The 72,089-nt window shown below is 36.6% G+C and overlaps 1 protein-coding gene across 1 annotated transcript; it reads left to right on the top strand.

Annotated features, from left to right (window-relative positions):
* Nucleotides 1-16,280: 16,280 nt before the first annotated feature.
* Nucleotides 16,281-61,485, top strand: LOC150085056 (rho GTPase-activating protein 11A-like). The gene is made up of 7 exons (XM_090376449.1): nucleotides 16,281-16,394; nucleotides 23,700-23,791; nucleotides 26,421-26,493; nucleotides 28,308-28,435; nucleotides 33,684-33,902; nucleotides 58,098-58,303; nucleotides 61,319-61,485. Exons 1-7 carry the CDS (start codon nucleotides 16,281-16,283, stop codon nucleotides 61,483-61,485), a joined length of 999 nt encoding a protein of 332 aa, XP_090232575.1.
* The last annotated feature ends 10,604 nt before the right edge of the window (nucleotides 61,486-72,089 follow it).

Genomic DNA, 72,089 nt, shown 5'->3' with positions numbered 1-72,089 from the left:
TTATACAAATAAAGGGGGTGGGTTAAAAGCTTTGGTTACATCCTATTGAGGTCAAATTAAAGCTATTAATAACTACAGAGCTTGGTGGAAGAACAGAAAGATGAAATATTGCATTTTGAAATTGAATAGTTCCCTGTAATCTATGTTTTAATCGGGTTGCGTCAGCTATGATGACATGGAAGCTATGTCAACATAATCCCTTCTAAATAGGCCTCCACAAAGGTCATGGGAGCAGTACCCCCTAGGAGATAGGCGCCTGTGTCTGTTGGATGTGTTCTTTTACTTTCATTGAAAATAAGTGAGCATGCGTAAATTTATATATAAGGTTGTTTAAAAATCAAAGCAAAGAAAATACAAAAATGGATAAAATAGTATTCTTCAAGTGGTTCGTCCGTCCGCATGTAATAACTCAGCTCCTAATGGATAGATTTTCATTAAAATTTTTTTTGGCATTTTAGAAAAAATTGTGGTTTTCCGAATTTCATTAAAATTGAACCATTGGAAATCTGACAATAATTATTTGTTTGTCCGTTCGTCCTCATGTAATAACTGTACTTCCAGTGGATAGATTTTCATTAAATTTTCCTTGTTCCATTATATTTATTAGGAGACTGACTGGCAAGTCATAACATGTTTACCATGACTCATTAGACTTAGTAATGGTTTATCTGAAGACAGTGTGAATTGACGCGCGTGAATAGAATAAAATCTATCAGAACTTTGACCTTTTCTAGGAGAATGAACATCAGGTACCAAAGGTATTAAAAGTGCTTTTACAATATCTTCAAGATGAGTCAACGGATGGCAACCATCTATGTATCCATTGACCAAAAAAATTAGGAGAACAAATAATTAAACGTGTGGTGTACAAGATGTCCAGCTTGTGGATGTATGGCTTCATACATCCAGACTGTCTCATGTCCACCACTCAAGCGGCTGGTAGTACCATGGTATGGGGTACGTTATATCGGTACTGACTAGGTCTCTCATATTAGAAGGACGTGAGACAGTCTGGATGTATGAAGCCATACATCCAGACCGTCTCATGTTGGAAAAGGCACTCGTCTTGACAGTTCTTTAGCGACCACAGCAGCTGGAAATTATTCTGACAGAATGGTCATGGTGTTAGACCTCCTCAGAAAATTTTTGACAGTATATTTTAGGATCATCAGCCTTAGTCCCTGATGCTCCTAAAAACACTATTACGTGTTGCATGTTTCCTTCAATTCTTAACCTAATTTGTGGTAATTTATGTCATCACAGGTGTTAGAATATTCGTCCAATAAGCGCTTACAGACAAGAATTTATATCTATTTTTAAATGTCACCAATTAATTCCCCCTCCCCCAACAAAAATTTCCGGATCCTGCGATGAACTTCCGAACGCTAACAGCGTTCAGATCATCTGCGTTTCGCAAAAGATACAGCTGTTATAAGATGACGAAAGCCGGAACTCTTACTTAATAAACAACAAGTGACTCACAACGAATGGAGTATGGCAAGTGGGTGAACTTTCCCAAGGACGCCTTCAGACCACGTGACTACTTTTACTGATAATGCTTCAACCCTTTGTCTAAAGAAGTCTTCATCACCCTTCGCCCTACTGACCCGGAAAACCAAATTCCAACCCTCAATTACTCTCTATTATTCTCTCTCTCCTTATTCTTTTCCTCAAACATTTGGAATTACTCTGTAGGAAAGGGAAGGAAAAGTGGAGGGGGGAAGGATTTCGTACAATGACTTGAGAGGTGTCGCAAGGGTGGCGTTTTAAAACATCACCACTGCGCCTAAATGAGTCTCAGATTACTTATGGAGAGACTGCAACAGATACGTAAGGGAGCAAACGTTCAGGATGCTGCTGAGGAAGTTTCTTTGCATCCACCTTTGTGGCTAGACAAGGAAAAATTCTACAAAGCGAAGGAGGTGCTTCATAAGTACTTATTCAGGTAGGTTAACAATTCCTTCTACTTCCTGTAGTATTTAGAATATCGATTCCAATGCATGTCACAATAATTCAGATGCGAATATATGTTTAATACAGTTGATTCCAGTTTAATCCAGTAGATAATTCTTAGACCCTGTATCTCCTTAAACCGTTTAATTTATTAGCCTCCAATATTTTTGGTCATTCATATACTTTTTCAATGATATATTGAAATATCCGGGAGAAAAAACCATTCTACCTTCAACTGACTAACTAACTCAGCCCCGTTGTATAAATACCCATAAAAATCCCTCACGTCATTGACCGGATTCGAACTCGGGTCTTTTCCACTCGATATGGGGTGGGCGATGTGATTATACCATTGTGCACGAGGGCCAAAATAATTTGTCTCTAAGGGGAGAGAATCGGTGCTAGTATACAAGGTGTGATCAGGAAGTTCGGGTACTGAACTAATCTTTGGAGAACGATAAAACATGGCGTCTAATTGGATGGACCTTATTCGAAGTAGTCTCGTTGATACTCTATATCTCGATTCAAAAATTTCTACTGATCGTTCCTAAGTCTTTCCTGTCTTGTTTGTAAATCTGTTAACCTTTCAAGAGAGGAGGGAGGGGTGGAAATAAGATGGAATAAGAGAATAACCATGGTAGAAACGCATTGCATTATCAAACCTTGTGTTAATTGATTGATTCATCCCACAAGAAATATCAATTTCACTAGCAACTTCATGGATGGTTAACCCCCAGTCGCTATTGATCTAATCACGAACGATTGACTCATTGATTTTTGAAGTTGAAGTGTAGCCAGGAAGAGAATCTTCTTGAATGAACCAGCGAGTCTTTTTCGCTGGTTCATCCAAATAGATCCTCTCCCTGGTTGGTAGTTGGTATAATTGTCCTCCCCCCCCCAAACCGGGTGGAAAAAACCTATGTTTGAATCAGGTCAATAACGCGAACAATTTTTTGAGACGTTTTTTCACAAAGTGGCTGAGTTAGTCGGCCTTAGGCGAGGGTAACATAGTTTTTCCCCCCGAAAACTTGGGGCTTATATCCAGCTAATAGCAAATCGGCCACAGAACAAACGCAGTTTACAGACATATTATACACTGCTAGACAAAATTAATAGAACAGGTAGAAAACGGGGTGTAACTCGTGCAGCTTGCGATGAAGCTGGACAACATTTGGTATGGTGGTGTACCATAGAAGGTGGTGTAAGACAGGTAAGTCTGCTGGTATGGATGAGATAAATGGAGACATGCTGAAGGCTACAGGCGAGGCAGGGATAGCGTGGACATACAGACTGTTCCGTAAGATCTGGGATGAGAGACAGGTGTCGAAGGACTGGAAAGAAGGGTTGATCATCCCGTTGTTCAAGAAGGGGAACAGGAAAAAGTGTTCCAATTATAGAGGCATCACACTGACATCGGAAGATAAGAGGAACGATTGAAAATAGCATGGCCGAGGAACAGGATGGCTTTAAGCCTGGCAGATCGATGGTGGATCTAATTTTCTGCATCAGGCAACTGATGGAAAAGTGTTATGAACACAATAAAGAATTATGGATGGCATTTTTGGATATAAAGAAAGCGTTTGATTCCCTAAAGAGAGAGAAGGTGTGGGAGGTTTTGGGAAAATTGGGGATAGAGGAACTGCTCGTGGAGAGAATCTCCACGAGCAGTTCCTCTATTTTCTATTTTCTTCTATCTCTTTCTTCTATTTTCTTCTAAAGAAAATAGAGAAAGTCTGGGAAAGTGTGAGTTTTTTATTTATCTTATTTCATTTTATTTATCTTTTTATTTTATTTTATATTTACAATCATTCTTATTTATTTTTTTGCTTACTTTTATTTATGTATTTTTTTATTTTTTTTATTTAATTTGACTTCACCTTCATTTTATTTATTTATTTATTACTATTTTTTTTTTACTTTGTATCTATTTATATATATATTTTTATTATTTTTTTTTATTTTACTTTTTTTATCTCCACTCGGCTAAGGACATATCTAGTTGTGGCCCACCTCCTCGTGGTGTAGACGGGCACTTGACACCTTTTCCAGGAGATCGCCTGCCCGGTGGCAAAGAGGCCAGAAACAACTAAACAACACATAATATAGGCAAACATAACACACGTTTCTGGCCGCTCTACAGAGTTTAGTATCATCACAGAGTAACATGGTGGAGATGAACTTATGTTCCTGGAGCTGCTGTACAGAAGATAATGTACATGTCTATATCCTTCTTCCACCAGCTCAGATTTTAGCTCATCAAGTGACCGAGGAGTTGGTTTCGATCGGATTTAAATGTGATCGTACTGGCCACCGCTGCCATTGGACATTTTTGGACTTTGTCGTTGGACATCTCAAGATATTCCTCCACCACTTCAGATTTATGTGCAATTGCGTTGCCGTGCATGAAAAGAAATTATGGGCCAACTACAATCCTAAAAAGTAGCACATAGGGTTTGAGCATCTGTTCTCAGTACCTCTGAACAGTTACAATACCCCTATTAAAAACACAAAGATGGATGTGGCCATTGATGATTATTCAACCTCAAAATAAAACACTACCTCCATCATAGAACGTCCTAAACTCGCCTGAGACCAACTAACTCAGAACGTTATGAAAAAAAAAAAAAACACAGTTGGTTGGTTCGCCGTCCTCCTCACACCGGGTGGAAAAGACCTGAGTTTGAGTCCCATCGATGACGCAAGGAATTTTTACAACGTGGCTGAGTTAGTCGATCTCAGCAGAGGGTACCATGGTTTTTCCTCCGGAATACCCGGGTTTTTCATCCAGCAAACATAAAATCGACCTCAGAAAACACGCAAATTTCAGACAATTCCTATTTCCATCTATAAGAATCTGGCTGTGGCAATAGGGCCTTAGTCACTGATGTTTCTAATCCCACTAAAGAAGTGGGTTTAGGAGTTTTATGGTTGACAAAGTTTTATTGATTTAAAAATTCTGTTGATTTTAGTGCTGTATATAAAAATTGATGAATTGATACACATTATCTTAAATCTTAATTTTGTGATTTATTTCGTTACAGCATCCTGTTTGGGCATTTAGGAGGTCTCATTCTGTCCTTCTACTTCCCCCAGAACCTTCCACCTCTCCTGTTCACTGGTAATTCGTCCACTCAAATGCAAACTATACCGGAGGTACATGTCTACGGTACAACATATTCTCAGCTGGTACGAAGGCGATATCTGGAACCACAAAGATGCTGCTTACCAATCAATTACTTCAGTACGAAAAATGCATCACCGTGTGGCTTCCACCATGAATAAAGATGGAGCTTGCTACATCAGTCAGTTTGACATGGCCATCACCCAGTTCGCTTTCTTTGGTTTCCTTATTCTGTTCCCCGAACGTCTGGGCATGCATGGAATGACCAGGGAAGAGAAGGAGATTCTTGTACACTTCTGGAGAGGAGTGGGTCACATGCTGGGCATCCAAGACACTTTCAACATCTGCCACGGAACATACGAAGAGGTGCTGGAAGTGTGCGAAGCAATGCTCGAAGAAGAATACAAACCAGCCTTGTGTACAGCGAATAGGGATTCGTTTGTCATGGGCAGAGAAGTATTGGAGAGTCTCGCACCACTTCTGCGTACACAGACCTGGAAATCATTCTCCCACTTCTGGTTTGTGCTTGTAGACTACCCCAGTGATCTGGACATGGATCTCAAAGATATTTTCTATTACTGGTGCACCAGATTACACACTGACGTTCTATTTAGGATCTCCCCATACCGGAAAATGTGCAACAGTCTCATAGCTTACATTTATTGTTACATAACTCAACGGAAGATGGAAGACCAAGGAAACAAAAGGGAAAAAAAGAAAAGCAAAGATTACGATGACACTAAAATGTCACGTTCAATAGAGTCATAAAGCATTGTGATATCTTCTGGAAAATTTATTGTGCCTCACATTGAATGTCAAGACATAAAAACTCATTGGTGGATTACTAGACAGAAAGGAAATTTTAATAATGGTCCATGCGCAATATAATGATTTCACTTTTCAGTACTGAAGAATTCACTTTATTAATTTACATAATTTATTACATCCATTCAACAAAAACTTAGTTAATAATTTCACTCTGTAGCACAGACTTCTGTCGGCATCATCTTTGGTAAATCCATGATTTGATGACAATAGCCAATCTGGTCAATTCTTTGTCCACTTCTATTTTATGCAGCCAAAATTTGTGTTTCGGATGCCTCGATCAAGGTGAAGTCAATATTCGAGCTGAAGTCTGGCTCCTGAAGTATAGGAATCGAAAACAACAACAGGTCCAGCTTTGCACTCTGAGAGGCTCCACTAATAACAGTAGTCAAGAAGAACAGTGCCCATTGTGAATAACTCTCCTGTCTTCTGCCACTCAATCATGTCATTATCCACAATTTTCATGACTACTGACTTGATTATTTACCATGGAACAGAAGTCAAGCTCTCTGGTCTGTAATTACTCAGCCATTTGATTCCCCCTTTGTGAACAGGACAGACAATTGCACATCTCCCATTCTATAAGAACCAGCCGTGAATCCAAGGGTGCTCCCATAATTAGCACAGATTTGCTACCTGTTTTGCTGCTTCTTTTAATATAATTGGAAAGATTTATTAGATGAGTTAATATATACACTGAGTTGGCTTTGCATAAGCAGCACTCTCCCCTTATGTAGGAATGGATTGGACTGTGACACTGATTATAGCTACCATAATTATCCCACGTTCGACTTCTTTCCGACTTCTAACGTGGAATAATTATGGAAGCTAGAAGTGCAGGTACCAGTATCTCGACAACAGCCATGGTTAAGTGCTCCCGTTCTGTGGTGGTCTGATGAATCCCATTTATAACTCTATCATGCTATCATATTCACATTTACAGAAAGCAATATGAGGTCATGGCGCTTGGATCAACTAGTGGTGTTGAGCAAGCTGGAGGTGTGGTCGCCATGACACAAGGCCTAGAAGATTGCTAACTCACTTCAGGAACGTGACAAGGAATTGAACATGTTTCGGACCTACTGGAAAAAACATTCCATGCCACGACTCTCCACCTGACAATGGCTTTACTGGATACATTGTGCAATGCACCAGCAGTATCACAGGACAATCTGCAACACCTTGTGACAAGATGTACACAGGCTGTATTACAAGCAAAAGGTGGCTCAACAAGGTATTAGGTGGATGTTGCTAATTCAAAGCCAACTCAATGTTCATACATACGCGCCTACTGTCTTCACGATGTTCGTCTGTCTGTCCATATTGTAAAGAGACAGGTTACTCGTGGCTGCCCCCAGGGCTCTGTTCTGGGACCAATTTGTTGGTCCGTTGTTCTGGATGGGTGGCTCACTCAAAATCTACCATATACACATAAAGTTGCTTACGCCGATGATTTGGTCGTTCTCATCCTTGGTAATTCCAGGTTGGAATTGGAGGAACGTGCCAATGAGGCACTCCTTGATCTTGACTGCTGGTGCCAACTGCATAAGCTCGAGGTCTCAGTCTCAAAGACAAAGCAGATGCTGTTGAAGGGGCGGCTAGCTGTTAACAGACCACCAACCGTAAAACTTAATGATAATTCTATTGGCCTTGTAACTTCTTTCAAATATTTAGGAGTCATGCTGGATAATAAGCTAAATTTCGTCCAGCATGCGAAATACTTGCTAAAGAAAATTAAAATCCTCACTGGCAAAATACTTCATATAGCAAGATGTACTTCTGGTTTAAAATCCAGTGTGCTTCGAACATATTACAGATGCATCTTTATCCCGATTATTGTCTATGCTGCTGGTGCTTGGGGCCGTAAATGTACTACAACTATGGTTGCAAAGTATCTTATACAAGCGCAACGTTTTTTCCTTTTAGCAACATCACGTGCTTGCAGAACCATTTCTACCCCAGCCCTGTTAGTTTTAACTGGGAAATTACCAATTCAATATGAGGTTATTCAAAATTTTCTTATGTTCCATAAAAGTCGAGGTATTCTTGTCCAATTGAACCAGTATTCTAACAATTTGGATCTTACCTATAAGGAGGAATGTAAAAGGTTGACAGCACTCTTTAAAGATTCCTGGCAACAGGATTGGAATCTTAATACAAAAGGAAGAGTAACTTATAGTTTTAAACCTACAGTAGAAATTTTTACTAGGGATAACTTTCCCTGGTTTACGCCAGGTCTATATCTCACCTTTCTTCTTTCTGGGCACGGTAGCATTAATTTTAAGCTTTTTCATTTCGGTCTTGCTAACTCTCCAAACTGTTTGTGTGGTGAATTGGAAACAGTTCCACACATAATATTAGACTGTCCTTTATATGTTGATTTACGGCTTCCTTTTCAATTAATAACAAACGTGTTTGATGTTTCTGAGTTTCCTCTTTTGGTTTCCTCTTTGGAATTGTTTGGGGCTTTTTCAACTTTTGCGGATAAGGTTTTCAAACGTCGGAAAATCTTAATGTCAGATAGTTCTTAGATAACATCGACACCATTAGGAATCTAACTCTTGTGTTTTAGGTATAATAATGCACAGTTTTTGTTTTGCCCTGGTTAGGGTGGAGTCTTTCTTCTTGTACTTCTGTTGTAAATGAGATGTCTTAGCTCGTAGTTAAATGTAAATATGTAACAAAGTTTTAACTCTTCTAGAACTTTTGTATTATATTGTAACTTACAGTTATTACCTGGTTTTGTTTTTGGGTTTTTGAGTCTGTTCTGTGTTTGTTTTCTAGTTTTGTATATATGTATATCTCTTCTCAGAAATTGAGATTTTGTAAATTTCAGCCCCATTCGGGCTGGTGGTTGATTCATTAAGTTAAATGGTAAATGTAATTATTTACTTAAGTGTTGTTCCAATAGTTGCTGAATTTTGTTGTAATAAGTTAATTGGTGTTATTGAATCAAATTTAACTTAACTGTAGTTGAATATACTTACTTATTTTTGCTTTCAATTGGAAGATTTTATATAACAAAATATAAATAATATTTTGTAATAGTAAGAGTTTTAAAGCAATATTTGTTGAAATGTTTTTAATTATTTGCCACTAGTGTTGAGGAAATTCTTTTTTCCTCTTCTGTTTCCTTTTCTAACCTATTTCTTCCGTTTCTTTCTTCTAACTATTTTCCTACTAAGTCCTTCCCATTTATTCTTGATGTTTTGCATCAGTATGAAGTATAGTTGTTCCTGGCTGCCTCCACGTGGCTAGGGACGGGAGTCTGGGGGTAGAAGGAAATTGCTTCTGCCCCCAGACTGCGAAATGCCAGGAGCCGGCACACAACATACAACAGAACACACACTTACACACAGTAACGGGTTCAAACATTTTATTAGTTGTTCTTTCCTTGAAAAGTTTTTTTTTTTTTTTTTTTTTTCTGCCGGCTCAGCGATATGCTTTTAGAGTACACTGCGGTGTATAGGGGAAACCCTGGATCCCGCCTAACAAACACAAATACTTGAATACTTGTCTGTCCATATGTAATAAGTCGACTCCTAATGGAGAGATTTTCATGAAATTTTATATTAGTCTTTTAGAAAGATTTTTAGCCTTCCAAAATTTCGGTTAAAATTGAGAGCGCAGACATCCAGCAATTAAGCAATTATTGTACCTCTTTTTATGCGACCTCCTCTCTTTAAAACTTGTCTTTCTCCAGTCCAACTTTCCTAACAGTGAGTTAATTTTCGTAGATAATTTTAAATTTCACAACTCGAGCTGGCTCCTGTTTTCTAGTCACATGGATCCAACTGGTTGAGATGTTGAGGCCTTTGCAATTACTAATGACCTCACACAGACTTCTAGAATACCAGACAATCCTAACCAAAAAGACAACACTCGATCTTTTTTTCTTACAAATAACCCTTACAAGTACACAGCTGAGATGATTCGTCCTCTAAACACCACAGATCACAACTTAGTGACGATCTCTCTCTCTCTTCTTGAATGGAAACTTTTTGTCTTGACTATTCTCAACCATGGCACTACAAGAATGCAATTTAGGACGATCTGCGAGGTTTCTAATCTTCTTTTCCTTGATTGGAATACCGTTTTATATCATCTGATATTAACGTTTACTCAGATCGTGTCAGTGAAATTATTTTTGTAAGGATGTAATCCTTTATTCCACACTCCAACTTAAAATCTCGTATTTTGTCTAAACCAAGGTTCTCCAATAAAAGTGCTATGGCCATTCAAGATAAGAGTTTTGCATATCCAATTAGCTTGCATCCAAATCTCAAGGTTCATTTTCTCCCAAGCCACTGTTCGAAACAATTGTAAAGCAGTTATTAATCAGTAAAGAATATATTCTGAAAAAGCTATGGGTAGAAACTTGCCTCTTGTCCGAATGGTAATCGAGCGTTCTGGTCTCTTTCCAAAGCTTTTGACAGCAACTTTTGCCCATCTCTGCTCCCAACTCTATCAAAACCAGATGGTTCTATTGCCACCTCAGCTAAAGATGAAGCTGACCTGCTTGCATCCTACTTCTCTTCTAACTCGTGTATTGATGATCTTGGTAAACCACCACCATCAAAAGGATGTCAGAAGAATTTTGAACAGTCTTGATGCCAAGAAATCACCAGATCTTGATGGTATTTTTCCACTTGTTCTCAAAACCTGTGCTCCTGAACTTACTCCTGTTCTGCGTCGCCTTTTTTTACACTTTCTTATTCCACTGGCGTTTTTCCTTCTTCTTGGAAAATTGGTCATATCCAGCCAGTTCCTATAAAGGGTGACAAATCCTTTCAATCCAATTATCATCCCATTGCACTTAGACTCTTTCTAAAGTAATGGAGAAATCTTTTAACCACAACTCCTAAAAATATCTATAAACCTTCATTCTGATCAATGATCTCCAATATGGATTCCATCAGTGGCGATCCGCTGGTGATATTCTGGCTTATGTTACCCATCTATGGAAACATTTGATGAAACTCAAGCAGTTGCTCTTGACATTTCGATGGCTTTTGACCGTGTTTGGCATAACGGTCTTCTAAATGACCTGTCATCTTACGGATTGCCGACTTCTTCACTAATGTTGGTGTTCCCCAAGGTTCAGTTCCTTCTCCCACTCTTTTCCTCTTGTATATTCATGAGCTTTTTCCATTGACTGGAAATCTTATCATAGTTTTGCTGTTATAGCACATTGCATTCAACCTTCCACTTTAAGAAACCTTTAGGATGCACAGACCAGCTTGACCTTCTCGAATATCCAATGCCAATCCTTAAATATTGAGCTCCACGTGAGAATTCCTTACCACTTTTCTTTACATCTGTAGCCAGAGACCTTAGGAACCTTACATTTATCTGTATATCTGTAGAAAAAATGGTACAAACTTAATATCCTTTGATTTACATTTGGAATACTGTATATGCAAAATGGCTGAAATAGAGAAAAACTTTTCAGTGCTGCTCAAGTGCTTATTTATTTAATAAAAGACATAAGAAGGCAATAGCCACTGATGTTGATGTTCTAATAGTGCTTTATGAGCATCAGCGACTTAGGCCATATTGCCTCGAGTATATTGTCTGTAAATTGCGTGTGGTCTGTGGTCGATATTCTGTTTGCTGGACGAAAAACCGGAGTTTCCAGGAGAAAAAAACTATGCTATCCTCTCCTGAGATCAACTAACTCAGCCACAGAGGATTGTGGCAGAAGACAGTGGCAAAAACAGTGACAGAAGAAAGTGGCAGAGACAGTGACAGAAGATAGCTTCAGAAGACAATGGCAGAAGATAGCTTCAGAAGACAATGGCAGAAGATAGCTTCAGAAGACAATGGCAGAAGATAGCTTCAGAAGACAATGGCAGAAGATAGTGGCAAAGAGAGCAACAGAAGACATTAGCAATAAATAACAATAAGGACTAGTGATTATGAAATAGGGTTAAGGTATCACACACTTTTTTTTTAATTAGTGGGAAAAATCAATCAATGAAGAGTTGATTTAGAAGTCTAATACTGAAGACAATGCCATGGCGACCGCGAGCGTCAAGGTACGCGCTAGCCGATAAACCACCAGGTCGAAAAGGCTGGGATTCAAATTCTGTCAATAAGCCCAAGAATTTTAATATCTTTTCCCACAATGTGGCTGAATTAGTCGGTCTCAGGTCAGAGCTGAGTACTTTTTTTTTTTTTTTCTGTGTATTTTTCGGTCTGTCTGTTGCACCAAAAAGCTGTTTTCTGGTATATGAAGCCACACAGCCCTCATCTGAGACCAGCTAACTCAGCCATGCGATGAAAAAAGCCCATAAAATTACTCGCGCAATTGATGGTACTCGATATCAGCCTGCTCCATCCGGTATTTGAGGACGGTGATTATAACCACTGTACTACCAGCCGGGCTGGAATTTGATATACAGTAAGATAGCTTTGTACTAGGAACACTTGCCCAATACCTGGTTGTAAGAACAGCCTGGATTTCTCAGAGCATAGATACCACTGCTAGGTGGTGGAGGATGGGCGCAGTATGGCGATCCATGCCAACTACACTGCATCCTATGGTGATCTAGTATTCAATGCTACCAGGGCCGGCCCAAAATTTGTGTATCCTGTTGAAGAATTACTTTAGGACTCTGGGGTCTTGTGCAGAACTTACTAGGCGTGTTTTTGTAATCGTAATTTTTTTAAATTTTTTATTTATTCAAATTTTACAGTATTATTATTTAGACCATTTGAGCGCAGGCCCTATCCGACAGAACCGGTTGTAGCGCCTGTAATACCGGTTCTGAATGCTATTACAAGCGCTGAGCAGCCCGTTTGATGACTTCCCATATATGTTCAATGGAGCGGAGATTGTGTGCGTTTGTTGACAAGGGAGTGACTCAGAACTCGTTGGCATACTCATCAAACCAGCCAACACTGTTGCAGTTCTGTGACATGGAGCATTGTTTTGTTAAAAGATGCTCTGCTGGTCTAGAAAGACCAGCAGAGGATGCACACGTTCAGAAATTATGAACATGCTGTTGATCGATAGGTACCAGTTACCCACAGATTCCATCCAAATTCCATCAAAATAAAATTCTTCACACCATTATACTGTATATTCCCCACTGGTTTGTATTCGTGGTGGTATGAAGGCCATTCTTGTTCGAAATCCTCATGTTGACCAAACTCCCACCAGTCTCTCTGAATGGCGCAGTCGAAAACGCGATTCATCACACAAGACAACCCCTTTCCAGTTATCCACTCTCCAATGACTCCATTTCCATGCCCATTGTAGGCATATTTCCTTATGGTAGATTGTCTACAAAGATAAAAGAAGTGTTTATATTCAGCAGAACCACATAAATCAGAGGAATTTACAATTAATCTTTACAAGATTACAATTACTGTGCACTAGAAATCACATCGACTCGAATCATGGTCGACTTAAACATGTGTGTGCTACTTGCACTCCAGCACTTACCACGTTCCACATTGAAATGGGACTTGCTGCCCCAGTGTTCTGTATGGTAGTCAGTTGCTCTACTGTGCCACGCCTGCTCTAAATGACATTGGATCCTCCTTTCATACCTGTATTCAACAAAGTACAGCTGGTCTGCCTGGAACCACTGTATGTCCAACCTAGGTTTTTCCACGGTTGGTCCTACACATGGGGCACTGCAATACGGAAGTTAAACGTAGGCACTCGTGTCAGAGATACTGCCCTGCTAACCTATGGCTTCCACTATCATCCCCCATTAGAGCTAGGTCAGTACACATCTACTCATTCTTCTGTGGAACAGCAGGCTATCGAATGCAATGGTACTGCGAAGGCACTGCCCTCATATAGCGACATACGGGGGGAGGGCACTGCGCATGACGTCATACCTGAGGGTATTCCTAATGTAAAGTTATCTCATAAATTTGAATACAGTTACTAAAAACAGTAAAGGCCGAGTGGAGGAACATATCACCTGATATTTATAAAAAGCTAGTGGAGAGTATGCCCCGAAGATTGAAGGCCGTCATAAAAGCAAAAGGTTTCAGCACAAAATATTAAATGACATTATAAAAACTTTTTTTTTTTAAATGCAGGTGTCCGGATGTTAATGGTAGGGCAGTGTACTTTCTTTCCTGAAAGTCTCCGGATTCTTTTCCCGGAGTCTTTCAGGAAAGTCCTCCCCACACCAGGTGGAAAAGACTTAAGTTTGAATCCCGTCGATGATATGAGGAATTTTTATGGGTTTTTTTCACAATGTGGCCGAGTTATTCGGGCTCAGGCGGGGATAGTGTGTGATATACAGTCACAAAAAACTTGGGTTTTTTGTTTAGCAAAAAGAAAGAATATACATGCAATTTGCAGACAGTATATAAAGAGCAATATGCTGTTAATCATTGATACTCCTAAAACCCAATTACAGCAACAACAATAAACAACTCAAGACCGGTTAACAAGGCCACAATTTTGAAAAAAAAAAAAAAAAAAAAAAGCAACAACAGTATTTTGAGAAGATGAATACCGAAAGCACCACGTATTGTGAATGCATCATCAAGTAAAAACAATGACTGGGTAGTCGAAGCGCGTAATTTATAGCAAAATAGCAGAAAATTACTGCAATTTTTACCTGGAGATTTGGCAATGAGATGTTCATCGGCTACTGATAAAGTAGTCGAAGCACATCTCTCAGCCAGCATCATTTTACGACTGCTCACGTCCATGCAGTAGATTCTAGCTAAAGAGTATTCCACAAGTAATGCTGGCTCCACCATCTAATGTAGTTCCCTGCAAAATTTTTGTCTGCTCTCTCTAAAGTAAAAAATCCTGAAAGATTAAAGCTTTGAATATGTGGAAAGTATTAAACAAAATGGAAATTTTGGCAATTTCAAAAACTTACGAGCGGATTTTGAGAAATTCGTGGCCCGATTATGAAAGGATAATGGTACAGTGTCAAAAATTTCTGTACTTAAAGAGATTATAGAAGCTCTGTTCCAGACTCTCTCCGAAATATTCTAGAGCATTAACGTCAGGTGACTGGAATGGCTATGGCTAATGGATCTTAGAAATGGGACTGGCGATGGGAGATAGCCGGAGCAGGGACTTCAGCTTCCCTGGTCGCGGTCTTGTCAGAACCTCTGCAAGGTAACTTTGGCCATTCTGGTGAAGATGTTTTCCACAGGGTCCATGCTGGCTCTTAACACCCCTGCCAGTGAGCCAACTAAAATAGGGTCTAAATTCCGTATGGAACACCAAGCCTGTAATTTATGTTAGGCTGAAATATAATAATATATCGAATTGTCAACGAATCAAAAGACTATAAATTTATAATTTATATTGCAAAGAAGCATGTTTACATCTATTAACGAGTAACACATATAATATAAGAGGAGATTAAAATTCTTATAGAAATGAATATAAGTATTAAAATCTGTCGTATTACAGTCACCCAAGAAATCCCTCATCTACCCATGTGTGAAATCTCTGTAAATTGCTTGTGTTCTCTGATCGGTTTCCCTATTTTGCTGGATGAAAAACTAATTTTTCGGTGAAAGGCAACTTTGCAATCCTCGCCTGAGGCTTATTAATTCAGCCATGTTGTGAAAAGCCCATAAAAATATTCCTCTCAATCACCCACACAAAGGCAGAGTGTAGGTGATTGCGTAGCTGAAGTAAATCAGATTGTTGGCGACAGGGACGAAGGTCACAACTATGGCAAATTAACGTACTCCACACCATAAGAGAAATGTAGGAACTCTGGACAAAGTGGGTGCAGACACTCTGCAGGGAACAGTTCCTTCGGGTGTCAGCATACACATGTGCATTCAAAACAGTGCTGTGCGAAAGGTCCCTTTAAATATTCCTTAAATTTTTTCAATACACTTTATCCAAAGGGATCCAAAACTAATCATGCACCTGGGTCCCCAGATACTATTGAAAGGTCCTGCATATGAAGGGTGAAGTAGAGAAACACTAGAGGAACTTTTCCGATTCCTTTTTTTTTTTTTTCATGTCATGGGATCTGTGCTTCTAACACGGATTAATGTCTTTTTTTACTAATAAGTGATTATAAGACACGTAAAATTGTCTATGAGAACTTTCTCCTCAGAGAGGGCGCTTCAAACATATAGCCAATCAGCTTTTCATATTTATGCTTAATGTCGTTTAAAAGTTCAGCGGCAAACGCTTCTTCGTTTCCTGTATTGATGTGATTTGCGTTTATTTTGGAAAATGTATAAATTTGTATTATTTATTTTCATACGTTTTTATAAAGTCGACAGAGTTTTTCTTTATAAATCATGAGTTTAAAATTTAATTCGTTAATTTGATTAATCCTACTTGTTTCTTTTTTTTTTTTCATCTCTACCTTTTTTGTATTACTGGTGTTTTTATAGTGTGTAATTAAAAACAGCTTTGAAAATGGAATTAGAAGACAAAGAAAACCTTCCAGGTGTATTTTTGAAAGAATTGAAAGAGTTGGGAGTTAAAGTGCCCAAAGTAAGGAAAGTGAAGATCGGAAGGCATGTCAAACATGTGAGTAAATTCTCTCTGGACTACTAATTCAAAATTATGTGTAATTTAGGTATCATGGGGAAGGTGTAACCTCCCCCATTTTATAATACAATATTTGCTGTTAACAGATCATTTTACTTTTCTTAAATATGATAAACTTAGAGATATCAGCATGATAAACTGAGGGAAATTAATTACTTAATTTGTTTTGTGGGTGTGTGGCATCAGCCCTAAGATTAATTCATTCTGGGTAACGGGAGATGCAAATCTGTGGTTACATACATAGCATTTTATTACCCTTTTTCAACATCAACACCACTCATATTTATCTGATAAATATGATCCTTGAGGCTGTGTTAATATTTGATTGTGTATCTTATGTAAAGATGTATGAATTTGGGCTCTACAACCTCTTTTTGTCCCCATATTTCAGGAAATAGTTATTACTACACATCTTTTATGATAAATAAACAAAGGTGATTATCTCTGTAGCATGTTGTGTATGTAATGCTTGCATAACTTTCCAACATGATAATACTCATATGTTTAAGTTCACAGATTTAAGTAAACAACTCAATCAGAAATGGTAAAATTGGAGTATTTTGATTGGTAAAACTGAAGTAGCAGTAGTATAGACTTCTGGCAGGCATCCCATAATTGACAATTTCCCTGAAACAGAAAAATGTCATTAGCATTGATCAAATTGATTGATTGTTTAGTCTAAAATTTCATTAAACCATTTAAAAAGTCTACAGAATTGCTTCAAGGGCCTTTATGAGAGCTTGAAGGACAGGGTGGATGCCCTCGAAGGAAATAAATTGAGGGGCCCATCAAGTTCTCAGCTGCCCACATCAACGCCAGAGCTTGCACTTGGTCATCAGGCAACACAGAAGCAGCCCCCTAGGCAGAATGCGCTGGTCCCACAGGAACTAGTAGTAGTTGGTGACTCTATTGTCAGGGAAATGGGGAACATACTTTGTAAAAAGGATAGGTGGAATAGGACCAGGGTATGTCTGCCAGGGGCAAAGGTTGATGACGTTGTAGAGCGGATATCATCTTTTAAGGGCACAAAAGGTGATATAGTTGTACACGTTGGCACTAATGATATTAAGAGTAGGAGACCGGCGGAATTACTTAGCAAGTACAGGTCACTGTTGAAAAAAAGCCGTGAATTAGGGTTGAACTTGAAAGTGTCTGCAATTCTGCCCAGACACGATAGGAGGGAGTATATGATGAGAGCCTTGTCGATCAATTCGGCCCTGGAGGGATTGTGCAAGGCTCAAGGGGTAGAATTTTTTTCAGCCTGGACTGTACTTGTTAACAGGAGAGATTGCTTCTACAGGGATGGGATACACTTAAATAGAAAGGGTGCAAGAATTTTTGCTGATGCTGTCGAGGCAGTGTTAGGTGGGTCGGAAAACTGCTAGTTGGGGGGATACAAGGACTAATAGATTAACAGTAGCCAGTGGCAGAGGTGGAAGTGTTTTCTTGCACTGCTTCTATTGAAATGAGCAGAAGTCTGAAAAACAAGATGCAGGATATTTCAGAGACTGCTGGTAGTCATTGCGGTACAAGTAAACACATGGGTTGTGTTAGAGTAGCTAAGAATAGAAACAGGTGCATGTATACCTGCGTGTACACCAATGCTAGGAGTTTGGTAAATAAATTTGATGAATTTGAGGTATTGCTCAAAACATCAAAGGCAGATATTGTTGGGATATCAGAGACGTGGTGTCACACAGATATAAGTAATGCGGAACTGGAATTTGGGGAATACAATGTGTATAGAAAGGATAGACAGGACAGGAGGGGAGGAGGGGTTATGCTATTAATTAAGAAACACATAAAGTCCAAGGAAGTGAAGCCAGTCGACATCGATGGACAGGGCAGTGTCGAGTCAGTTTGGTGTGACATAAGCATAGGGAAATCAAAATTGAGAGTAGGAGTGTGCTATAGGCCTAATGACTCTGATGAGTATAATAAGATATTGTACAGGGAAATAGAGTGGGCCAGTAAATCAGAGAGTCTTATAATGGGGGACTTTAATTTCCCAGATATTGACTGGAATTTGTGGGTTGGTCACTCGCACACTAGCAAGGCTTTTGTGGATTTATTGGATGATTGTTTTCTACATCAGCATGTTCGTGAGGCAACAAGAGGGAGCAATACTCTTGATCTGATTATCAGTAGTGATTCTTCATGCATTAAGAACCTGCAGATAAATGAACCACTAGGTGGCAGTGATCACAGTGTGTTGAAGTGGGATTTACTCAAGGAGGTAACTACCATCAGAGGTAAAGGGAAGGGTTTTTGTTTTCGTAAAGGCGACTATGATGGTCTGAGACAGTATTTAAATTCTATACAGTGGGACCAACTGATGATGTTACCAACAGCAAACTCAAAATGGGAAGCATTCAAGGAACTAATCTTGGAGGCTACCAGGCTTTACATACCAACTAAGAAATATTGTTCAAGGTTTAGGCCTAAATGGTTGTCAGATGAACTAATGAGACATGTGGCAGAGAAGAAAAATGCATGGGATACATACAAATTAATGGGTGACATGGAAGCCTATGATAGATATAAGTTGGTCTGTAACCAAGTCACAAAGGAGATTAGGCAGGCAAAGGCAGACTATGAAAAATCCTTGGCAAAGGATGCAAAGAAAAGCAGAAAAGAGTTCTTTACATACTTGAACTCGAAAAGGAAAGGGATGAATCAGATTGGTCCACTGGATATTGATGGTTGAACAGTTGAGGATCCTGCTCAGGTGGCTAACAATCTAAACGAGTATTTTGCATCTACATTCACGCATGAGGAGTTATTCAGGAAGGAGAATGATGTAGGTAAAGTAAACATTGGCAGTGAGCTGGATGATTTTGTAATAACTGAGAGGAAAGTGGAGGAGAGATTGTTGAGGATAAACATAAAAAAGGCACCTGGGGTGGATGGGATCTATCCAGTTATATTAAAGGAGGCAGCAAAGGAAGTATGCAAACCCCTAGCCATAATTATGAGAACTCCTTTGGACTCAGGGGAGGTACCCATAGACTGGAGATGTGCAAATGTAACCCCAATTCACAAAGGAGGATCAAAGGCTGACACAAGTAATTATAGACCTGTTAGTTTAACTTCTGTTCCAGGTAAATTAATGGAGGCACTGGTTAAAGAAGCACTGCAGGATCATCTAGACAAGAATTCAGTTATAGCTCAGACGCAGCATGGTTTTGTTAAGGGCAGGTCTTGCCTGACCAATTTTATTGGATACTATGATGTAGTCACAAAAGAACTGGATGCAGGGAATAACTTTGATATTATATATTTGGATCTTAGAAAGGCTTTTGATACTGTTGCACATGGAAGACTGCTACACAAATTGGAGCAGTGTGGCATTGGAGGCAAATTGCTGCTATGGATAAGGGGATGGTTGAGTGGCAGAAGACAGAGAGTGGTAATCAATGGACACTGCTCAACATGGACTAATGTTATTAGTGGAGTTCCTCAAGGTTCAGTGTTGGGTCCGTTGTTGTTTTCGGTGTTTATGAATGATATTGATGATGGGATATCAAGTTTAATGTCCAAGTTTGCAGATGATACAAAGGTTGGCAGGGTCGTTAAGGACAATACTGACGCTATGCTGCTGCAACAGGATCTGGAAAGGTTGAACAGATGGGCTGAGAGGTGGCAAATGAGGTTTAACATCGACAAATGTAAAGTGCTGCATATGGGAAACAGTAACCCCAGAGCAACGTATCAACTCTGCGGTACTACACTGACAGTGGTGGAGAATGAAAAGGACCTGGGGGTAATTGTGCAGGCAGATATGAAGTTCTCTGAGCAGTGCAGACGAGCTTCAAGAGTAGCTCATGGTGTCTTGTCAATGATATACAGGAATTTTTCTAGCAGGGATAAGGAGGTGATTATTCCCTTGTATAAGGCAATGGTAAGGCCACATCTTGAGTACTGTATACAGGTCTGGAGGCCTCATTTCAAGAAGGATGTAGAGCTGCTGGAACGGGTACAGAGAAGGGCAACAAGATTAGTAAATGGAACAAAGGGTTGCTCTTACGAAGAAAGGCTTAAGTTTTGCAAATTACAGAGTTTGGAGACTAGGCACCGGCGAGGTGATCTGATAGAGGTGTATAAGGCTTTGAATGGTTTGAGCATGCTCAATGCCAATGGGATTCTTCATCTTTCTCAGAATAATCACCTCAGAGGGCATAAATTCAAATTGAGGAAGGACGGATGTCAGATAGATGTGCGGAAATTTGCCTTTGGCCAGCGGGTGGTTGGTTGGTGGAACCGACTTCCATCACTTGTTGTTGAAGTTGATAGCCTAAACAAATTTAAAGCTCGACTGGACAGGTATTTCGAACGAACGGAGGGGTGAAATGGGAGTGGGTTTTTTTTTTTTTTTTGGCTGATGCTGAATAAGCTTGCTTTCTTGCATCATATGCCTCTGCTAATGCTAATGCTAATATCTGAGACTTGTGTGTTTAATTTAAAAAATTAAACAAAAAAAAATAAATAAATACAAATGCTTTGTCTAGTTTATATTTTTGGTGGCACATCAATAATTCAAAAGTTGGAAATATGCCAATGAACTGAATAAATTACTGTTGGTAAGACTTAGGAACATCTGTGCTCATAAAAATTTGGACTGAGTTTTCAAGAAATATGTGGTTCACTAAGGTATTTTTAATATTTCTTTGTCATAGTAAGGTTAAATGTGATTATAAAAAGTTGAAAATTATTGAAAACATCCTATTAAATCAGAAATCTATGAAATTAACTATATTTACTTCCACTTTTGGTTATACTCCAGAACGTGGGTGCACCTCCATACACCTCCAACAGAGGAAGAAGGAAGTGATTGGCTGGTGAAGCCACCTCCCACTCGCTGCTTTTCCCCCTCTCCTCCTTGCTTGCAAGTTACTAGTGGATGCCACATAGCATCACAATATGTCGAAGTTGAAATGAAGAAAAAGAAGCGGCAATATGGAACAAAAAATAGGTGAATAGAAACTTTAAACAAGTAACAAAAATAACACCAGACACAGATAGTTCTCACCCGAACGTTACTGGACTATTTCTCGTGCTTTAACAATGAGAATTGCTCGTGCACATCAACAGAAATGCTGCTTTTTTTCTACTTTTTTTCTCTCTGGGGCTGCCACCCCTAGACCCCCACAAAAGCAGTGGCTGCTGCCCCCACTACTATATCAAGAGAACCTGATATCAACAACTCGTACAATAACTGAGAAAAACAATTTGAATACAAAAAACTCACCTCATCAGTTCTGGCTGGTACGCTTCATGAACTCCATTCAGAATTGGCACCTTTCTTTCTGCAGACCCACTCAAAACCATTCGTAATCTCCTTTCGCACAGCCCATTTCATCAAAAACCCACACTGAAGACTCAGAACATAGATTCCATGTTCAATCCTATTCCATTAGGATTGAACACAGAATAACAAATAAAAGAAACACAAAAATGACGACTAAACAATAACCAAGAGCACAATAATGATTTAAACAAAGCAAATGATAATTTTTCGTTTCCCACTAAAATCAGAAGTGAATTTGCATCCAATCAAACAATCAGAAAGGCAAAATGAGGTAAATTATGCATTCCTGGTAATCAGCCAATCACAGAGCTTGACCAGACAATCACTCTGTTCTTCGGCCATGCCCGCAACATTCGGGTGCCCATGGTCTGGAGATCAGTGCCCCCTTTTTTTTTCACTTCGTATGCGAGTGGCTTTAGCTTATAATGAAACTTATTTTGAAAATTTTCTTTGTTCTACTAATACATGCTGCATCCACATATGCTACATAATTCTTGGGTGCAAGTGAAAAGTATTATTGCTGGCTTGGCCGTGATTACAGCCAAGCCAATGATAATACATGCGGAATTTCACGTGGGTATTTAACCCTTGGATGCTTGTGTTGTGTGTTTGACAGAGGCAATTTTTTTTTTTTTTTTTTTTTGGGGTAATAAAATTATATCCCCATCAATATTCTTTAAATGGCAGTATAATATTTTCTATTTCCATTTTGATTTACTTGAGTTACAAGAGGCTGTTTGTTTTGGCACCTGACAGATGCCATACAAGTGGGGGTGTTCCCCCCCCCCCCCTAGTTAGCTGGAGTATACAAACACCACTCATAATTTGTACTGCACTCATCCAGTGGAGATACGAACTATGTATAATATATCTGCACCAACTGCATAAATTATGAGTAGGATGTCTGATCAACAGCATATTATAATCTGACTTTTGTTTACTTTTGTGCAGTTTTAATATGAAAACCAGAAATTCAGCAACAGGTGTATAATAAAAGATGAGCAAAAATGCATAAAGCTCCAAGAAATCTCAAATAACAAAAAAGTAGGATAAATTATACAAATTCTAATTAATAAAACGCCATTTTCCTTTTAATAAAAGAAGCAGTAAAATGGCATTTTTCGAACACCACACAAGCAGATGTGCTCTACAATTTCTGCAAACAGTCAAAAGTTAGCACCTTGTGAATTGAATTCAGAAATTGAGATTAAGCCAATGTAGATTGAGGAAGGCAGAGACATATTCTCTCTCTATGGCTGAATTAGCCAACCACTGGCAAAGGTTGCTTGACAAAAATATCCAATTTTCTTTTGTAAAACTGGGAAAAAAATTGTTCTTAAAGTCAGGTGATTTTTCATCTAAGTGGATTAAAAATTCCATGATGCATACATGTCAACATGTAGTTACAAGTTAAAGTGGTGCATGCTGCATGTTTAAAACCACATAATAAATAAATAAAAAGTATATGGCCTATCTGAGTGCTGTGGTAACAATGAAGTTTTAGCATTCCTTTGCCAGATGTCCTGGAGTACTCGGGGAATTTTTTTTTTTTTTTTTTTTTTTGGCTGGTGCAGTATAAGCCTCAGGTTTCTTTGCACCATATAGCTAATAATAATAATAAGTACAATTCTCCTTCAGTCATCACCACATAATTTGCACCATCATCAGAGAAAGGGTGGTTATTATGTACTGGCTGATCTCATCTTAAGATATAGCTCAGTGGTCAGCATCATAGTATAGTAGCACACACATTTGTAACTGTAGTTCAAGTAAAATCAATATTCTTTGTTGCAAATCAGTTAAATACAAAGCTTGATGAGCAGCAGTGTGACTCTTAAGTACAGTTTAATGATTATATTCATGTCAAAATGATTAGTTTAAGTTCCTGACTTGTGTGGTCATGCTGGAATATAAACAGAGCATTTTTCTATGTCAAAAAAGTAGCACTTTAACTTTTGTTTGTTGTTTGTTCCTAGGATCATAATAACCATCATACTACAAAGCAGTTCTTTGGTGTAAATCTATTAGATCAAGACTGGGTTACAGCAAATGGAGAATGCATACCTAGGTAGGTCTTTTGTGAATTCTAGATTTTAATGCTGATTAAATTAATGTGTTGCTTGCCAAATACTTCTCCCCAACATAACAGTTCTCTATGCAAATGGCTAATTATGTAAAATGCTGCCCAAGAAGGACACTAAGAAGCAACTGAATTAAGGCCATATGTGAAAACCATTGCTCTGACCAACAATGATGCCAGGCGTGTCATTAACATTTTGTGTGATACTCAGTCAGGTTCCTTTTGAAAACTCAATTTATAGTTATGAAAATTGTTTTATTACTTTTTAATTGTGCATGTTTAGTTAATAAGCTGTTAATGGTGGATTAACAGCAACTTATCAAATTATTAACTGCCAAAAATGTGTAACTGTGTAGGGCATGAAGGACTTTGCTCTCATGGGTTCATATAATGTCCAATATCTTTTTCTCTGATGTATAGTTTGTGTGACTTATAAGCTTACCAAAGGCAAACAAACACATCAATTTTGATATTTTTTTCCAGCCATTAATTTTTTTTGTGGCAATAAAAAACTCCCAGGGGCTCACATCTGGTGAGTATGGGCTTGGCACACCCAGGGTCCTGAACTGGATATCATCTTGGTGATTCCCTTCTACTACTGACTATTGCGCTCTCTCTCTCTCTCTCTCTCTCTCTCTCTCTCTCTCTCTCTCTCTCTCTCTCTCTCTCTCTCTCTCCCCCCCCCCAGGGGTAACTCAATTTTTTTTCGACTGGTGCAGCAAAAGCCTCGGGCTTCCTTGCACCATGAATTGGGATAAATCTGTCTTGTGAAAAATGCTGTTGTAAAGAGGAATGAACACAAGATTAGTTTGCATATTTTTTGATGAGATGTACTTACTACCCAATCTTATTCCAAATTTAGAAGACCAGAAGTTTGAATTTAGCTTCATAAGAATTAAGGAATCTGACCAAAATCAATTTTATCATGTTTTTTTTTTTTTTTTTTTTTTAATGAATTGTGTACTGTTGATATTGCACTCAATGAAATAGATTTGGATTCAGCACCTGCCACAAATAGGGGTGCAGGAATGAAACTGTCTATTGTGTAATGTCTCTTTTTATTACAGATATGAGAATTATATGAAGCAGTGATCATAGTCTATTGGTATTAAAACCTATGGCACTAAAATTGCAGTAGTTTTCAAATTATAGTAATAGATTACTTTCCATTGCTTATTTTTAAGAGCCATGTAATCTGTTAAATGTTGTTTTTTTTTTTTTTTTAATTCATATGGGCTTAAGCAAGTACTATAAATTTCATATAAGGAAAAACTGTAAAAAAATAATAATATTTTGAATTATTTTCTTTGCTGCCTAATATAGCTATGTACTTGCTGCTGGTGTGGCAGAGAAGCATTGTTTAATAAATTTAATTCTTTTCTCACTCTGTCGGCCAGTTACCACTCAGTATAATAAACTGAATAAGAAAATTGCAGGATGAAGTGAATCAAAGACTGGATAACTATTAAAAAGGCATTACTTATTCTGAAATTGATTCCAGATAAGTATGAAAAATTAAAACATCTAAAATGGAACAAAAGACATAAGTGAGGAAAAATAAATCCTGTAATTAAGCCTGCACTGGCAGGAATAGGACTACTCTTTTTTGAAGCTCTTCATCATTTTCAGAAAGTGTACATGCAGATAGAATAATTGCTGGAATGATCACGAGAACAGAGGAGCGTACTTTTGATTGTTTAGATTGTGCTTTGTGTTGCAGACTCCTGAAAATTCCATGTGGTGTCTGGCATTCTGCACGTGGCCGTCTTCTAATTTAAGCTTAGTTATGGTGTAAGCATCCATGATACATAATTTATATCAATTAATTAACTTAACTAATAATATTTTAGTACAGAAAGCTTCAAACTATTTAAAATTCAAACCATAACATTGGTTAGTGCATTTACATGATTATTACATAGTTGAATTTTTTAGACAAAACAAAGTTTGTACATTGGCATCATTATTGTTCTATCTTATTGTGAAGTCCTTCAGAACAAGTTGCCCTTCTTATACTTCAAATAAGTAATGCTTTCCTGTTAGGGAAGACTACTGTTACTTATTTTCAGTTGAGTACCACCACTCGTCTGTAGCCGAGTGGTCAGAAGCGGGAGTGCAATAGCACACACACTCTTTGATTAGACCGGAGTTCTAGCTGCTGACTGCTAAATACAGCCGATCTGTCAACTCACACAGGGTGGGCCAGTGTGGCAGATTATGGGCCATTTTCCTCAACATGAACCATTGAGGAGACTTCCATCCTGCAGTGGATTAATAATGGTTGCAGTTTACTTTTACTTTACCACCATTTGTACAGCACTGTTTCGAAGCTATTTGACTTCTCATCAGTGAGCAGGTAAGTACCCAGAGGTATAAGTGGTGACAACCCAGTTGTGACTTATTTGCACACTGTGAGAGATGTCAAAGTTTTTTCTGCCCTAAAATATTATTAGTCTACTTCGTAGACTAATAATATTTTAGGGCAGAAAGCCTCAAATTGTGTAAAAATTCAATTCAAGTTCTTGCATTGTTTGAAATGAAATTGTTGCATACATTGTATAAAGTAAAATTACTTTTAAATTATTATTATGAATATAATTGGACTTTTTCTTTTCAGTTTTATTTCTCTAACTTCTGAGTACCTCTTAAACTGCCTTCACTGTGAAGGTCTGTTTCGTAAAACTGGATCTGTAAGCCGCCAGAGAGAACTTCGGGTGTGTAGTTTTTTAAAATTAATTTAGTATGAATTCAAAATTTTTATATATAGAAAGAAAAGTTATTAAAATTTTAGTGAAACCTGTCATTTATTTTGTATAAATGAACATTTGTTTTCAATTTTATTTTCCTTGATAGCTCTGTAATTTTGCGTGTCTTTAATAATTTTTGCTTTTAAATTGAAAACACTGATATTTAGTTGCTGTGTCTTGATATGTCTTTATTAAGTTTTGTTTTTTAATTTACAGTTTTTTGGTAAATTGAGGACCGTCTTTCTGTATTTGGCAGCCAGCAGATTTTAGGCTGCTATGAGCAGGCACTGTGTTTCTAGATTGCTGAGGTCTGAACATTTTCTTATGACAAATAAAAGTTTGCTGGCTTTCATACATTCAGAAGGCAAGATGGTCCTCAATTTATTGAATTTATTTTTAAAGCCATATACTTCTGGTATGTTAAATACTTGCAAGTTACACAATATGACACTTTGCTGAACTACTTCAATATCAAAGATGGGTTAATTGAGATCACTGCCATCCAAGAAATGAAGAGTAAATCCTGAAACAGGCTATCATAGTGGCATCTTATATTTTAAATGGACAGTTGGATATCCTTTCAGTGATGTGCTTTTTGTTTAAAAGTATCACTGAAATTTGTTTTATCATGAGTATTAAGGCCACAGTGATTACATACAACAATTGAAAGCCTGCTGGCTGTCATGCATATAATAAAGAGGCTTGACTTTATGGAATTTATTTCTGAGACCATAATAGTAAATAATTGGAAGGGGGCTAATAAAAGTTGTTGTTTTATGCTTGAATAAAATAAATCTGTTTTCAGATAATTAGCCACCAGTCTACTAGAGAGATAGGTAGTCAGACTGCATTTTAATTCATTTTATTTTTGCATTCTTTCAGTCCTCTCTTCCCTTTTTAATGTTTCATTTTATTTACTTGTATTTTTCCATTTGTGATGAGTGGAGGCATTATATCAACAGATTGATTATCTGTTGTTTACTAGTGGAAAAGATCAGTGAATAATCAGGTTTTACAGATTTTGGCTTCCTACCACATGCTCATAGGTATTGTCAAGTTATCAGCCAGCAAGAAGAGATAATTACAGAAAAGTTTTTCATATCAGTGAAAGGAATCATTAGTGCACTTTTGCTGTTGTTAAAAATTACTAAGAAACTATTCCCAATTCAGGGTTTTTTTTTTTCTATACTACTCAAGCCCCCCCCCCCCCAAGTAAAATTTTGTAATAATTACTTTTTCTTCTTTCCATTATGGTGAAATACTCTAATTCAGGTTTGTGGCACTTTTGTGAAAAACTAGTTGCATAATATTTTGTGACTCCCTCACCCATAATGCATTAACATTTTGCTTCAGTTCCTGCCTCTCTACCTGAGTTTCATAATTTATGAATGATCTCTAATTCCAGTGACCCAACATTGCCATCCTGCTGATCATACTCATTATTAGTTGCATAATTGTAATCCACATTGAATAGCATACTTTAACCTTTATAAATTGAAAACCATAAATTTTTAATATGGATCAATTTTCAGCTGGAATAAACTGAAAAGCACAAAAATTGTATCTCAGTGAGAATTGTGATATACACTTTATGACCAAAAGTATTTGAACATTTCTGCATGAATTATATTGTGTATTAGAACCCTCCTCCCTTCCCAGTGCATATGTATTGGCTTAGCCATATCGGTATAAATCTTATGGATGTAGGTAGTCATAATCATAGGCATTTTCTTTGAAAGTCCATTTTGTCTTCACAGAATCATTTGGAACAGGGAGGAACTCTCGAAAATACGCAGCCAAATGATGTAGCATCACTACTGAAACAGTGGCTTCGAGAATTACCAGAACCTCTGATTCCTCATCACTTACAGAATATATTCATTAGGTAAGTTTCCACTTTTATTGGCCTATTATGTAATTAAGTCATGTTTTGTCTGCTAAAAAAAAAAGAAATTGCTAAAATTATTTCAAATCTTTGAATGGCTCATTTAGTTACTACTTCACTTCATGAAGTTTTAACTAAATTTACTGAACAGCAACTACTGCTCCTTCCTGAAAGCTTACAAAGGTAATGCTGAATAACATTACAAGACTAAATACAGGGTTGTTAAAACGAAAGTATCCCTATATAGAGGGCTCTGGAGCAAATTCTAAGGCACTGAAGAGAAATTTGGATAACGGGTACAATAAAGAATGCGCTCGCCATTTTTATTGGAAAAAAAAATTAGTTACAAAATTTGTCATTGTATGGTGCTGTGTCACTTATGGCGCGTAACTATCTTAGTTATGATTATGCAAATAACTTACGTTATTTGCATAATCGTAAGTTATTGCCACAGTGCCATTACTCAGCTCTACTGTACTGTATAAAAGCAAAGCAGTCTCTTCAAAATCGTACAGTAGATGTTGGCCTGCACTACAGCAGCAATGCGAACAACATTGCAGGAAAAGCTATTAGTGAAGCTGTACTATCAGAACTGCAACAATGCAGCTGTGGCTATCAGAGAATTCCGGCATCAGCAGCACATAAGGCACAGAAGGATGTCAAACTCTGGCAGATCTGAAGGACAGCATTATAATGCTGTCCTTCAGATAATTTATTTCAATTATTGTACAAATTGGAGCAGAATGGTATTAAGGATAAGTTGCTACAATGGATAAAAGGATGGTTAGCTGGGAGAAGACAGAGGGTGGTAATCAATGGGTGCTGCTCTTCGTGGACTAATGTTATTAGTGGAGTCCCACAGGGTTCGGTGTTGGGTCCACTGTTGTTTTGTATATTTATCAATGATATTGATGAAGGTATATCAGGCTTAATGTCGAAGTTTGCAGATGATACAAAGGTTGGCAGAGTTGTTAATGACAGTAATGGCAGTGTGCTACTGTAACAGGATCTAGATAATTTGGGCAGATGGGCTAAGAAGTGGCAACTGAAGTTTAACCTTGACAAATGCAAAGTACTGCATATGGGTAGAAGTAACCCCAGAGAAACGTACCAACTGTGTGGTACTACACTTAAGGTGGTAGAAAATGAAAAAGACCTGGGAGTAATTGTGCAGTCAGATATGAAGTTTTCTGAGCAATGCAGACAGGCTGCCAGGGCAGGTCATAGGGTTTTGTCAATGATATATAGGAATTTTGCTAGCAGGGAAAAGGAGGTGATTATCCCTCTGTATAAGGCAATGGTCAGGCCACGCCTTGAGTATAGGTCTGGAGGCCTCATTTTAGGAAGGATGTAGATTTACTTGAGCGTGTGCAGAGAAGATCAACAAGATTGGTGAGGGGAATGAAGGGATTCTCTTACCAAGAGAGGCTTAAGTTCTGCAAATTGCAGTGGCTGGAGACTAGGCACCTGCGCGGTGATCTGATTGAGGTATATAAGGCCTTGAATGGGTTGAGCATGCTGAATTCTGATGGGATCCTTCCACTTGTTCAGATTACGAACCTAAGGGGGCGTAAATTCAAATTAAGAAAAGACAGATGTAGATTAGATATGCAGAAATTTGCCTTTAGCCAGCGGGTGGTTAATTGCTGGACGAAACTTCCATCTGTCGTTGTGGAAGTTGATAGGTTGAATAAATTTAAGGAGGAACTGGACAAGCATTTGGAGGGAATGTTGTGGTTTTTTTTGGCTGATGCTGCATAAGCTCATACACTTGCTTTCTTGCATCACATGCCACTACTGCTACTACTACTATTATTAGATGTCATGTGCTGGCTATTCCAATTGACATGTTACATTCTGCTGTAGAAAATGCTGTTCTTCGAATGGAAACTGTTGTTGACCAAAATGGAGGACACATTGAACTATTGTAGTGCTGTTCAAGTGATTTGTATTGCCACAGCACCATATAGTGACAGATTTTGTAACTATTTTTTTTTTTTCCAATAAAAGTGGTGAGCACATTCTTTATTATACCTGTTATCCAAATTTCTCTTCAGTACGAGCCTTAGAACTTGCTCCAGAGCCCTCTACATAGGGATACTTTAATTTTAAAAACCTTGTATAATGTTTGACAAATAATTATATAGATATATGATGACGAGTGAATAATACAGTGATGAATAAATAAAATAGTAATGTCATGATTGACAGGCTTATGAATTGAGAGAAGAGAATAGTGAGGGCCATGCCTTCATTCTGGGCAAGCTCAAGTAAATAGAAACATTAGCAGGCTTACAGTCTTCTTCCTCCCTAGCCCAAGGTACTATCCAAGGAAGTATCTCACCTGGTTCTTCTCCTTGAATGCCAAATCCTCATCCCTCCCTCTCATCCAGCTTCTCTTCATCCTCCCACAACCATACTACCTTCTGCAGTCATTCACGAGATCATGGTGAATTTTTGGTAATATCTGACAACATTATTATAATAATGTTGTCAGATATTACAGTTGTATGTAACTAATATAAATTATGTTGCTCTATAATGCAAATAGACCTAATAATCAATATACAGCATGTTCAACAAGAAATATAACTGATTTACATGTTTCATTTCTTCCTGTTTTGGGTCATTAAGTACAAGAATAATAGAAAGAATGTTAATTTTAAAAAAATTACATTACAAATCAGAATTATAAGCCCACCAAAGAAGAATTTTCAGGGAAATATGGTAATGAGGGAATCCCAGAAGCCTCCATCAGTCACCTGTATGACAAATTTAAGACAAATGGAAATAGTGTTGCATGTGCACAAAAGTGAAAGAAATGCTTACAGGACTCTAGTGCATTTTCATGCTTCAATGATCAGAAGTTTTGAAAATGGAGAGAGGGAGTCTTTCAGCTCTGATCATAAATCAGAGGCCATGATCATACCAGCCTGATGTACACTGAGTGATCACTAAATTATGAGCACCCCTGTGAAAACTGAATGTGACCTGTTGACCACGTGAGGTACGACAGTGCGCAGTTAGTCGACCTACGTAGCATAGATAAGGTGTCAGTGGTTCAGTAGGTAGTAAAATTCCGAGCGTGACGGGTAAAAGGAAGGATTTATTGGACTTTGATAAAGGACAGATTGTGGATGCTCAACGAGTTTGCCTCAATTTCCCAAACGGCTGAACTGGTGGGGTGTTTGAGAGCTGCTGTAGTTAAAGTGTATCAGGACTGGCATCAAAGTGGTCAAACAATGACCTGATGGCAAAACTGCAAAGGTCAGCAAAAGGTTGACGTTAGAGGTGAGCGCTGGGTCCGATGACTTATACAGGCGAACAGGCACAGCACTGTTGAAGAGCTGACTACCCAATACAAAATGGGCCAACCCAGAACAATATCTGGCATGACCGTGCATTGCATGCACGGTTATGCCAGATATAATCAACAATGAACGTTGTTTGCCATTGGGCAAACATTATCACCAGATTAACTCTGTACTCTCCATTGATTGTACACACCACCTTGGCTTACTTAGTCTGTGTTTTGTAGCAGTTGACTTCAAAAGAATTGTAACTACAAAGAAGTTCAGACCTTAGTTCATTTGATTTATTTTTATGGGAGATTTTTAAAAGATAGTGGATGTTCAAATCCCTCATCACTGGTAGAGCTACAGGTCAGATTGTCATATATAAAATATAATCCTGGAATGGGAACTCAAAAATCCAACATCTCTATAGTAAAACTATTTATGGGCGCCTCCGTAGCCAGGTGGGCAGGAGCAGCAATGCGTAGTACACGCTTCTTGATTAGACCGGGGTTCGAGCCCGTGACCACCAGATACGGAGGATGCGGAAAGGTCAGGGAATGACCACCGCATATCCCTGGAGCAATATAGCCTTAGTTGCTAATGCTCCTAAAAACCAAATAACAACAACAACAACAAACTATTTATGGGAAGGTTCTTAAATTTTGTAGGAATGCTATCAAGATGACTGGGAAGAGAAATATGCAAATAAAAAAAAGTGGTGCACTGTGAAAACAAGCATGCATTTGCCTTACCTATGCAATTGAAAAGTCTGCATAATCAGCTACTGTAAGCTTTGATTGCTATACTGTATCAGAAAGTGACATACCCTTACATAGCATAAAATGCCTGAATTAATATCATTTAATAAACATGCCTTTCCTTGTCAAAATCAGTAAAAGCAGTGAACTGGCAAAGTTGAAAGAGTCATAGAATTTAAGGGTTAAATTAAGAATTAATTTAAGGTTAAAGAATTAAAGAGAGAAGGGCAGTGTTGCATATTTCTCTTCCCAGTCATCTTGATAGCATTCCTACAAAATTTAAGAACCTTCCCATAAATAGTTTGTTGTTGTTGGTATCATAAATATGTTGTCAACAGACTTGATATCTTATTTGCTATCAGTGGGAACTGTGCTCTGCTTTGAGCATTTCATGAATCTTGATAGGTGCTGCATTGAGCAGAGTGTTGCATTGTGTAGAATCACATTCCTCTTATCATTTTACTAAATCATCTATGCTGCTGAATCCCTTTGTGAATTTGAGAATTATGATATGCTTATTCTTTAGTCTCATACCCTTAGTAAACAAATTTTCAAATTGCCTTGTATCTCTTCTGAAAGAAGAAAAACAGTTGGGTGATATATAGTACAGGAAGTTGGGTGATATATACCACCATAGGCAAATGCAAACTTTGTGTCACTTCTCGGCTGTTAGTGTTTTTGAATTTATTTTATTTATATATATATATTTTTTTTATTTTTTTTTTTTTTCATATTCCTTCCCCCATCATGATAGTGCACTTGCCAAGTTCAAAATCGTTTTACCTAGCCTTTCACAGGCTAGGTAAAACTTTATCAAAAGACTGGACCTGGCTCATGTACCATACTTTGAGCACCTCTGCTACAGATTATTTATGTAGCCATAAATTATAAATTATTAAAAATAACAGTATTGTGGAATCTTTCTTACAAGTATGTTTGACTAGAAAAAAAATTGGAAATATCTTTCATGACCATATTCTAAACTTCTGCAATTTGGATGGCACTTTATTAATAAACTTAAAAAACACTGATCATTGTGTATTTAGTTTATTTTTATCTTGCTTATAGTATTATTGAGTTAAATTTAATGAGAAAAAAATTGCTAAATCTTATATTTATTTTTCAGATACTAACATATCGGTTTCAATATTTTGTTTACACTTTTATTCAAATAATTTTTTTTTTGCACTATAGGTGCCACCAAGTAGAAACTGAAGATAGGCGTTTAACTTCTCTTCTTGTGGCATGTTTGCTCTTACCTCCTGAGCATCTCTATACTCTTCGCCATTTGATGTGCTTTCTTTCAGCAGTTGCAGCAGAAAATGAAATCAACAAAATGACTGCATATAATTTGTCAGTAGTGATGGCTCCAAACTTAATGCCCTCCTCTGGAGATCAGAAAGAAAAATCAAGGTAAAAAAAATTAAAAACAAAAAAGATATGTAATCTAAATTGTAAATTTTTATGAATATCCATTCATTTTTAGACAGATACAGTCAGTCCTCGTATAACAAGTGTTTATACTACACGAATTCGATCATATACGATTTATAAATAGGGGAACGATATCTTATATAACATGAACCGAATTTGCTTATGCACGATTCGCCTTTGTGTTTACAAGAAATGGCAGTCGAACACAGAATCACCCCAACCGAACACAACACAGTAGGAATGAAGAGAAGGTTCTGAAAATGTATTTGTTTTTTATATCAGTGAAGGGGAAACACATTTCACCATAATAACATAAAAACCAACACAATTCCAGCTATCGGTATAATCGCAAATGCAATTAGATAGAGTTTACTACCATTTTTATAACAGATTCCACTAGCAGAAACGCAACTGGAAATTGTTTTTATTGTTTTATGGTAGTAACCCCTAGAAATGTGCTTTAGTAAAATGTGAGGTGTTAATCTCTGCCTTTACGGTGTTGTTTATTCAGTTGCTACATGCGTGCAGCTTTGTTTATGTGTATCAAGCGTGCCTCCTCATTTTGTAATTGTGCTTTATTCCCTAAAAATGAGTAAAATACTTAAAATGTGTGAAAAGGAAGCGTCCTGGTGAAGACACTGCAGATTCAGAGAGAAAAAGAAAAGCAATATCAATAAACAGAGGTGGACCGGGTCAAAAATTCTTACCCGGGAAAGTTTATAGTGGCCTCATACTATGGTTTATGGCCAAAATCACACCGGCCTCCAGCCTACCGGGGTTTCCCCAGTAAGGCTTATGGCCAGTCCGCCTCTGTCGATAGAGAAAAAATATGAAATTGTGAAACGCTTTGAGCAGAATGAAAGACCATGTGATATTGCACGTGCTACAGACCTAAATGAGGCAATGCCGAGAATTACAAAGAATGCAGAGAAAATAAAAACAACTTTCATAGCAGGTACAACTCAAAGTGTAATTAAAATCCATTAGATTAAGACACAAAGAATTGGAAGAGACAGAATGGCTGTCATCTGTTTGGATAGAAAATCAAACAAAAAACAAGTTTGCTTACGATAGAAGCAAAAGCATTAGCAATATTTTATTATGTAATAATCGTAATAAAATACTTACGTATTTTATTACGATTATTTATTGTGTTTGGTAATGTTTTGGTTACAAAGGTGTGTTCAATCTTGGGTGCTTGGCACCTAACCCTGTTTTCCCATGGGGCCTGTTGTTTATATTGCACGATTTTGCATTGCGTGAGGGTTTATAGGAACACAACTATCGTGCTATACGAGGACTGACTGTATAAAAATATTTGAGTTGTTTAGCACTTTAAAACTCAGTCCTGTGTTATATCTCGCAAAAAGGATTCTTCTGCTTCTATGCTTATCTTTGGTGACACTCCAATTTCTAGGCAAAATGATATACCTCTTTTGGGATTACCCTGACTTTCTTGGCACAAGCATATTACAAATATTGCTTCCTCTGCATCTAAGAAACTTGGTTTTCTTTTTTGCTCTCGGTGTTACTTTTCTTCCAAACAGCTGTTCACTCTGTACAAATCGAAAATCCACCCTACAATGGAATATTGTTCCCACATCTGGGTCGGTGTGGGAACAATATTCCATGGTAGGGTGGATTTTCTCTCTCTCAGGCTTTTAGATTCCATTCAGAAGAGGGCAGGCCGACCGGGCTAGCCGGGTGGGTAAAGTGCCTGCCTGGCAACCCAAAGGTCGCGGGTTCGAATCCCGCCTCGGGCTTGGATCAAAGTACTGCAAAAAAAACCTTGGGAGGTGCATTATGGCCACAGAAGCCGATGCGCCAACAACTACAAAAAAAAAAAAAAAAGGAAGAGGGCAGTTAGGTTAATTAATGACTCCTCTCTAACAAAGTCTCTCCACTCTCTGTCTCATAGATGCACTGTTTCTGCTACATGCCTTTTATACAGATACTTCCATGGGCACTGTTCTTCTGAATTGGCTTCTATAATTCCCGCTCTCTCTTTCAAAACAGTCCGAATACGTGCTGCCACCAGCCAACATCCATTTACTGTCCAACTTCAAACTCACAGAACCAACTTTCATCTTCCTCGTTTATTCATTCAACTAACGTTTTCTGGAACAACCTTCCTTCATATGTATTTTCTGAAAATTACGGCCTACAGAATTTCAAGTCTAATGTCAACAAATATATCTTCTTTCGTCTTTTCAACCTCCAACCCAAGCACGGTACTAAGTACTATAGGTTCTAATACCTCTTGTGTTTGGGGTTTTCATAAAAAAGAAAAAAGAACTTTTGTTACTCTGTGCATTAAGGCCTTTCATTGTGCTATATGAAATAATTGTGTAAAAAAGGCATATTTCTCTTTATTGCATGTAACCTTTTTACTACTATTAAAACAAAATTAACAAGAGACATATTCCTGTTTTAATTAACTAATGTTGTTATGAATATGATGTTTTATTTTTGTATTTCTTGTAATACATTTGAAAAGAAAAAAATATTTCAGAAAATACAAGACAAACCATTCATTTGTGAAATAAATACTATCTTTAAATTTGGATTACTTCAATTTATTAGAAAATAACATGGATTTAAAACTGTGGTTATTGCCAGTTCAGTTAATGTACCAGTTGATGAACCAAAAGAATTTGTGCTTCTCCCTTTTGATGATGAAATGTGACATTTTCAAACTTGTTTGTTTGCATGTTTTTCTCTTTATTGGTAAAAATAAAATGATATCCTTTGAAATCTAGTACCCAAGGTAGGCTTTGCATGAAGACATCCTGGAATTCACCACTGTATAGAAGAAAAATTTTATAATTTTTTGCTATGAAAAGATCACAAAATTCATATTTTAAAGATTTTTAATCACTGCTGTAATTGTTATCCTGCTGAGAGAGTATATCATTATCTGTCTAATGGGTGCTGGATTAATGAAAAAATAAAGTAATTTTTGACCATTATAGGGCATCTGGTTTTGGTTTCAAAAAAGTTTGATTTACAAAAAAAAAAATTTAAGAATTTTTACTTCTGCTAGAATTTTAAGAATATTATGTCTGGTCTGTTGTGCTCTTTGGCACCATGCCTGTGGTTAACATGGCAATTGGAGGTTGCTAGTATTGGGTGCTGCTATGTTGATCAAGTAGGTAGTCATTTCCTTCTTGTCAGTGAGGGTTATGTCTGGTCTGTTGTGCAAGATTGTTTTGTCCATTATTATTGCAAAGTCTCAGTGTGACCTGAGGCTTGTACTTGTAATACAGTAAACTTTCTTTGATCAGTTGGTATTTTGTACTAGCTTCTCATGTATGTTATTATTTTTTTAAAAAACCCTTTCTCCTTTATGGGATTTTTCCTGCCCCCTGATGGGTACTGGTACGAAGTTCGTGGGGTGGTTGGTTGTGTCTGATTACTATTATTATTGTTACTGTTGGTCAAACTCTCTTACTATCCTGCAGGTATTCAGGATTGTGGTTTTCTGCAGTTCCATGTAAGTGTTCTTTGGGAGGCCTATTGTTGCCAGGTTCTTATGGAAGCTCTTTGCCACCGTGCTGGTGGCTGACACAATGATTGGGATGTGCATTACTTGTTCCATATGCCACATCTTTGGCATCCTCTCTTAGCTGTGAGTACCCTAATCTTTTTCCCATATGTTTTCTGGAGGTTGTTGGTGTTGTGCACCGCTGTGTCAATCAGGTAGTTAGCCATTTCCTTCTTGTCAGTGAGGGTTATGTCTGCTCTGTTGTGTGGAATCGTCTTGTCAGTCATTCTGGTATGGTCTCGGTGTAGTCTGTCAGTACAGGTGTCTGCTGCAGCATGAGGCTTGTACTTGTAATATGATACTTTCTTTGATCAGCTGGTATTTTTGCTCTAGCTTCTGATATATTATCTAGCCATGTCTCTGAGTGTAATCCATCTGGGTGATCACCCTGCATCTTGTGATGATGTGCTGAATTGTTTCTGGGGCCAGGTGGAATCATCACATGTCATCTGTTATTCCGGGGTCTTTAACAATGTAGTTCCTAGTATTGATTACCTGATGTTGGATGATAAGCATGAATCCTTCAGTCTTGGGGAAGAGCCTTTCACTTGTGAGCCAAGCATTGAAAGCCATCTTATCTATGTAGTGTTGATAGGTCATTGTAGTATCTGCCATGGAGTGTCTTCTTTGCCCATCTTTCTGTCTGTGTCAATGTGGTCTCTTTGTTGAGGTAGAGTGTTGTGTGCTGTTTGTCTTTCTTATGACTTGGTAGATTGGCACTGTGTTTTCCTGGAAGTAATCATGCAGGTTCTTAATCGCCTTCTTCTCTTGTTCAATGAAGTAGATATAAGAAACAGATATAAGCTAATTCTCTTAATCGATTCTGGCCTCTGTTTTCTTGTGATAAACATAATCAGAATTCTACCTATGGTTCTGAGGTTCAAATTCCGATGCAACAATTTACAATTTGAGAGAGTCCACTTAGCATTTTTGGTGAGGATTTTTGTAGACTGTGCCAAGGGTTTCAAGTATTAACTGAACATGGCATGTTCTCAGGGTTGTAAATCAATCCTCCAAACATATAGTAGAACGTATAATATTTTTTTACACTTGTATTACAAACTTGAATTATACATATATATATCCCTTTATTTTGACATTAAATGTTGATGTAGATGTGAAAGAGACTTTTTATGGTGATTTTCATAATCAGCACGTTTATTTCCTCCACAATCGTATATTTTCGTTGCAGAGGTATGAAAAAAAGATTTTTTTGTTGGTCAGTTGTAATCGTTGGTATACTCTAAGTAGATTTTGAAAATAAAATTTTTCAAAAAGATAGAAAATCTGTATCTTATCAGACAGGGTATTGCCCTTTTGTTACAATTGCAAATGCTGTTACTGGTGGGTTAAAATTCTCTGATAACGTAAAGTAAAATTACACTGAGTTGCGCTTGTAGTTTTCCTGGTGGTTACAATTGCTGTTCTTCCATATTATGGTGTGGAAAATGCCCGAGTTCAAATCTGTACAGTTGTGAGAAATTTTATTGGGTTTCTGATATTATGGCAGAGTTTGTCAGTCTTTGTAGAATGAAAAGACTGTAAAACTGACCATAGAATGCATAATTTACACTCGATATACTAACACCATGTGGCCTTCACTGCCACAGCACCAATTCCAAAACAACCGAATACAATGAATTAAGAAATTCTTCCTTGTAAAGAAATGCAGAATTTACTGTATTTAGCAAATATTTTATATGAACAGAGGCTATACTATATATTTAAAAATTTTGGGAAACATTAAAATAAACCCTATGACCTTATTGCAATTTACTCTTCTTGTAGAATTAATTAAATAAATAAGAATTTCTGTGCAGGCTGCAATATAAGTCAGTAAATAAAATTTGAGCCCGAATTCTTAAGCATGTAGATTTAAACTGCAAAATATTACAAAAAATCAAGTGTACACCAGGAGCACAGAGTAGGAAATAAAAAAATAACAAGGAAATCAAATGTTTATTGTCCATATCATCAAAATATCATGAGACATTAAAGACTGAAGAAGCATAGCATTCTAATAGTAAATACTGCACAAAAGATACAATGTGGGCCCAGGAAAGAAAAGTAATAATGAATCCTAATGGAAACAAATTAAAAGTAAACAAGACAGTGATATGAGAAAAACTGTTCACCCTCTAAGCAGAAAGTGAAACAATGGACTAATTAATCAAACTTATTTTTTAATTAGTTAAATTTATATTTGATTTTGAAAATTTATCCCAAGAATAATTGATTTATATACAGAAATCCTTTTATTTTCCTTTCCTTCTTAACTTTATAATATTTACACAGCTCCATGGTTGTATACCACTGCTTTAAATGATGAATGATTTCCAATATTTTGTGACTTTATATGAATGTTTTGTGTGCTTGCTGAATAATTGTAGAACTAATAATAAACTTGGCTCCCATCCTTGCAGACCGTGTCTACCCCAGAATAGAAGAAGTGGATCGAGAGAGCTGCAAGGTTGGGAGCCAAGGTAAAGTAGGAATTATTATTTATTTTTGTTATTCAGTACTACCTAAATTTCATCTGGAATTTTTATTAATAATACATTACTCTTTGCCATAAGCCAGTGGTGGCCAACCTTTTACATACTATGCGCCAATTTTTTCACATACAAGTTCAGATGCGCCATACAACTCAAACACCTTTTCTGCTTTCTTATGTTCATGGTTGGGGTTGTAAAATAGGGATAGGGGTAGGATCTGCTTCGCTTAGAGGAGGAAAAAGAATAACTCAAACACAACTAAATTAAATAATAATTTACGCCAGTTCAAAAGACACATGTTTATTGGAGCACCAATCTACAATAGTGAGAGATGATCTCTTCGACAAGAGGGTGACCGCTGTCGGTGCTACAGCTGCCGGAGAGTCTCGTTTGGTGAAGATCCAACTGTGGATCTCATCAGATCCACAGTTGTTGGATCTGATGAGAGAGAGAGAGAGAGAGAGAGAGAGAGAGAGAGAGAGAGAGAGAGAGAGAGAGAGAGAGAGAGAGCTCTGAGCGAGATGGAGCACCGAGAGCAAGATCAGGTTGGAACTTGGAGTCGTCTGTTCTCTCTGCTCGCTAGAACGAGTCCAGGCATATCCTTAATAACCTTTTTAATAAAAGTATGTTTATGAACATAATTAACATTTTTAAATGATTTAATTATTGTATGTAAAGCAATTTCTATTACAGCACATAATATTACTCATTACTTACCATTAATGAGACTTTTGAGCCTGTTTGGATTTCGCCAGTCTTTCAATGTTTGGTGTTAAATTTGTTATTGAGAGCAGCAGAGAATTCTTCAAATTTGAGTCAGTCATTCGCGACCTCGTTTTGCTTTTGATCAATTTCATGGATGAAAATGCTTGTTCACATCTATATGTTGTTCTGAAATGACATATATAATTTTTTGCAAATTTTCTTAGTTCTGGGAAATGTTCACAGGGTAATGAACGCCAGAAATTAATCATGTCAGAAGCATTTTGATCTGAAAAAAGCTCATCAAATTTCATTTTTAATAATGAATTTGTTTTTAAATCAATAAGTTCCATTTGTATATTACTAGGCATCTCAATTATGTTTTGTTCACTGAGTAAAAATGGGTTTATAAATGCGAGCATGTAGTTTTCTTCTTTAGCCAAATCATGAAAACGACTTTCAAATGACACTTGCAATAACTTGATTTTTTTTCAAGATATTTAGTCCAATTGCTATCATCCACAGCACATTCATTCTGCTCTTTCAAGTGTGGAAATTGACTTAAATCCTGATTTTCTAACTGAGAGTTGAACAGTTTTAATTTCATTTTAAATGAATTGATGCTATTTACTAAGCTAGGAAATAATTTATTCATGCCTTGTAGTTTCGAATTTAGATCATTGAGATGACTAGTAACATCAACTAAAAATGCCAAATCAAATAGCTAGTTGTTATCTAATAATAAGGTTCTTTCATCAGGTAGTTCATTTTCCTGTTCTAAAAAATTATAAACAGCATTTTTCAATTTCCAAAATCTACTCAGAACCTGTCCTCCAGAAAGCCAGCGCACCTCACAATGAAGGACAAGTTCACCATATTCCAAATCTTATGGTGCCTCTGTAGCCAGGTGGGAAGGAGCAGCAGTGCGTAGCACACGCTTCTTGATTAGACCGGGGTTCGAGCCCGTCGCCACCAAATACTTAAGATGCGGAAAGGTCAGGGAATGACCATCACATATCCCGGAGCAATATGGCCTTAGTTGCTAATGCTCCTAAAAAAAAAACCAAATAACAAATCCAAATCTAACAACTCACAATATTCTCTGAATTCTCGTCTGTTTAATGCTCTTGTTATAATTTTATTCACAAATTTCACAACTGGTAACATAACGTGCTGCATATTTAAAGTTTTTCCACACAGTGCCTCTTGGTGTATAATGCAGTGATATTTTAGTACAGGACGATTTAAAAAATTTTCAAGCAAAGTTATAGTGCCATTGGCTTTACCTATCATTGATGGTGCTCCGTCAGTACACACACTGATGAGTTTACTATAATCTAATTTTAGATTTTCTAGGCATGATTTTACTTTTTCAAATATGTCTGATCCTCTTGTGTTACCATGCAATGACTCCAGACTGGCAAGTTCTTCAAAGATATTAAAATTATCATCAATTACTCTTATGAAAATGTTTAACTGGGCTACACCACATATGTCCGTTGATTCATCCAAAGCTAGAGAAAAGAAAGTACAAGAATGGACAAGATCTTCCAGTTGCTGAGAGAGTTCCTGGATACGTCTCGTAACTGTCTGCCTTGATATAGCAATTTCGTCTGCTTTCCTTTCAATACCTTTATTACCAAGATGGTGTGCAAATATTTGGAGACAAGGCTTAACAATTTCTTCTCCGTCAGAAAAAGGTTTATTTTTTTTTGCCAATACTAAAGCAATTTCATAGGACGCTTCTATCATCGCCAAGTCTTCACAACTTACTTTAGCAAATATATTTTGTCTTCTTCTGATTTCTTCCTTTTTCTTAGTCACATATTCTTTTCGTAGCTCAGACCCAAGAACGAGCTTCATTTTTCCTTCTATGTTAGTCTGATGCTGTGATTTATAGTGTCTATTAAGATCATGTCTTTTATTATGTGAAAGAATACTTTCACAAACAATGCAAAACGGTTTTCCTGATGAACTTGCTATAAATAACAACTCATTTTCCCACTCACGTTTAATATCACTTTCTGCTTTTCTTTTTGCTCATTTTCTTTTGCACTGTGGCAGATAGAAGGAATAAAAAAAAAAAAAAACAGAAAAGTACAAAACTCTAGAAGTCTGAATGTTGAAAAAGAACAAACAGATCACAAGTATGTACGTCGTATCACACAGAATATCAGTTGTAAACTGTCAAAAAATTTTGACGAACAGCTGAGCAGGTGCGACCGGGGGGGGGAGCTCCCTCCTACTATTTCTTGAGTTGGCAAAATGTGATTGATGGAAATTTCTCGTAGATGAAAATACCTCAAATTTATCATTTCATTGTTTCCTTTTAATTTGGAAGACTTCCGACAAAGGATCTATTTGTATATTCTCAGTCCCCTGAAAAAGTCACGTATTGCATTTATTTTCCCACTTGTGCATAGAGTCGAGCGCCGGAGGCAATGGACGACTAAGTGCTCAATATATTTTCATAGCCATAGATCACTTACGGTCAAAATTCAGAAATAAATGCATTTTTTTTGAGACTATTTAATTTATTTCTTTTGCTAAATTGAGGGAATTGACACGTTTATGTGTGTGTAAGTGGAAAGAAGGTGGTGAGTGTCTTAAGCCATATGCAGAATGACCTGAAATGAAAGGAAATAGAACCAAAGAATCGGCAATATGGGTTTTGGGTACTTGAGAAATTTTATGATGAAATGCGCCACTTGTAATCTTCCAAAGCTCCACATTTGGTGCATGCACCATAGGTTGGCCACCCCTGCTATAAGCAGTCCAACCCAGTGATTTTTGACCTTTTTTTAATAATGGCACCCCTAAGTAATTTATTTTATTTTGTGGCACCCCTACTCAATTTTCTGCCTGTTAGATCCGATTCTTTCTGTGTGTGTGTGTGTGTGTGTGTGTGTGTGTGTGTGTGTGTGTGTGTGTGTGTGTGTGTGTGTGTGTGTGTGTGTGTATATATATATATATATACTAAATAGATACGTTATAGTGTAAAGTTAATATCTTTAAAGTTTGAAAATCCATATAGCCATAGTCCTGCCATATCTCCAGTATACATGAAAACCAAAATATAAATCATATTAAGTAAATTAATAAAATAATAAAATAATAAGCCCAACACAGGAAAATTATTTTGCAAGGAACTTTGTCGAGGGCTAAACCCTTACAAAATAACCAACCCATGCTAGACTGAGCCATCGGTTTCTGTTATCATCTGCCTGTATACTAAAGCCAAAATAATATAATAGTGGAAATGTGGAATAATTTAGTATAACATTAACGTAAGATTTGAGACAAATGTAAGTCTAGAATGCCAAAACAACAAGTGTCGTACCGTAATACATAACAACAATTTATAAATGATACAGGCTGGATGATATTTAGCCCGACCGATCGCTACCACATTATAAGCACAACTGAGTAATTATTAAAATTTTTGCTGAACACAATTTAGCATAAAATTTTGCAGAAAATAGCTAATAAAGCTAACCGAAGGAGAACGGAAAAATGTATAGTAGAGCAATAGTACCTCACTCCCCCTCGAATTACTCTAATAGTTCGCGAGGTATGAAAAATAAGGCAAGAGGAAAGCTAAAAGCAAAAAGAAAGAAAAGGTCAATTTATCGATAGTACATCGGATATTAACCGGGAGCGTAACTTCCCGACCCTAAAAGTAGGGATCCTGGTTAGGTAGTAAAGGCCTGTAAAAATATATCAATCGAATAAAAAGAAAAAGAAGAAAAAGAAAAAGGAAAAAAACGGAATGGCTAATTCCTAATAAAGTTTACTTTAAGTAGGACATAAATAATGTCAGATAAAGTCAAATTGTCAGTAATGCTAAGAGAACGAAAGACGGAACCTGTCAGATAAGGTCGGATTGTCAGTAATGCTTAGAGAACAAAAGAGGGGACATGGTAAAAACCCCGTAAGGAATCTACCAAGCATACTTTACCGTAGCCCAAGGCGGGAAAAACAAAACGCCTGCAGCAACCTCACTAGACTTATATAACTACAAAGCGTCATGCGCCACCTAAGATTTGTCAAGAATTAGCCGGTGTTTTTTGGATGAACAAAAGCATAATAGCGCCCTCTATAATAGAGAAAACAAAACCAATAATACTCAGATGTAGAAGAGAAATCCTAGTATAATATAGAATTCATTCCTACTGTAAAGAACCCATATAGGTACCACTTTTCTAAGGCGTAAGCTATATATAGCGAGTTCAAAACAGCAGTCCCTAGTATGTACATGTATATACAAAGGCTAATTAGTACACCACTCGCTATATCTATACCCTATATTAAAAAACAATAATGATTACATTAAGACCCCGGCAATATCCAAAATGTATATAACAGTTTAATAAACTGCCTGCCTAATATTTTCGATAATTTCCAACTGGTTTAAATTATCGTGGTACTTTTTTAGTGCTATGGATAAAGCAGTACTCATATGTTTCAAAATGAAATTATATGGGAAACCGTTATCCAATAATTTATGCTTAAGATCGATAAGCGCATATATAACATCACTTTTATTATTACAAATATATACTCTTCTGATAGTTTGTGTCACTATAATGTTTTTAAGTATACGTACAGAGATATTAGTACCCCAACGGGTTAAGTCTATAGTTTTGAAATTGAATTCTTTGCGTTTGTCAAATAGCTTGGTAGATAGTGTATTATTATTAATCTGAATATCTATGTCCAGATATGCTACTTTAAAAGGGTCACCGTAGTTAGTGACTTCTAGAACCAACTCCTGCGGGTAGTGTTTAACCGCTTCTGTAAGAAAGCTAGTATTGTTGAACACAATTAGGTCATCAATATATCTGAACATATGGATATCTTTAACAAAGTTGTTTTCAAAATGATGCAGATATAAGTTGGCGATGAGACACGAGCTACTCGCCCCCATGGCAATGCCAGCATGCTGTATGAAAATATTACTACCATTATAAATATAGCTGTTGGAAATACAAAGATTAATCAAGTTATCCCAATAATTACGTTGGCAGGGTAAAATTTGGCTATATTCTGTAAAATAATTATTTAACACCAATTTTAGACTATCATGTGGGATGCTAGTAAATAAATTTTTGAAATCATATGTATTTATATGTTTGATGCTATTCATATTGTTCTTTATAAAGGTTAAAATAGGTCTATTGTTATTAATAATTCTGGAGGAATCTATAGCCTTGAAAATCATGCTGAGCAATTCAACTAGCTTACTATGTGGGACTTTTGAGTAGCTATTTCTACAAGATGTAATAAATCTGAAACTAATAGGCGATTTGTGAAACTTGGGAATACCATACAAATACGGAAAATTAGTATTATAGTTACTAATTTTTAACCTTTTTTGTATAGCCAGTAGCTTTTTGGTAATAGTACCAAGGTTACAGTTAGATTTAGTATATGTAGCACTGCTATGTAGTTCATTGTATAATAGTGTGGCATAGAATTTTTTGCAGATGAAACTGTAATTATTAGCGGCCTTATCTATAGTTGTTATGATAAATATATCCTGTAACTCCTTTAAATGTCGTTTGATTAACTGCATATTATATCTTTTGCTATCTCTAATGGTATGATGCTTCCTATGTAAAAGCATACTAAATATATGTTGTTTAAAATCGCTATTAGTAAGAACTAGCCAATTATAGAAGGCCTCTAGTGGTAAATTAAACTTATAGGCCAATTTAAGGCAAAAATGCATAAGGTCAGAATGTATTAGTTTGGTTATAAGATTAGCATTAAGGCTAGTGTTAGGTCTGTATTTAAAACCGTAGGAAAGAACAGATCTCAATTCCTGGTGAGGAACCAGGTTAAGATTACCAGTAATTACATGCCCATGATGTAAGTCAACGAAATCATGGTATTGTGGTAAGTGGCAGTAGCAAATAGCATCCTGGTAGACATTATCTAAGTTGCAGGCTAGCTGCTTATAATTACAAGCAGTAAGCCCAAAAGGTTTATTGTAACTAAACCTAGTTACTATATTCCTATTACTGAGTGGAAAACTGCTAACATGTTTATTTAATATCTCCTTTAACGGTAAGTAGTCAAATATAATGTTACTGAATTTAATATTGATATAGATGTTATGGATAACAGGTTTATTACATAGACGATATTTAAAAATATCCCTAAGTAAGTGGTCAAGATGCTGGTTACGATGTGAATATGTCTGGTTAATTTTTTCTAAGGCTTTTAACTTGCTATGCTTGAGGCCGAATAAGATATCATGTATGAGTTTAATATTTATAACATTTTTATCCCAAGTATCCAGCATGTCGGTAAATTTTCCTAAAGTATGCTTAGTGCGCATTTGAATGCCAGTACCAGTATTGTTAAAAACTTTGTTTCTCATCTTACTACGTGGCAATTTAGGCTGGGATCTATTAGCCATATGAAAAAGTTTATAAACACAAGTATCTAAACTACCAATATTATAATTACGTCCATTAAACAAACTATTGAGACCATAAGGGTACAGGGTTTTATATTTAAGAATATTGCAGTTTTCACGTTGTAATCTAATGCTGTGTCTATGTTCAATATCTAATATAGTAATAGAAATATTATCGAAACTATGTGTTTGGAAGTGCTGCAGTTCAATGTCATTTTTATTAACAAAATTATTAATATGGGATCTGTGCCCATTAATTCTAATATGTAATTCACCTCCTGTTTGTCCAATATACTTAGCCATACACGTATTACATGTAATTAGGTAAATAGCTCCCCTAGAATGGCAGAAAACCGGATCATAGGTATTATGGGAGACATGTTTAATGTTCATGGCCGGGCAAGTTTGACATCTCATATTGTTGCATTTGTTGAATTTTAAGTATAGCTCCGATGCAAAAGTCCTCGTGTCCAAATGTAAGTTATTGTCTATAGTATCATTAACCGGGCGGTTACTTGGTAAGCCTGATACATTAGATGCAACATGGCTATTTTGGTTACTTATCGGATCACTCATAGCCATAGTAGAATCCGTATGAGTGATCCGATAAGTAACCAAAATAGCCATGTTGCATCTAATGTATTAGGCTTACCAAGTAACCGCCCGGTTAATGATACTATAGACAATAACTTACATTTGGACACGAGGACTTTTGCATCGGAGCTATACTTAAAATTCAACAAATGCAACAATATGAGATGTCAAACTTGCCCGGCCATGAACATTAAACATGTCTCCCATAATACCTATGATCCGGTTTTCTGCCATTCTAGGGGAGCTATTTACCTAATTACATGTAATACGTGTATGGCTAAGTATATTGGACAAACAGGAGGTGAATTACATATTAGAATTAATGGGCACAGATCCCATATTAATAATTTTGTTAATAAAAATGACATTGAACTGCAGCACTTCCAAACACATAGTTTCGATAATATTTCTATTACTATATTAGATATTGAACATAGACACAGCATTAGATTACAACGTGAAAACTGCAATATTCTTAAATATAAAACCCTGTACCCTTATGGTCTCAATAGTTTGTTTAATGGACGTAATTATAATATTGGTAGTTTAGATACTTGTGTTTATAAACTTTTTCATATGGCTAATAGATCCCAGCCTAAATTGCCACGTAGTAAGATGAGAAACAAAGTTTTTAACAATACTGGTACTGGCATTCAAATGCGCACTAAGCATACTTTAGGAAAATTTACCGACATGCTGGATACTTGGGATAAAAATGTTATAAATATTAAACTCATACATGATATCTTATTCGGCCTCAAGCATAGCAAGTTAAAAGCCTTAGAAAAAATTAACCAGACATATTCACATCGTAACCAGCATCTTGACCACTTACTTAGGGATATTTTTAAATATCGTCTATGTAATAAACCTGTTATCCATAACATCTATATCAATATTAAATTCAGTAACATTATATTTGACTACTTACCGTTAAAGGAGATATTAAATAAACATGTTAGCAGTTTTCCACTCAGTAATAGGAATATAGTAACTAGGTTTAGTTACAATAAACCTTTTGGGCTTACTGCTTGTAATTATAAGCAGCTAGCCTGCAACTTAGATAATGTCTACCAGGATGCTATTTGCTACTGCCACTTACCACAATACCATGATTTCGTTGACTTACATCATGGGCATGTAATTACTGGTAATCTTAACCTGGTTCCTCACCAGGAATTGAGATCTGTTCTTTCCTACGGTTTTAAATACAGACCTAACACTAGCCTTAATGCTAATCTTATAACCAAACTAATACATTCTGACCTTATGCATTTTTGCCTTAAATTGGCCTATAAGTTTAATTTACCACTAGAGGCCTTCTATAATTGGCTAGTTCTTACTAATAGCGATTTTAAACAACATATATTTAGTATGCTTTTACATAGGAAGCATCATACCATTAGAGATAGCAAAAGATATAATATGCAGTTAATCAAACGACATTTAAAGGAGTTACAGGATATATTTATCATAACAACTATAGATAAGGCCGCTAATAATTACAGTTTCATCTGCAAAAAATTCTATGCCACACTATTATACAATGAACTACATAGCAGTGCTACATATACTAAATCTAACTGTAACCTTGGTACTATTACCAAAAAGCTACTGGCTATACAAAAAAGGTTAAAAATTAGTAACTATAATACTAATTTTCCGTATTTGTATGGTATTCCCAAGTTTCACAAATCGCCTATTAGTTTCAGATTTATTACATCTTGTAGAAATAGCTACTCAAAAGTCCCACATAGTAAGCTAGTTGAATTGCTCAGCATGATTTTCAAGGCTATAGATTCCTCCAGAATTATTAATAACAATAGACCTATTTTAACCTTTATAAAGAACAATATGAATAGCATCAAACATATAAATACATATGATTTCAAAAATTTATTTACTAGCATCCCACATGATAGTCTAAAATTGGTGTTAAATAATTATTTTACAGAATATAGCCAAATTTTACCCTGCCAACGTAATTATTGGGATAACTTGATTAATCTTTGTATTTCCAACAGCTATATTTATAATGGTAGTAATATTTTCATACAGCATGCTGGCATTGCCATGGGGGCGAGTAGCTCGTGTCTCATCGCCAACTTATATCTGCATCATTTTGAAAACAACTTTGTTAAAGATATCCATATGTTCAGATATATTGATGACCTAATTGTGTTCAACAATACTAGCTTTCTTACAGAAGCGGTTAAACACTACCCGCAGGAGTTGGTTCTAGAAGTCACTAACTACGGTGACCCTTTTAAAGTAGCATATCTGGACATAGATATTCAGATTAATAATAATACACTATCTACCAAGCTATTTGACAAACGCAAAGAATTCAATTTCAAAACTATAGACTTAACCCGTTGGGGTACTAATATCTCTGTACGTATACTTAAAAACATTATAGTGACACAAACTATCAGAAGAGTATATATTTGTAATAATAAAAGTGATGTTATATATGCGCTTATCGATCTTAAGCATAAATTATTGGATAACGGTTTCCCATATAATTTCATTTTGAAACATATGAGTACTGCTTTATCCATAGCACTAAAAAAGTACCACGATAATTTAAACCAGTTGGAAATTATCGAAAATATTAGGCAGGCAGTTTATTAAACTGTTATATACATTTTGGATATTGCCGGGGTCTTAATGTAATCATTATTGTTTTTTAATATAGGGTATAGATATAGCGAGTGGTGTACTAATTAGCCTTTGTATATACATGTACATACTAGGGACTGCTGTTTTGAACTCGCTATATATAGCTTACGCCTTAGAAAAGTGGTACCTATATGGGTTCTTTACAGTAGGAATGAATTCTATATTATACTAGGATTTCTCTTCTACATCTGAGTATTATTGGTTTTGTTTTCTCTATTATAGAGGGCGCTATTATGCTTTTGTTCATCCAAAAAACACCGGCTAATTCTTGACAAATCTTAGGTGGCGCATGACGCTTTGTAGTTATATAAGTCTAGTGAGGTTGCTGCAGGCGTTTTGTTTTTCCCGCCTTGGGCTACGGTAAAGTATGCTTGGTAGATTCCTTACGGGGTTTTTACCATGTCCCCTCTTTTGTTCTCTAAGCATTACTGACAATCCGACCTTATCTGACAGGTTCCGTCTTTCGTTCTCTTAGCATTACTGACAATTTGACTTTATCTGACATTATTTATGTCCTACTTAAAGTAAACTTTATTAGGAATTAGCCATTCCGTTTTTTTCCTTTTTCTTTTTCTTCTTTTTCTTTTTATTCGATTGATATATTTTTACAGGCCTTTACTACCTAACCAGGATCCCTACTTTTAGGGTCGGGAAGTTACGCTCCCGGTTAATATCCGATGTACTATCGATAAATTGACCTTTTCTTTCTTTTTGCTTTTAGCTTTCCTCTTGCCTTATTTTTCATACCTCGCGAACTATTAGAGTAATTCGAGGGGGAGTGAGGTACTATTGCTCTACTATACATTTTTCCGTTCTCCTTCGGTTAGCTTTATTAGCTATTTTATGCTAAATTGTGTTCAGCAAAAATTTTAATAATTACTCAGTTGTGCTTATAATGTGGTAGCGATCGGTCGGGCTAAATATCATCCAGCCTGTATCATTTATAAATTGTTGTTATGTATTACGGTACGACACTTGTTGTTTTGGCATTCTAGACTTACATTTGTCTCAAATCTTACGTTAATGTTATACTAAATTATTCCACATTTCCACTATTATATTATTTTGGCTTTAGTATACAGGCAGATGATAACAGAAACCGATGGCTCAGTCTAGCATGGGTTGGTTATTTTGTAAGGGTTTAGCCCTCGACAAAGTTCCTTGCAAAATAATTTTCCTGTGTTGGGCTTATTATTTTATTATTTTATTAATTTACTTAATATGATTTATATTTTGGTTTTCATGTATACTGGAGATATGGCAGGACTATGGCTATATGGATTTTCAAACTTTAAAGATATTAACTTTACACTATAACGTATCTATTTAGTATATACATAACGTCCGATGTAATGTTCGATCGTTTGATGGCATTAATTGGGTGTTCTATATATTACACTTTAACTATAATTTTACATCTTTACAACCTAAACTCAGTAATTTTATGGATGCTTTATATATATATATATATATATAATAATAAAAAATGTTTTGTGATAGTTATTACAATGATATAACTATAAACAAAATTGCAATTTATAATGCAAATTATATATATATTAATTTTATTCTTTATATAGAGGTACTAAATAAACATCAATTATATAGATCACCACAAAATTAAAAAGATATCATACACCTTTTTATAATATATAAATTTAAAAAAATTAAAAAAAAATAAGTTTAAGTTAACTTAAACCCAAATTACATGGCACCCCGATTGAAAACCACTGATCTAACCCTTTCCAGAGTATGTACTACATATACATTTTTTCTCATCTGTGCATTGAGATGTGTGTTTTGAAAGTCATACACTATTTATCCCAAGTTGTGACTGTACACGATGGTTGCAACCCAGGGAATGATCTGGTAATTTATCATCTTTTGTGCTCTTTCAATTTGTTTGCTTCTGTATTCTCATTAATAGTTAATATATTATTTATAATTAATTTAACATATAGATAAAAGTTAATCTTTGAAGGAAATGTAAGAGCTTTTAATTTCAGTAGATTTGTAAGCTTAATCATCACTATTAGTCCAATAGTTAAAAACAGTGAGGTCTGGGCTAACAGACCTCAAATTTTACCTTTTTTACTTCTGAAAAGAATTTTTTTTTTAACTTCTGCTTGGAATTTAAAAAATTTATATATACCAATGCCTGATTTTTTCCTAATGGATTGCATACTTATTAAATATAACTTTTTGTTTTTTATGAATAATTCAAAAATATTATGTTTTGTATATTATTTTCTATGAAACAAAACTCATACTAGCAAGTGAATCTTGGACAAAGTACACCAATCAGTTTTGAATAAAATTGCCAGAACTAGTTTAAAATGGAGAATTAAAATTTTATTCATGGTGAAGGATTAAGATTCTCTGGGACCCTTAGGCACTAATACTTTGGCGTGGCATTGCCTGCAGCATGACATACAATGTAACCTACATACTATGCATCGGCCATCAGGGGCTAATTTTTCACAAGCAGAAGGCAAATGGTGCAAGAACCAAATAAACTAAATCAGATATCAAAATACACAATAAAAAATTATTATTGTATTCAAATATGGAAGATGCGGAAAGGTCAGGGAATGACCACCGCATATCCCTGGAGCAATATGGCCTTAGTTGCTAATGCTCCTAAAAAAAAACAAATAACAATAACAATTATTGTATGTACTGTATTTCAATTCCTTAGAATAAGTGAGGAAACTTTTTTTTATTTATTTGTTCTTTTTGCTTTCAGTAAAATTCTTCTATAAATCAACTTACATGGGTAGGCCCTAGGAACTTGTTTGCTGTGCCTATTGGGTAATCTGTAACTGTTCATTCTGATACTATTTGATAATAACATTAAAAACACATTTCACTTCCAGTTCTTCCAAGTGTTGCAATCTTCATAAACAACCAACAATCCAAGGTGGTTTATGAAGATTAAGTTATTATATCTGTATTTAATCCAAACATTTAATCTGTTTGTAGAAAGTAAATTACAAATGTAGCAGAGCAATTTTCTCTTCTTCAAACATCCAGTCAACTACTGAATAGATTTTCTGTCAAAATTTTTAATATGCAGTTGCACAATTGAACATTGATAACATCATACTGAACACAACATTACTTCTATGTCATTCATTTGTATTATTCTTTGTGAACAGAATATCTGTGTGAAGCAGATGCATTGGGACAAATGCTTCCATTTACTCTTATTCAGATTACTTCAATGAGAAGTTCCAATTCCGAAGATATAACCAGCACAGTTTCAGTTGAATGTCTTCAAAAAATTGTATTAAACAGCAACAAATAAATGCAGTGGTTATTGGTAGGAGAAACTAATAAAATATCCAGACAATTTTAAATGTAATAAAATATATAAAGTTCATTAATATAAGGTGTAGAGGTGTGTTTGTTTTGATTGCGGTGTCCAGGGTTTCCCCTATAAGCCGCAGTAGCATCTGAAAGGCAAAGCCAAGGCCGACAAGTGTATGTGTGTTGTTATGTTGAGTGCCAGCACCTGACGACTTTGCAGCCATGGAACCTTGGACATCCGGTCTCCTACTTTTGGCCATGAGGAGGTGCGCCAGGGACTACATTCCCGGAGGTGACATGTAAAGGGGGATTTCAGAAAATTCTGATAACCCCAATAAGAATAAGAGCAGGAAGATAGCTTGAGAAGTATGGGGGAGGAAAGGAAAGAGATAAAAATAAGGGGATAAAGCATTAGCAAAGGCACGTGATGCAAGAAAGCAAGCTTATAAAAAACACACACACACACACCCTTCTCATTTTGCCCATTCACTCGCTCCAAATGTTTGTCTAGTTCTGCCTTGAATCTGTTTAAGCTATTAACTTCTACAACAACAGATGGAAGTTTATTTCAGCAATCAACCACCTAAAAGCTAAAGGCAAACTTCCATACATCTGTCTTTCCTCAATTTGAATTTATGCCCTCTCAGGCGATTATTCTGAGCAAGAGGAAGAATCCCATCAGCATTGAGCATGCTCAAACCATTCAAGGCTTTATACACCTCAATCAGATCACCTCACAGGTGCTTAGTCTCCAGACACTGTAATTTGCAAAACTTAAGCCTTTCTTTGCATGAGCAACCCATTCACTAATCACTTTGTTCTATTTACTAAAGAAAGAGGCATCCCCTGGAAGATGAAGAGAGAAGATCATAATTAAACTAAAAGAAAGGCAACATTTACATCTTACAAAATATATACATTCATAATTAAGCCCTGAGAGAAACACACTGATTTACTGCCTCCACAAGACATTTTATAATGATATTTCAACTTGCAGTTTTACACAGTAAACATCCTAAATGTCCCTTAGTGAAACAGCGATGATTACTGTCTTCACTAGATATTTCTATATACAAAACAAAATAATTCAAAAGTCACAGTTACAACTTAACAAATTGATTGAGGAAATTGGAAATCCAAGGAAGGAGTTAACTTGTAAAGAGTGTTCACCTTAGAACTATAACAAGATTATGTAACTTGAACATTAATACTCTTCCTACGCTTGAATATTCTTTCAGCAAACAAGGTGAAAGTATTGAAATTCTCCTTTTTCATGAGAAAGTCCGGCAATTCAGTATCAACATAAACATCAGTCAACAGCCGCAATTCATTTCTTATATCTACATAATATCAGCAATCAAAAATGAGATGTTCATCAGATTCGAGAGCACCACACTGACAAAGAGGAGTAGCAGACAGTCCCAAGGCAAACTGTTTTTAGAATTTATACTGCTGTGACCAGTAACCAGAAAGGTAGGGAACAGTCCAGGAATAAACCAAGCATGTTGTTTCTTCCAAGTCCAGAATGCACCCAATCATTTTGCCATTCCCTGGAGAACTCTGATCTAATTCTTTTAATATCATCCTGCTCCTGAATGTCAAAATTAACAGTGAAACCTCTCAAACTAACTGGAAGAGTTTTTTTTCCTTCTGTAATATAGAAGGTAATGTCTAACATTATCTCATATTGTATTGGGAGTCGGTGACATAATACATGTAATGCTACCGAAGACAGTTCTACAAGATCTGCTGGTAGCCAATAAAAAGAAATACTGCGCCTGTGTGACATACCTTTTAACCATACAGTTTACAACTTTAGAGCCCCAGCAGCATAGCAGACAATTGGAATAAAAATACATGTGTAATACAAACCAAGAGTAGAAGACTTAATACCATATGAGTTTCTAGTTAACTTAATTTTACAAGTTAAGGTTTTGATTTTCTGAAAAATAAATTTAGCATAGCTAATGAAATTTAGCCAATCATCTAAAACGATGCCAAGGTATTTATAAGTTCTTGTTATTTTAATTGTTTCCCCATTCAATTTAATATTAGAAGGTATGTTCAAACTTAGATCCCCTTTCAACAGCATCTGCTTCATCTTATCAATAGAGATCTTTAGCTTGTGAGTAGAACACCATATATTAAGATCCTCTAAGACAGTGGTTCCAAAACTACTGAGATATACGGACCCTTTCAAAAAAAAAAAAAAAAATTCACGGACCCCCTTCAAATATCAAAATAAAAGTTTGCGAACCCCTATAAATAACATGTGCACACACACACACACACACACATATATATATATATACAGGGTGATTCACTACCAGTGCGACAAACTTGCAGGAGGTGTAGGGGGCACTAATACAAATCGGAATCGCATAGCATTGCAGGGTCCGAAATGCCTTCATCATGTGGTAGAGGACATTGAACGGGAGGTCACGTGAACAGCAATCCCGCTGGAAGTCAGCATTTACGAACCGTTTCTGTTGAAGAAACCAAGTAGTAAAAGTCCTCCGGGGTGGGTGGATAATCCGCAGGCTCCAATGATTGGACGCGTTGCAGATGGTATGAACTCATTTGGTTTGTTGACAGTATCCTCCATACAGTGGATTGGGAAATACCCAATCGTTGGCCTATCGCTCGAGTACTCGTACTCTGATTGCCTTCTGCAAGACGTAGGACATTCTCCTCATTGTCTGGTGTCCTCGTCATTCGCTCTCGATTCATGGTACCTCTTGTGAAACAACCAGTCTCACATAACCTTCTGTGCACACATGCGAAAATCGTATGATGAGGAGCATGCCTGTGCAGGAAATGTTCCTGGTACAAATGCAGAGCTGCGCGCCCGTTACAGTCCGCAGCTCCATACGCGAGGTGCATGTCGGCCAGTTCAACATTTGAATACTCTTCCATCCTACTGCCTCGGGAACCGGTTCGCAAATGCTGACTTCCAGCGGGATCACTGTTCAGCGCCTCCCGTTCAACGTCCTCTACCGCATGACGAGGGCATTTCGGACCCTGCAATGCTATGCGATTCCGATTCGTCTTTGTGTCCCCTACACCTCTTGCAAGTTTGTCGCACTGGTAGTGAACATGTGTGTATATATATATATATGTGTTTTTTTTTAAAATAAATAAATGCACAAGGCATAATACTTTAAGAGTTTGGTATCTATATAATATCGGTGTTTAGATACACCATAGATAACTCTTAATAAACTACAAAGTAGTTGTTGTAGGCATCATTTGCTGTTTCTCATATTGTGCTCTGCCTTCACGACGAGTTGCCATGATGTTGCACTACTTCGAATAAGTAACTCTTCACTAATAGAGAAGACTATTGTTACTTATTCTCAGTTGAGTACCACCACCCAGACAGCACTGTTTCACGGCTATTGGCCGATCATCAGTGGGTGGGCAGGTACCCTGGTAATGCAGACATGACGACCCAGTTGTGAAGTTCATCAGTGGGTGGGCAGGTACCCTGCATTACCAGGGTACCTGCCCACCCACTGATGATCGGCCAATAGCCGTGAAACAGTGCTGTCTGGGTGGTGGTACTCAACTGAGAATAAGTAACAATAGTCTTCTCTATTAGTGAAGAGTTACTTATTCGAAGTAGTGCAATATCATGGCAACTCGTCGTGAAGGCAGAGCACAATATGAGAAACAGCAAATGATGCCTACAACAACTACTTTGTAGTTTATTAAGAGTTATCTATGGTGTATCTAAACACCGATATTATATATATATATGTGTATATATACACACAGGGTGTTTCAAAAATTATGGTCAATAATTTAAAGGTGAAAAGTACAAACTAAAATAAGCAAAAAAGTCCCAGCGAACATTGAGCTGCAAATGAACTGTTTGAGATAATGCACATTTTCTGTTAAGATCCATCACTGACTATGGGGCACTCTGGGAGACTAGTCTGTATTTCTCAGATCTTGTACACCTAGATAGGCACCTCCGTAGCCAGGTGGGCAGGAGCAGCAGTACGTAGCACATGCTTCTTGATTAGACCGGGGTTCGAGCCCGTGACCACCAAATACAGAGGATGCGGAAAGGTCAGGGAATGACCACCGCATATCCCTGGAGCAATATGGCCTTAGTTTCTAATGCTCCTAATAACCAAATAACAAATAACAGCACTGACATCTTAAGGGGACATCTATAGTGAACACTTTAACATGCAGAGTATCATTTGTCATTTCAACTTTATTTCCTATCTTTTTCTTTTAAATACCACATTAAAAATAGCATATTCAGTTTGTTTGTTGTACATTGAAATTAATATCATGTTAACTAACATTCTTAAATTTAGCCATAAATTAATCCTTGTTTTTTAATTATTTATTAAGGGTAAATTGAAGAATATAAAATGTATATAATAGTTTGTTCTAATTTCTTGTTGTAGCAACAAGATTATACAACATCACACTGGTATAGTGCAGATCCTTATTGAGAATGCTGATGAAATAGGAAAGCTTCCAAGTGAAATAGCTAATAAGCTTAGTTGCGAAGGCCTTAGCCTTCACTTTGAAGATGGTGAAAAATCTTTAGACCTTATAGAAGATGCACCTCCAAAGCCAAGAAAGAAGCGACGTAGTGGCACTGTTCAAGGTTTGTGCAAATTGTTTCTTCCATTAGTGAGCTTATGTTATTAATTCACATACAGGAAATAATGAAACAGTAAAATTCTAATAAATAACTATGTTTAAGTGAATTTTCTTAAATTGAAACCACTAGAATAATTATCTAATTATGGTAATTAAAAAGTACTTATTTTATTTTCAATAAGGTGCCACTACTCATATAGCTGCATCAGCAGGTATTGCTTTCTTGTTAGAGGACAAGGAAGGTGCTGGATCAGTGTAAACTTGGCAAAACTGTGGTGATACAAAGTCCCAGCATTGAGAGATGATAGATGATAAATATACAACTCAAAAATGAAAAAAACCGTTTTGCTGTAATACTTATTCAAACCAGAATTTATTTTCATTATTTTACAGCATATGCAATAAGAGATAGGGCTGTAACATAGCAAGCTCTCTAGCTTGCTATGATACCAGATATTAAATAATTTTTAGTAGCTGATGGTGACAAGTCATTGAAAGGTCTGCCACCCTGAAACCTGATGAACTCCATCAATAACATTAATTCATGAAATACAGTGGTGGCTATTAATAACCACTCACTGTCTCCTGCTGTTCTACTGTCCCTTTATCTATAGCAGTAACTTGTCCCCTAATGCCATATGGCTTCAATTTCTACAGCAGTCTTTCATGTGAAACAGTCAGAAGCTTTCTGAAATCTAAGTGTATAATGTCATAATCATATTTTGCTTTCAGACCCTCAGTAACAATGTCGTGGCTAATCAGAGTTGTCAGACAAGATTTCCCCTTAACGAATCCATGCTGTGTTTCATTACTGTATAACTGCATTCCTGGCAAGGTGATCCTGCATTGTTTCACTAACTACTGACTCTATTATTTTCCCTGGAACAGAAGTCAAGCTTCGAGGTTTGTAATCGCTCTTTGATCCCCTTTGTGAATAGAAGAGATATTTGCACATCTCTAATCTGTAGGGACCTCCCCTGAATCCGAGGATGCTCTCATAATTATAACCAAAGGTCTGCTTAACTCTCTTGCTGCTTCTTTTAATATACAGTCAGTCCTCGAATAACACGTGTTTACTCTACACGAATTTCATCATACACAATTTATAAATAGAGGAACAATGTCGTATATAACACGAACCGAATTCGCTTATGCACGATTTGCCTTTGTGTTTACTAGAAATGGCAGTCGAATACAGGAATCACCCCATCTGAACGCAACACAATAGGAATGAAGAGAAGATTCTGAAAATGTATTTATGTTTTGTATATGATTAAAGATTTCAGTAAAGGGAAACACCATAATAAAGTAAAAACTCACAATTCCAGCTATTGGTATTATCTCAAATGCAATTAGTTCCAGTTTACTACCCATTTATAACAGATTCCACTAGCAGAAACACAAATGAAAATTGTTTTATGGTAGTGACCTCCAGAAATGTGCTTTAGTAAAATATGAGCTAGTGAGGTGATAATTGTGTGTTTCTGCCTTTACGGTGTTGTTTATTCAGTTGCTGCACTCACGCAGCTCTGTTTATGTGTATCAAGCATGACTCCTTGTTTTGTAACTGTGCTTTATTCCCTAAAAATTAGTAAAATACTTGAAAAAGGTGTGAAAGGAAGCGTCCTGGTGAAGATACTACAGATTCAGAGAGAAAAAAAGAAAGCAATATCAATAGACAGAGGCAGACTGGGTCAAAAATTCTTACCTGGGAAAACTTGTAGAGGCCTCATACTAGCATTTATGGCCAAAATCACACCGGCCTCTATCGGCTTCTGGCCGCCTCCCCACTGGCATTTCCCCGGTAAGGCCAGTCTACCTCTGTCGATAGAGGAAAAATATAAAATTGTGAAACACTTTGAGCGAAATGAAAGAACATGTGATATTGAGTGCTACAGGCCTAAATGAGGCAATGCCAAGAACAATTAGAAAGAATGCAGAGAAAATAAAAATAACTTTCATAGCAGGAACAACTCAAAGTGTAACAAAATACATTAGATCAAGACAAAAAGAATTGAAAGAGATGGAACGTCTGTCATCTGTTTGGATAGAGGATCAAACAAAGACCAAGTTTGTTTACGATAGAAGCAAAAGCATTAGCAATATTTTATTACGATTATTTATTGTGTTTTGTAATGTTTTGGTTACAAATGTGTTCAATCTTGAGTGATCGGCATCTAACCCTATTTTTCCCATAAGACCTGTTACTTATATTGCACAATTTTCCATTGCATGAAGGTTTCTAGGGACACAACTGTCGTATTATATGAGGAGTGACTGTAATTGGATAGATTCCATTAGTTCAAGGTGACTTAATTACTTTTAGTTTCAGCAGTTTCTCTTCCAATTTCCCCTCAGATATTATAAAATCATTTGGCTCCCAATGAGAATTTGATATGCTTCTGGTGTTACCATTGCCTCCATGATTTTCCCTATCACTGAAGTCAGATTGACTGGTGTGTTAGAACCACTTTTATGTATTAGTAATGCATTGGAATTTCTCAAGTCTAAAGGAATCTCTTCCAAGTCCATCAATGCCCATGTGATTAACCTTAATGTAATGTATTCCAAAACAGCCACTGAATAGGTCTAAACTCTTCATTTTTTAACAACCTATAGGATATAATTTAAAGGGGGGAATAAAAAATTAGTTTTTTAATCATCGAAGCTCCTGGGACCCATGAGACTGCTTAAGTAGTACTTTTTCTGAACGTGTGCTCAGTGGTTAACAATGACAGGATATTATTATAATTGGCTGTAACTGATCAGCAAAATATTAAGTTTGAAATATCTGTAGAATAAATTACATTTGGCATGTTTATTTTTCATATCCTATAGCTATAGGATATGAAAAAAAAAAAAAAAAAAAAAAAAATGTAGAACCCTCAAGAATTGCCCAGCATTCTGAATTTATTGTAATTCGAGTAATTTGTGTCTGCAAACGTCATAAACCTATTAAATTATTGAACAATATCTCTCCACTCGTTTTAGTATAATAATTGCTTTCATATTATTTCAGAATTAATGAGCAACTTAAAGAAGTTTGTGAACCATGGACGCACTGACTCTTCTGAAGCTGTAACACCCTCTTCCCCAGCTGTATATCTTGCAGAAGATCCACGTTCAAAATCTAACAAAAAGAGGAAAGCAATTTCTGATTTAGCTCCCCAATCTCTCAAGAAGTAGGTATTTTGTTACTTCATTAAAAGTTATGGTCCTATCAAAATCACTCTGAAACAATTAGTAACTTTTGAAATACTTCCATACTACCTTTCATTTTCTGTTAACTAGGAGGATTAAACTTTCTTTGTAATGTACTGAACTATTCATGTTGCATTGGGAAAGAGATCATTTTATTTTGGGGTATATAGTAATAAAGAAAAAACACTTCTTTGTATTATAAGTGGGTTTATTTATGCCACATGTATGATCCTCTTCATTTGACATTAAATAAATTTAAAAGAATCCCTTACTTGACTTTCAGAAAGCTAAAATGTCAACAGCAAAATAAAATAATATACTCCCATGTCATTCTGCTCTCATATAGCTTTTTCAGTTTTATAACAGCTTTTATGATGGTATGTTGTGCTTTGGTCAAATAGACAGAGATGTTTTAATAAATGTGAATTTGATTACATATTTTGTTGCAGAAATTTTGAATAATAGTTTAGTGGACCAACATCAAATTTACCTAATTTGTTTACTGAAGGTAAGAATTTTTTTGTCATTTTCAGAGTAGCCTGTATCAGAAAAAAGCATGGTTGACTGGAAGTGCAAAATTCAGTACACTGTTCTGCTGGCAATGCTTTCTATTTTCTTCAGGAAAATATTTTAAAAAGGATATTGTAGTTTAAACAATTTACACACTGGCTTGCAAAAACATGGAACAATCTCAAAGACATAAAACCCTGGATCGATCTGAAATCTTTTGGTAATGTATGCATAGAACTGAAATTGGACGAGCAAAAAAGACTTTACATACAGCAGCATAATGAAAAGGTTAGCAAAAAATAGAGATATTCTACAAAAGCTGATAGGTGTAGTTATATTCAGCAGATTCAGAATGTGTGGTCATTCTGAATCTGCTGCTTCCAAAAATTGTGGAAAATAGGTGGAACTTTTAAATTTAATCAGTCCATATGAGGAAAGATTGGCAAATCATTTAAATACAGCTCCAATTTTTTGAGACTATTAAACAGAATTCAAAATGACTTGACAGATGCAATTAACAAGGCTAGGTTGCAATTCTTTTAAAAGAGACTTTTGATACATTGAATTATTCACAACAGTTGACCATTTTGTGGTCTAAGGATAACATCGTAGAATGATTTATTGGTTTTACAGATGTGAGTGCAGAGCATCATTCTAGAAAACAGAAGTTGAAGAAATAAATAAGGAAGAAAAGTTGGTCCTGTGAGTTTGAAGCTGGATAGTAAAAGGATGCTGACTGATTGCAACTTGCCTTCGGACTGGTTTGAAAGACAGAGAGGCAATTATAGAAGCCAATTCAAAAGAACAGTGTCCATGGAAGGATCTATAGAAAAGGCATGCAGCAGAAACAGAACATCTGTGAGACAGAATGGAAAGACTTTGTAAGAGATGGGTCATTAATTAACCTAACTGCTCTCTTTTGAATGGAGTCTAGAAGCTTGAGAGAGGTTATATGGGTACCACCCCAGATGTGGAAACAATATTCCATGGAAGTTGGATTTGAGATTTGTACAGTGTGCAGCTCTTTAGAAGAAAAGTAACACTGAGAGTGAAAGAGAAAACTGTTTTTTAGATCAGTCAGAGAGAAAACTGTATACCCAATTACAAAAAAAAAACAGTTGGCAGCCCATAAGATGGAAGCTTATTTAGAAGATCTCTGTGCCAAACATGATCAAAAGCCTTTGAAATGTCAAGGGCAACTGATTGAGTTTCACCAAACTTTTTCATTGAATTTGTCCATATATGGGTAACATTAGCCAGTATATCAGCAGCAAATCAACACTGACTGAATCTGTATTTCTGATCATTTATCAGATAGGTTTTCAGATAGTTTAGGAGTTGGATTTCTCCATCACTTTAGAAAGACTAGAAGTAAGTGTAATGGGACAATAATTGGATGGGATGGATTTGTCACCCTTTTTTTTGGAACTGGCTGCATATGAGAAAAATTTCCAAGCAGAGGGGAAAAAAAAAACACCATGGAATAAGAAAGTGTCAGAAGGCAACACAGAACACGGGTAAGCTCAGGAGTGCAGGTTTTGCGAACAAGTGGAGAAACACCATCAGGACCTGGAACTTTCTTGGAATCAAGATTGTTCAAAATTTTACTGACATCCTTTTGACAAAGGACTACAGGAGGCATTGAATGGAGTGTACTGGGAATGGCATGAGTTGATTTACCAAGATCATCAATACAAGAGTTAGAAGAAAAGTAGGGTGCCAGGTTGGCTTTATCTTTAACTAATGTGGCAATAGAACCTTTAGGTTTTAACAGGTGGGAGTGGAGATGGGCAAAAGTTGTGGGCAATACCATTTGTAAGACATCAGAATGCTCAACTAATGTCTGAACGCAAAGCTAGTTTTCTACTCGTGGCCTGTTCAAAATCTAGCTTGGAATGGATTAAAGCTTTGATCTGATTAAAGCCTTTACTGTTGAATGTTTTTATTATAAAAATTCATATCATTTCTTTATATGCCATCAACAGGCTTTGTGTTTCAGATGTTTGTATAAAATTTTTGAAAGAGTGCATATGATATCTTTCCATTATTTATAGAAAATGTGGGGAGGGAAGCATGTGTGCTTTGGCATGATAATTGTCATAATTTAGTTAGTTTTTTTTTTATTCATAAGAAATTATATTAAATGAAACTATATATATTATTTAAATGTATTATGTTTTATTTATTTATTTATATATAATTATTCATTTTATTTTTTTGCAGGCAAGCCTTACAGAAGAAATCCTCTCGAAATCGTTCAGTTTCCAACAGTAAGATATATATTATTATTTAAATTAAATGCATATAGTTTTGAAATTCTTTCAATTCCTGTGCTAAAATATAACCCCATAACTTTTACTACTTTGCTGAGTAAGTCAAGCACAGCTCAGTATAAGTTAGGAATTAACTATATGCAACTTTTGCTGTCTTTAATTGGAAGTTTTTTTTCCAAATGCCATTTGCTACTCACTTGACTTTGATGTGATATTCAAGGTATTCGTCTCTATGATCTTTTGTAGAGGACTATGATGGCTGCTCACACATGTAGTAGTAATAGCCTGTTCATTTTTATCACCTAGTGATATTCCTGAGCATCCACTGAAGATATATCTGCAACACTACTGGTCTACTACATAGTAATAGTAATTTACCAGTGAACTTGGCACCTCCATCACCAGGTGGGAAGGAGCAGCAGTGCGTAGCACACGCTTCTTGATTAGACCAGGGTTCGAGCCCGTCACCACCAAATACGGAGGATGTGGAAAGGTCAGGGAATGACCACCGCATATCCCGGAGCAATATGGCCTTAGTTGCTAATGCTCCTAAAAACCAAATAATAACAACAAGATAAACAAATGAACTTTTGACTTTGTTTCAATCTCATAGAGAAATGAAAAAGAAATTCCTGCAATGTATCACACTGGCTCCTACCGGCAACATGCAGTAAGGCTAATTATGCATTTTCTATTCATTGTAAACCAATATTGGATTGAAAACAAAAAATAATTTAAAAGAAATTATTATTTTTTTTTTTTTGTTTTCAATTATTATTCAACTGACTTCATAATTATGTATTCAGCAGCAAGTTTTCACAATTTAACATACAATGCAAACAAAACTCAGGTGGATAAAATCAGTCATACACAGTGCAGAAAAAAAGTAATGAAACTGAATTCAAATAAGCAGAATATGGATAAGGAAAATATTTTTTACTTGTTTCCATAAAAATAGTCCCCATGGGATTGAATATATTTGTTACAGCATTCATGCAAGCTTTGGAAAGACGACTTGAGGAACTCATCTGCTGCCAAATTCTTCTGAATATCACAAATACTATGAAACTCATTCTTTCAACTTCAACTTTGGAAACAAAAAAATGTCTACTGGAGCTAAATGAAGAGAGTAAGAAGGGTGAGTGAGTGCTCCAACCTGCTTGTGAGCCAGAAACATCTGCACACTGATTGTTGTGTGAGAACGTGTATTTACATATTGTAATTTCTCGACTTTTTTTTTTTTTTTCTGTTCTTGAGATTTCTCTTTTCCACAGTATTATTTTTCAAGGATCTCAGAATTTGTTTTGCCTTCTTGAGAAGGAAAACAATTATTGTCAAACTTATTATCAAATATTTTTTCTTAAAACATGGTAATACTGAGAGGTGAGGATGTTAAATTTTTAAAATTAATCCTAATTATCTCGTACAAATATTTTTTCTTAAAACATGGTAATACTGAGAGGTGAGGATGTTAAATTTTTAAAATTAATCCTAATTATCTCGTACAAATATGAAGCTTTGTTTTATTTTTAAAAGTAGACTGCATAGGAGAACTAAGAAAAAAATATCTTTTCAACTTTACTGACGAGGAATTTATTGTACTTTCCATTTCTGAAAAATTAATACAAGTTACACAAATCCCACAGTGAAAGTTATTCTGTTTCTGTATATTATTATTATTATGTAATATACAAATATGTATTTGTAATATTAAGAATGTGATTACTAGCATTACTATGGAAATTATTTCAAAGTGAATACCATGTGATGAATTTATCTGAATCTTGACTATGAACAAAGCTTAAAGACATTTAAAGATCAAAAAGAAAACACCACTATCCATGCATTAGATTTTATTACATTTCAAGAAGTAACATTTTAAGAAACACAGACAGTATTGAGTTATCTGATAATCTTGCTCTTCTTCTGGAGACAAAATTTCTTGAAATTGAGTTGGTGTACTTTTTTGGTTGTTATCTCGCCTGTTGCTTCATATACTTGAATCTCTTTAATTAATGATAATGACTGGAAGTCATCATCATTAATTAATTAATTAATTTAAAAAAAATAAAAATATATATACATTGATGAGCCAAAACATTATGACCACCTACCTAATGTGATGTTGGTCCTCCATGTGCAGCCAAAACAGCTTGTACCCGGCGAGGCATGGAGGCTATAGGATTTCTAAATGTGTCTTGTGGTATCTGGTACCAACATGTAACCAGCAGATCCTTTAACTCCTGTAAGGTCTGTGGTTGAGATGCCACAGATTGGAGTTGCTGTTCCAACACAAACCACAAATGCTCGATGAGATTGATGTCTGGGGAATTTGGAGTCCAGGCCAGTACCTGGAAGTCTTCATCATGTTCCGCGAACCAGTCTTGAACAATCCAGGTGGTGTGGCATGGTGCATTATCCTGCTGAAAGACGGCACTGCTAGAGGGGAAGACCATTGCCACAAAAGGGTGTACCTGGTCAGCAATGATGTTTAGGTAGGTGGTAGACGTTAGAGTGCTCGGCACATATATGACTGGACCCTGCATGACACTGCAGCCACTGGCTTGTTTTTTTCCCATGGTGCATCCAGGCACCATCACTTCCCCAGATAAACAATGCGTGCGTACTCGGCCGTCCGCATGGTGTAACAGGAAGCATGATTCATTGTGCCAGGTGACCTTCCAATCACTCAATATCCAGTTTCAATGCTTGCATGCCCATTGTAGGCGCTGTCGCCGGTGAACTGTCGTCAGCATGGGCACTCGGTGTGGCCTGCGGCTACACAGCTCCATTTTCAGCAGGGTTCGATGTACTGTGTGTGTTGTGACAGATTACTCCCGTCACCAGCGTTCCAATTACCGGTAAGTTGCGCCGCAGTCGCCCTTCCGTTGCCACATACCATCCGGGACAGCCTTCTCTCACCTCGAGCATCGATGAATTGTGCTTGTCCAACACTTCACCGGCAATTCATGGGTTCTTCCTCCTCTGAACACTTTTGGTAGGTACTAACCACGGCTGGCCATGAGCATCCCACCAGCCGTGCCGTTTCAGGTATGCTCTGACCCAGTCGTCTGGCCTTTGTAAAACTCACCGAAATCCACTGCCTTTCGCATCTGAAAAACAAGAGTAACACTGATTAATGAAGCTCAGTATCAGGTGTTTTTTATGCTGTGTCCTGACCCATGCACGTGCCATAGTTCACCTGCAGTTTGCTACAATTTGCATAACAGCTCACTGGTCATAATGTTTTGGCTCATGGGGTGTGTGTGTGTAATAAAAATATTTTATATCAACATATTGGTGCCTCCGTAGCCAGGTGGGCAGGAGCAGCAGTGCATAGCACACACTTCTTGATTAGACCGGGGTTCTAGCCCATGTCCACCAAATACGGAAGATGTGGAAAGGTTAGGGAATGACCACCACATATCCCCGGAGCAATATGGCCTTAGTTGCTAATGCTCCTAAAAACCAACAACATATTAACCGGAATGTCTTACTCCCACGGGTGATTTCCTTCATCACAAGGTACTGACAGAATCTGGTGGTTTTCCATTCCGACTATGTACTCAAATCAGGAGCAAGTGGATATGCATTTTATGTACAGTTTGGCAGACGGCAATGCTCTGGAGGCTCGTCGTTTGTACCATGGAAGGTTCCCAGAATGAAGATGTTCAGACAGGAAAACGTTTGAAGGTATCCATTGCCGCCTTTGTGAACATGGAACCTTTACACCTCGTTCTGCAACAGAGGACGACCAAGATCTACAACTCCTGAAGTAGAGGAGGAGATTTTGGATGTTGTGCATGCCACTCCTGGAATCAGCACACGCAGAATAGCAATGCAACTGGCTGTTCAATGTTCGACTATTTGGAGAGTGTTGCGAGAACAACTGTAGCTGATGTGGAAACTCCGCAATCGAATTGTGGCAGGTTGTGAGACAATACAAAATAAGACAGGAATTTGGCATCGTCTTCACAAGTCCATGAGACGTCGATGTGAGACCTGTATTCAGGCAGAAGGTGGACATTTTGAACAATTACTATACGGTGATGTGAACAGTTGTGTCATAGCCCGCCTCCGTAGCCAGGTGGGAAGGAGCAGCAGTGCGTAGCACACTCTTCTTGATTAGACCGGGGTTCGAGCCCGTCACCACCAAATACGGAGGATGCGGAAAGGTCAGGGAATGACCACCGCATATTCCCGGAGCAATATGGCCTTAGTTGCTAATGCTCCTAAAAACCAAATAACAAACAAACAAGTTGTGTCATAGACAGACCTTCAAAATTTGGAAACCAAGCATTTCCGGAACTATGTTGATATAAAATATTTTTATTGTCTACATATGAGGAACTCATTCCTGAAGTTATGCCGTGTGTATATATATAATACATTCCTTCAATATCTTTAGAAAAAATTGATTAGCATTGAAAATAATTTAGATTATTAAGGATTTAATTTTTTTAAATTCATGTCTTTAGATTGAAAAATTGTTATTTAGTATCTAATTCTTCCCCTTCCCTCTTTAGAAACAGCTGAGTTGACTGTTCCAGTAATATCACCTCTTTGTGGAGGTGAAGTGTCACTAAGTGAGTTGACCTTTAACTCACCTTTCGAAGATACTCAAGATACTTTGACCACTCAGACTTCTAAATCAAACAAGAAAAATAAGAGAAATAAGAAGAGGCAAGTATATAATTTTAATTTATTTTATTTTTATGTGCTTAATTTCCTTTTCTGTAGATCAAATCCAGATTTACCAAAGCACTCTAGTGTATTGCTCCAGGGCACTAAGTTCACATAGGGGTTCTAAACTTTGAGGATTACTGGTGGTACAAGTGGATGGAGGAATCACTAAAAGATTAAAAATGTAAATAACAGTTCAGATTTCTTAAATGTAAACAATTGGCAGTAAACAGACACAGCAAATATTGTCATGTACTGTTATGTCAATTTTTAATGCATCATCAGAGAGAAGAGAAAATATTAATGAATGTGCTTCAGAGAAAATATACTTTCTCTTTGGATTAAAAATCAACTATTCTTCTTAAGGAATAATTAAAACAAGGTACAATCTTTATCACATGTCATTTTGATTGTAATAATTTCTGTAGAGAAATTCAGTCAATTTCTCACACATAATAACGAATATTATTAAGTTTAATTTTTTGCTGGCATTACAAGTTATAAACTTGTAATTGCCCTCAATCAGCTATATGATTAGTTATAATGATGAAGAAAGCTTAGGTTGTGTGAGATTAAATTTGTTGTTTGTGCACGTCATTAAGTTGATGATATTAACCATTGATTTAGCGAAGCATACATTTTTCCAGCAGTTCTCACCCTGGGCATTTGCTATCCTCCTTCACTTCCAGCTGTCTAAATTGACATCAAACTGGTCACAAGGCCTCACACAATTGTTGTATAGCCAGCCACATAGCTATAGTTTACAGGAGTAGTTAGTTTGTGCTAAGTTATGAAGCTTACTGAATAAATGATAGCACTAAAAGTGAGGAAAATTTCCCTTTTTTTTTCCCTGTATTCTTAAAGACTAATGCAACTTTATATATGAGTGCTGAATTGTTTTTATTTCCAGATAGTAAAATGATTTTTCTTTTTTTTTTTGCCTTAAATTTGTATTTCATCAAAGCTCCAATAAAGGTGTTGTAACATATTGCTTAAAAAAAAATAATTTTATCATGGTGTAAAGAGTGTAAGTAGTTAATATCCATCTTTGAAGATAATGATTACAAAGAAAACAGTCAATTCAAAGTCTTTGTTAAAGTTAAAACTGTAGCTGTTAGAAATAAATTTTGTACAGGGTTTACAACATCGTTCCATGGGGGGGGGGATTGAAATATTCATAAATAGCTGCATCTTAAACATATCAATTTGGTGATATTTTCTCTCCCAACTTGCATTAAATAAAATTGATGTGCTCATTGATTGGTTAGTTTTTTGAATAATTGGAGTATTTTGCATTTCAGTTTAATTTCAGTTTTATAAATTGTGATTAATGTTTATAAATTATCAGAGTACTTCTCATTTATCGATTAGAATTCGGTTTATCTTCTGTTATCTTACCTGAAAGTTCCTATTAATATTTTTTAGAATTGTTAATTAACTGTTGTTGTTGTGGCCTTTGCTTTAATGTTTTCAGTATTGTATCTAATCAGAAATGTTATTTATTATTATTTTTTTTTTAGATCAAAGAGTCCTTATTTAAAGACATACCAAAGAAGCCCAAAAAATGGGAAAAATGTTGTTCAGCAGCCCAGTGAAGATGTAAGTTTATTATATGATATCAGGTGATAATAGTCAGTTAAAATTTTTTAGCTTTTCTGAAATTATAGGGCATTATAAGTAAATAGCATTAAAATTCTCTTAGGAGAAATTGCTGTTTATTTATAGTGCAACACAGACAGCTTGTTGTGGTTGTCTAATAACATGAGCAATGGCCAATTTTTAAAAAAAATAGTGTTTCTAATGAAAACATTGGTGCTGTAGACCCTTTTCATTTAAAAGAGACTTGATTCTGTGTGGTGCTAGTATAACAATACATGAAAATTTGTAGTCCTGTAGAAAATTTCCCTGCCCTAAATTGTTCCTTAGAGAGAAACGATAAAGTTAAGTATTAATTAAAGACAGAATACACTGAAAGGACAGAATTCGTGGGATACCTCATTCCTGGGCAGCATGATGCTGTCATCCCTCTCGCTAGTGGATGAACCCAATTCTTGGCAAATATGTAGGTACACTGCATTCACATAGACGGTAATTCGATGTCAGTATGGATAAATGTCATGACTTAACTAACTTTGAAAGAGGGATGATAGTGGGTGCTTGATGTATGGATCACTATTGCAGAGGTGGTACAGATATTGCACTATCCCCATTTGACAGTATTAAGAGTGTATCGGGAATATGTCATTTCCGGAATAACATCTCATTGTGTAAAGTGCTGTGGGCCAAGAAAGGTGGTGGATGAACGTGGCCATCGATGTCTGTCTCGCATTGTTTCAGCCAACCCGAGAGTAACGGTGGCACAAATCAATGAGGGAGGAAATGTCTCCACCAAGGCCATTAGCCGCAGTAGCTTATGGGAGCCGCTGACCCACCATAGTCCCATTGCTAACACCACGACACAGGACTCCACGCTTCAACTGGGCGAAAGAACATCAGCACTAGACCTTGTATGATTGGAGACTGGTCCGATCAGTTCCATTTCCACTTATTTCGAGTGAATGGGGAGGAGGTGCATATCTGGCAGAAACTGCATGAAGCTATGCACCCATCATGTCAACAAGGAACTGTTCAGACAGGTGGATGGTCGGCAATGGTCTGGGACATGTTCAACTGACACATGTTGGGACCTCTGGTACATCTAGATGCATCTTTGAACAGTCCATCCTTGCAGACCATCTGCATCCCTTCATGGTTATCGTACACCCATAGGGCAATGGACTCTTTCAGCAGGACAATGCACCTTCCCACAGAGCAATGGTGATTAGAACAAGGTTCGAAGAGCATTCCCCAGATTTTACCAAAATGGAATGGTCTTCCTGTTCACTGGACACGAACCCTTCGATCATCTTTGGGATGCTGTGGAAAGGTCCGTTCGAGCTTTGGATCCTCCACCCAGCAATGCAATGGAATTATGGACAGCGATGCAGTAAGCATGGATGGAAATACAGTGGATTCCTGTTATTTGGGCCACTGGTTAATCGGGGCAGCCGTTTATTTGGGGCAAATCTTAAAAAACAGAAACCAATCGAGAATAGCCAGGGTTTACTTCACTTAATTGGGACA

The sequence above is a fragment of the Mastigoproctus giganteus genome, chromosome 6, assembly GCF_048544385.1.
Source record: "Mastigoproctus giganteus isolate SK-2022 chromosome 6, ASM4854438v1, whole genome shotgun sequence".
NCBI lineage: Eukaryota > Metazoa > Arthropoda > Arachnida > Uropygi > Thelyphonidae > Mastigoproctus > Mastigoproctus giganteus.
Note: the sequence above shows the minus strand (reverse complement) of the source record. Positions and strands in the feature narration are given on the sequence as shown.

Excerpts from the sequence above, each read along its gene's own strand:
- LOC150085056 (XM_090376449.1), top strand. The coding sequence starts at position 16,281 with ATGGAATTAGAAGACAAAGAAAACCTTCCAGGTGTATTTTTGAAAGAA. Across the intron at positions 23,792-26,420 it reads AATGGAGAATGCATACCTAG|TTTTATTTCTCTAACTTCTG; the intron begins GTAGGTCTTTTG and ends TTTTCTTTTCAG. Across the intron at positions 33,903-58,097 it reads GATCAGAAAGAAAAATCAAG|CAACAAGATTATACAACATC; the intron begins GTAAAAAAAATT and ends TTCTTGTTGTAG.